Genomic DNA, 66,676 nt, shown 5'->3' with positions numbered 1-66,676 from the left:
TTATTATTTGCTCATGATGTCTGTTCATGAGTCGCTGTGGCCGTTTTTTTGTTGTTTCCCATTGGACAGTAACATGGGGTGGGTTCATGATCCCAGTTAGAGTTTCTTCTCTTCACACATTCTTCTCTCCTTTCCCTTCATGCGACGTCCTCCTCTCTCTTCCTCTCCCTTTTGGTCTCTTTATTTCAACCACTATTCTCTGCTCTGGCTGTTCATGCTCTGGTGCCTTGCATCTCCTTTCCGTACTGCTGCTGTTTCACACAGTCGCCCACGGGATTGAGTTTTGCCCGCCCCCGGAGATAAGTCTGCTGGTGCTGGTAAAGTTCTCATTTGTGAGATAGATGTGTATCGAACCAAGCTGGGGAGCATGTGGATCAGTCAGTTAATTCAAAGTCATAGTCTACAAACTTGTACTAATGTAACGTGACATTTCTGCGTAAGTAAACGTAAACCTTTTAATAACAATAATTTTTTGTCCTCAGCTCTTTTTTTTTTCCTGTTTCGTTTTGTTTCTACAAAAATATAAAAAATCTGGAGGGGGGACAATTAGTGTAGGAAGGCATGCTGGGTAATCTGCTGTATCTCCCACTGTTTCTCATTCTTTTTCTGAACAAGAAGAAATCCGGGGCCAATTGCCAATGAACGAGGGAGCAGTAATGACAGGAGGATGCGAGGATAATTCATATCCCACAATTTCCACCTGCTTAGCATGTGTCTCTGGAGAACCTGTCCTATTAACTGGGCTGTCTGCTGTAGAAATACAAGCTAGCTGATAACCAATCCATGGCAGGTTTAAAATAAGATCATTCCGATTTTTAAGGCACTCTCTTTAGTTTTTAATCTAATCTTCTCTCTTTTTATTAATGAGAGATGTCATTGAATACAATGAGGCTGAGGATTTTTTAATTAGTCATTTTCTCACTCTGACTTTCAGAAGAGTATTGTACTGTAAAACCGGATGCTTTATATTAAAATTATAATTTTGTGTTTTCTCTGTTGACAAGGTAAACATTGTGAGTGCAATGTGAGTGAGGTGTCCTTGTTCTTGAAGGGCACATGAGGCTGTTGTGTCAATTTGTAATTCTCTATGTGGCAAACAGCTTTGAACAGAATCACCATTTGTTTTTAATATAACACCTAGAGTTAGCTGTAAAGGTATCGTTGGCTTTGGCATTTCTACAGTCACTCATAGCTCACGGACCGCAGCACAATCGTGGTACAACATTTCCCTGAAAGAAGGACCAGCTTTGATCATCAGCTTTGTGCCAATTAAATAGAACTTTATTTATGGCTCTTGTTAAATACATTATTTTGTCATAGTGTGGGCAAGTAATGAAGTGTTTATATGATAGATAAGTACATGTGTAATCAGTCAAGATTAAGCTCATTGGGAGCTCTTGTTCAGTGTTGGAACTTGCACGGTTACAAAATCCACAGCCATAGCCCTAACGATTTTGAAAGACAATAGAATGTTCAATATGGAACCAAACAAATGCAATAGAACCTACATCCCTTATTCTGCAAGATTTACTACAATTTATATAAAGATTTAAATGAAGAATATGAAGTTAGGAATATAATGTATTTTTCCCAGACTAAAGCAGAGCATGTGCGTGTTCACTCCAGGAAAGTACGGAAGAGATAGAACTGAATAAAATGGGGAGCACAGAGATAACATTAGCACTAACAATGGGATTTCTGGATTGTCACATGAGCACGTATACACAAAGAAAATTCACATTGTCCCGACTCAGGTATATGTACACAACAAACATTGACTATGTATATGTTTACACAGTAAACATATTTGTGATGGCTGCAGAGTTTTGTGCGAATGAGGACATCGCACCGCTGTAGTTTCAAAACAAATACTGTCTTTATTGGACTCAATTCAAAACCATGACCCCTTTACAGCGGAGGTCTCTCCGAAAGAAAATACATGAAAATTAAACTTATCTCAAATATTCAGCTAAATGCACAGCTACGCACACTTCTAATCCATCACAGTGCCGCCACTGCATTTTTTTCCCAGTCCAGCTCCCGCAATCATTCATTCCATTGCATTTTTCTCTTCTCCAAACCTCAGACCTCTGAACCCCTCTGACGTCCTGCCCTCAGTCTTACAAACCTCGCCCCGTCCCACGCAGCCTGCCCAGCCACAGGCCACCCCTCTCCTGGTTGGGACAGCGACGGCCCGGGAAGGACACTGCTGCGATGAGAGGGGGCTTCACATGTCACATGCATGACACTAGACACATCATGCAGAATAACGTCTGGGACAACACACAATATGGACAGAGAGAACAAAACCTAATAACGGGAGTCCTTTCTCTCAGCGTTTGCCCTAGTCTCTAGTCTCTAGTCCCTAGTCCCTAGTCCCTAGTTCCTACTGTAAATAGCAATACATTGATGACATTTCACTTTGACATTTTAAGCAAGAATACACAATGCCACAATTCCACAATTCCACCTGACCATTCAATTACAATACACCATGGCATTGTCAGTTTAATTCCAACACATCAGCTCCAATAAATATATATTATATTTCCATTTCCATACTTCTGCTTTTGGCATTTCTCCGACCCAGAGTAAACACTTAAAAGAACACGGACTCTCTTCGCTCCGTTTACACGGGTAATGGCGGTTATTTTTGACACGACAAAACAAACGAATACAGAACGAACAAACAGGCCTAAGGCCAGATTTATAGACAAACAAAAGACAAATACATCGACTCTCTTCTGGATGACTGAAGAAACTACACGGGAAAGTGAGAAAGTTGTTGTTCCGCTCCCTGTCTGTACCCGACCCATGGAGAGAGATCACCCGCAGACATCACACAGCTCTGACTTTATGGGTTATTTCTTCTGGACTGATACTAGCAGGTCTAATACTACTACAAGTAAGTAATAGCACTGGTTACACTGGGGGGTGTAGTGTGTTCGGAGGTGTAGTGAAGGAGATGCGTGTGATGGAGTCTTGGCTTTTAGCGACAGCCATTTCTGTCACTTGCTGTGTTGCCAACTCCGCAAAGCAGGAAGTCACCGGTCGATCTGCGAAAAGTCGCTAAATTTCCCTATTTAGACAGTCAGATCACCACAAATGTTGCTGCTGATATATTTACGATATATTTTTCTTTTGTCTGACGTACTGAAAGTGACAAGATTACACCCTTAAGAAATGGGAGTAGAATACGGGGTCGGAAACAGTGTAATTATAAACATATTCCTACCCATATCAGGTGCAGTTGACACATCCAGGCAGTCAGATTGTGTGGTTCCGTGAATGTATTTTAGTGCTTTTGTGGCAGTGTGTGAACTTGGTTTGTTTTTGTGAACCTTATATAAGATGAGTAGACATAACATGAACTGAACTGAACATCGACCACATCAAACCAGAGGAGCTTTTCCAGATCAGCAGGGACACACGCACCCGGGGACACAAATGGAAATTGGGCTTCAAGGCATTCAAGACAGAAAACAGGAGACACTTCTTCACACAGAGAGGCGTCACAATCTGAACAAACTCTCCAGCGATGTGGTTGAAGAGACAATTTGGGAACTTTTAAAAATAGACTGGATAGGATCCTTGGATCACTTAGGTATTAATGGACACCAAACGAGCACGAAGGGGCGAATGGCCTCCTCTTTATTGACACTTTCTTATGTTATTATGTTTTTAACTACAAGAAGAGAGACTGTGTGTCCAACTGTAGGAACAATACAAACTCATCCTAGTCCCACTCCACTGCTCTGGATGGGTCTTAATGGCCGGTACCGGGATTGGTCTCCTGGTGCTGCTGGATGGCTTTGATGCTTTAAATGAAAATGCACGGGAAAAGGGGAGTTTTGTCTTGTTTAGATGGGGGTTCTGTGTTCCTGCTTCCTGAAGCTCAGTACCCAAGCAGCCTGCTGGTGTATTGATATGGGTGACACAGTTTAGCGACTCCTTGTTATGAAAATCACTGCTGTCCGCTGTGGAGATTTGTCGTTAGTCATTGTCACTTTTTGTTGTGGCTATGGAAATGTAAAAGTCTCTAGATCTCGTGACAAAATCGCTAAGTTGGCAACACTGGTCACGTGTATTTATGAGATTCCTGCTTTGCCATTTCTGTGAACCAAAGGAGACTTCATAATGATTAATGAAAGCACACAAAAAGAAAGACATTACTAACTTCTTGTTTTCTTGTATTGCCTCTGGTTTGTGTTCATCCTATTGGACTGCTGCAGGTAAGGGTTACTGCTCTGGTGTCTGTGAGCTGCAGATTTGCACATCCTGGCTAGTGTGGTTGGCAATCAATCAATCAATGAATTTCTACTCAGAATAGCACCCTTCACAACAAGTTGTCCCAGAGTGCTTTCACGGATTTAGAGCAAACAAGGACAGCTCCTACACAGTTACTGTGGCCATGAGAATCAAGGGATCGCCATGAGGGACAGAGGAAAGAAACTAAAATAAAAATACAACTAAGATTAAATACATCTCGGTGGGTCCAGGCCAGCCTGGTGGTTTGCCTTCCCTCTGGACAGCTAGTTTATGGTAAAAGCAGTCTTGAGGTGGGAGTAGGCTCTTCCTGGGATTAAATCTGTCTTGTAGGGACAACTTGGATCAGTCAGGAAGGCAGGGGTCTGTAGACTCAGTTCTCATGATTCAGCATGATCTAGCTAAGGCAGGAAACTGTCAGGTCTCAGGTCTCTTGAAGAGCTGTTGAAGTGTCTGGAGCACTAGCAATACTCTGGATGTCTGTCTGGTGTAGGATGTAGCTCAGTGCCCGCTGGCGGCGTGGGGGGAGAGAGGGCAGGTAACAGTAAGTATTTGAGGCATATAACCATATCATGTTTAATGTGTAAGATACATATCATTTAAAAATATATCAGTGTGCACTTGCTGGCTGTAGAATGAAAATTCAGAAACAATACTTCATTACTTTTTAAGTATTTTATTAATACGAGTGTAATTGTGCCGCATACTTCAAATCTCTGAAAGGTCTGTCAGTGGTGGCTGTAAGTACAAATTGACCAAGACCCTGTTGACCTGGGTCACTACTTGACCGACAGCATGCAAGGTCAAAATACAAGCTCAGTATTCATTACCTTCAAAACCGATCTCTTTTCCTGGTATTATCAGACATAAAAACCACAATAGCATCTGCAGGAAAGATATGTTACGAGTTCTGACCTTTACCACAAGAGACCTTAAGACATCTTGCTCAAACTTCAGTTGCAGGAGTATAGATGTTTGTTATCATTGTCTTTCGGTCAGAATTGGTTTGGTCAGCACAATCCATATATGGAGTTGTTTTTCACTAAACCTGCTTTCTGTATAAATGTCAGTCAAACCATGGTCCGAACTCAGAGCTAGGCTGGGGGTTGTCCTCGGTTGTCTTGGTGAAAGAAAATATGTTTTGTATACAAGCAAAAGACTTGTGCCGGGAATTCTGGGAAAAACAAAACAAGCAGACAAGAAATTAATATAAATTTGGACACGAATTAATTAATAAATAATTAAAATCAAAGTGCCACGGATTTATCGAGCACATCTTTCTGGTTTATCCGCCCTCTGAAATTTCAATATAGTCATGATGTCATGATGTCATGAGCATTTCCTGTCTTTAAGTAAGTTAATGCTTCATTACTATGCAGTTTCACACACACCTACCTTTGTTTCAGGAGCATAATGTGTCATAAATACGAGAAGGAGTTAAAAGGCAGTCATTAGTGAGCCACCGACACAAAGAAAAGCAACTCCTTAACACTAAAACAACCGCTATAGTGTGCACACTGCTTACAAACAACTCCTGAACCAATATAAGTTGTACTGCTAGAATCCATGGTCTCTGTGATGGTAACAAAGGTCAGAGAGATAACTTGAAATGGAGTTCAAAAATAGAAAGGCTCTTGCAGTATCAAAACGCACTGTGATACAGCTGTGCACATCTGGACTGTGAGCTGCCCACAGAAGTGGGAAAGAGATGCAAACATTTGAAAAACAGGCAGTAGGATAAAGGGTGTAATATTGGTCGATGTTGTATGATGCTTCTATAACTTCTCCACGAAGCTGAACAAAGCCCTTGGAGGCAGCTCTCTGAAGACCAATTTGAACTGACTTACTGTTCATCCAAATCAGAGTGTAGGTTGAATTCATTTCTCCTGCGGTCATCCACATCCACATCCACATCCACATCCACATCCACAGGTTCAGGGACCAACTGACTCTAAATACACTAAGACACAATTCTCATTCTAAGAACTGATCTTAAAACAGGATTAGCGGAGCATACATGTAAAATACAGTATTATATATGCAGGCTGCCCTTTGAATGATTAAATTAACTTGGTTTCTAGAAAGGTTGCCAGTACTCTATATATAATGATGTGTGCGCGGGTGTGTGTGTATACGTGAGCAGGCAGAGTCTTACTGTGAACAATAACTTTAGACTTTAGTCAACCATCACCTAATGCAGGCTAAATGGCAGTTTCCCCCCGGCTTAGTGTCACGGGCTCCTACACTCGCTGTGTGACACGCAACGCACTGTGCACTGAGCGGCCACCTGTTACTGCGGGGCTCTTGGTATCCAGGCATTCAAAACGCACGCCTTTCACTGAACAGCCAGCCAGCCAGTCGGAGGCAGCGGCGCACAGGGCGTCTTTAAGAGGACCGGAGCTCCCCAGCCGCCCTGCCCGAGGAGGAGGTCCCTGCAGCCGCCCCACTGCGCGCACTGTGCGCCTCTCCGCCCGCAGGATTACCGGTGTGCGCACTGAGCACTGGCACTGCCACCTGGAGCAGCCAGTCATTAGAGACAGGAAAAGAAACACATGCATTATTGCAAATTAATTGCCATGGCTTTCGTCTCACCAAATTGTTGTTTTGCCTGAAGTGGACCCCCCCCCTCCAACCCCGACACCAGAGCGCATGCAGTTGTGAGACAGAAAAGACAGAAAGGAAGAGAGCCGCATCTCTGGCGATGGGATTGACTGGCAAACGGGACTCCGTGCGCTCCGGATTGTAGATCCTGCAAACTCCCCGCCACTGGATTGAGCTGCCAGCTTTATCTGCACATTCAGCCGGTTTCATACAAGCCAGGTAAGTCACAGACAGTGTTTTATTTCTCCAACTAAAGCTTGAGCAAAGTGTCCCGAATTCAACCTCTCCACAGTGTGCGTGTATTTTGACAATTCGTTGTGCAGTGATTGAGGTGATAATGTTGTCTCTAATAGCAGGCTGATTGTATGAATGAAATCTGGTACCGGTCGGGGTTGGGGAGGCAACCCAGCAGAGAGACTGGCTAGAAGATCCAGTGGACCTTTATAGTTCATAGTGTAGATCTTGCCGGGGCTGCTGGCAGCTCTTCAGATACGGGGATGGATATGGCAATACTGGATATAGACAGCTTCAGCGCTTATACCGAAATCAGCAAAGGAAAAGCTGTGCCTGCATTATTATTATTATTATTATTATTATTATTATTATTATTATTATTATTATTGTTATTATTATCTTAACAAGGAGCTGCGGTTGAGGCGTGTTGTCTCTTTTAGGTTGGAAAATGTCATCTGCTTTGTGAAATTGCTTCAGAAGTCGCAGTTGTCAGTTTTTGCGTGAATACTGGCTGTGCATGGAGTCGCGGGTTTCCAGGAGCAGCAATAGGGCCGTTATTACAACAACAGCAACTGTATTTTCCAGTGGAAACAGCGGTGGCATCAAATTGTAGCGAATGACTGGTTTCCTTTTAAATGCGATAGCAGTAAAACAGGGTGACATGGGGAAATAAACATCTTCAAGAAAGCAAATCTTTAGCAAGCTTCAGATTCTTCCCATTTCGAAAATGTTACTTATTTATTTTGTTGATCACTAGCAATTATTGTTAAAAAAAAGTTTCCAATGCAGATATTATAATACAATGCTTTGCAAAATAATACCTATACAATATATTGCCTTTCTGAAAAATGACAATGCGGTCTCCTGCCGATGGCTCTTCTTTAAATGGCACTTGAGTGAAAGTTCGGGTTGTACTGTGTTACTGTGTTTTGCAATATATCATGCAGTGTTAGAGTGTGTCACTTAAATCACTCACAGCAGAGCCCTGTAACATGCCTCTCTTAAACCGTGGTTTACTCACACCCATTGTTATCTGTAAAGCAGGGCTGGCGGAAGAGATGTTGATCTCAGTTCTGCAAAACCGCAAATTAAAAATGGATTTACTGCCTGAATTAATAAGGAATGCATTTGTTGGTATTAGCTGCTGTGAATATAGACAATTACGATTTTAGACAATTACTGTAATTAGTTTAGGTCTTTGTTAAAGTAAATCCCCACTACATATATGTTATATTCAGAAGACTACGCCTTACAGTATCTCACTAGATACAAAATGTTGCTCTCCTCCTCAATGCTCAACACACCAGTGAAGCCTCCGAGCACAGAAGACAGATGAGAAATATGTGTGTGTTTTTTATTTGCACTTTAAATGTCGTCCAATGCCCCAGTGCTCTCCTTCCCTGGGACTGAGAATGTCTTGCATGAGAATACATCAAAAGGGCATATGGAAGACAAATACATGTTTTTTTTTGTTTGTTTGTTTTTTAATGTGCAAGAGCACTTGTTTTTAGTTCAATAACATTAATATGTTAATTTTCCTTTCTAGGATCATGCTTTAGGAATTCATTAGAATGACAAAACCTCCCACATTTCTCAAAGTCTTTGAGGTCGGTCATGTTTCCAGGAACTAATGTACCATTACAAATAATAGATTAACCACATGAATGCACAGTCTTGCTGTTTGTATATTATCCACCATGTTCACCTCTTGTATTAAAAAACACCCTGTTGTTTCTAAGAGTTGCAGGAAGCATGTATTTAGAGAACAGAGACGCAGTTAAGAATAACTAGACTCATAAGGAAGCAATTAATTGTATCTGTGTATCACCCGCACACACTAATGCACACACAGATACAATCATAGTTTTGTAAGTGGTGGATACAATGCAATCTTATGTCCAGGTTTTCTTTTTAGTAGTACAAGTAATGGGATTTAAACATGATTAAAGTGCCAGTTTGAGATAAGAGAGCATTATTGGACATCTGCAAGCTCTCCTGTTAAACAGTCGGTCACCCTGTGAGTACATTGTTGTGTACAGAAACCATCCTGCATCTCGCAAAGGATCAACTGGAAAACATGTGAAACAGTTGGGAGACAGGAGATGTTTTCATTAACAAAAGGAGAAAATAAAAGAAGCCGTATGTGTACAGATTAGTGCATGTGGGTGTTGCTGATCTTTGATTTCCTTCTCTTCCTGCACGCTCTGTATTGAGATTAACATTTCACTGTTGCAAGCGTTAGGCTACTGGAACTGCTCCGGTCTCATTTGTTTCCATTTTAATAATGCAATTAATAGTCCATATAATATTCAGCATCATGGGCACCGTTTACTTGCTTTATCAAAAGCTCGTATAATAGACCCATTAAGGATCTGTTGTTACAACATTCATGTCTGTATGTATAACTAGTAGTGATTCCTGAGGGTAACAATGAAAATGACTATGAGATGAGATGCTGTGTGTGTGAGAGTCACAGGATATTGCAGTAAATAGAAATGAATGAAAATTAAAATACACACATTATATTTTGACCCGTCTATAAGTATCTGTAAAGTGAATTCAAACTTTTCAAAAGCGGATGCATTTTGTTCTTTGTATGATTTCCTTACATCATGGGTGAGTGATTTTCACCAGCTGCCGAAACGTGTGTTACAGGATTGCGATTGTGACTACAGAGGCAATCAAACACGCAGAGAATCCAAATATCCAAAGAGTATCAACACCAACTGACACCGGTATCCAGGGGGAATGTGGTTGCAATTAAGCCTAATTTCCTTTAATAGAATTCTGCTGTAATCTTTTCTTCCTTATACAGATTCGAAGTGAAGTCCCTTCTGAATAATATGCAACGCATTAATAAACATTGACTTGTTTTCTAAATTAATGGAGTTATTTGTTTTAATGTGAATGGACTGATTAAGATGGCGAAATCAATTTGAAAACCTGCGAGCAAAGGGGATTTCTTTTAATATCATTTAAATTGCTGTTTCATTAGGCAGTTTGCAACAAACCAGTCTAGACACATTATTGGATACCTGCATAGTTTTCAAAATACTAACATCTTTAAGAGCCGAGCCTTCGTTTTTAGATTCATTCTGCATGTAATTTGATCTGGGTGAAGGCAGCAGCACATCAAGAACTTATTATTAGATACTATATGCTGTTGTATAATGTTATATTAAGCACAAATGCATTGTACAAGTGAAGTGTGAAGTGTACAATCAGTACTTAATAGGCAAGTAGGTTCTGATTCTGGAATAAAAATGAATCTGTATGTTGTATAGAAAATGATCCCTTGATCAACCTTATTAACTTTAGTATCTTGTGGTTTTGTACAACAGTCTTAAATTCAAGGAACATTTAAAGGGCAAACTGGTGGGGGGTTGGGGACTTAACCTTCTAAATTGTATGCTGCTGGCCACAGTCCACTGTGTGTAACACTAATTTACACAGTCCTTATTTAATTGGGACGGATGCTGTAATATGCATGTTTCATGTGAACATCTTGTGTTTTATGTTGGGCTGCTGCAGGAAGGGTTCCTAGTTGTTTGCAGAGTTTCATGCTTCCGTGCACAGTCACTTGTGTTTTGTGTAACTGATTTAAATGCAGACTTGTCAAGTATGATTTAAATGCAGGCTTGTCATGTATGCGTTCACCGGTACATCCTCAGAGTCAGGTATTTCATACATGACGGATCTCTGGTATATACGATCAGTAGGTGGTGCTGTTATTTAGTGTAAGACAAAATGAACCAGGTAGGTTCTTATTGGGTGATATATTGTGAATAGACTGCATCTACAACATACTTGTGTGTTTAAATCATTCAAGCTAATGGGATTCGTGATTATGGAAAATTCTCTGGATTTTGAAGTCGATGTGATTCACAACATCACACTAATGATTATGAATGCAGCCCACTTGAGATGTTTATCATACGAGACCATTTCCATCATACGAGACCATTCCCGCCATTTTCCTAATGCGGTCATGTCATCAACATAAGTCATGCAATCATTACCCCATGGTATATCAACGCAACATCTCAGTTAGCACATTGATTGTTTTTCCAGGTCTTTTTGCAGACATTAAACAGGACATTGTGTTGCATATTCTAATTTTTATTATGTCACACAACACAGACAGATGTTTTAGTTACAAAAGTTTGTTCATCTTGTTTTATACTGCAGAATAAGACAGTTTTCCTGAATGAGGTCAAATGCATAACCAACGATTCTGTGTAATAAGTCACCCCTTACTCCATCCCCTCTGTTATTTCACTCTAGTTTTCTTACTGATAGCTCATCAGATTGGGCCCAAAAATGCCATCTAAAAGATTCTACTTGACCCTTGAGCTTTCAGCATTTCTCCTGTGTTTCCAGCTCCTACAGTCCTGCAACACATTGACAGGATTCTCAACTAATGCTTCGCCTCTGGACTCGTGGTCAAACTGTTGCTTTTGAGAGCTTCCTCGTCTTCCGTGTGATCTTTCTTCTCTGCAAAACTCTCAAAACGCGCTTCCGATCAGCAGTCCATTAAATCCTGAACTCGGTGACTTGCCCCTCATTGCCTCTTTCTGAGAAAAGGGCCTGCTTGTTGCTGCGACGCTTCGATCTGTTGCTCCTAAAGAGTTTGATCGGTGATGCACACAGGTCTGGATCCATTCGGGTCTGGATTTCCTACCTTGTTGTTGAAATGAATCGCTCTAAATCAAGCGGCTCCATTTCATTTTTTTGACTGACGTAGCCATTAGATCAATTTTATCTCTGTAGTTATCTATTAGCAGATGAAGTAGGGTGACTAAGAATTGTCTCAAAATATACAGACTTCATCAAAAAGAAAAGTATAGTGTGAGCAAAAACATCAGTCCCAATAAGAGTGAGATGAGAGTGAAATACTAGCGTGACACTAAAATAAGAAAACTTGAGTTGGCTGGGTTTCAGTTTCTGCGCTTTGTGGGTTCCTTCCAGATTCAGGGATTTCTCTAGGTGGGTGGAAGAAAAGGTCCAAGCTGCTCCAAGGCTTTGATTAAAGAGGTCAGGGATCATCTCTTCAGTCTTTACAGGCATTTAAGAACTGGAGTTCGGGAGAGGAAGCAGCCCCCCGTCTCTGCCCTGACCTTAAATACGGGTGGCAAATTCACCTTCCTGGCATTTGTCATTTGTCATCCCTAAACCATCCCTCCCTCTCTTGTTTTTTCTTTCCACAATCCCTCCCATCAAATTTGATGCTTTCACGTTGTCCACCATCTCATTTATCTGAGCCTAATCACAACAATAATGGGTTACACAAATTGTTGACACCTTTAAATCTACTGTAGTGTCAATTACCAACAAAGGTCTGTTTCCCATAATATACCTATGGATTCTTACTATCATCTGTAGCCCATACGGAAATAACATAAACAACAAAACAGCAACAGCAGCAAAAACACGTATCAAATCAAATTGGTTCCAGTGGAATTCCAATGAAATAAAATCATACAAATCCCAGCCCAAAAAAGGTCAGACCGACTGAAGATAGAACTGAACATTTCCAGGGAGTTTCTGAAGTGTATCCTGGTGTCGTTTTCCCCCTCCCTGGTTATTCAGCCTTCGTTTGTGTAGCCGATGCGTGTGCAGAGATTGTCTTCACAGCATGGTGTCAATCAATTCAGTAACCTTCTTCAGCACCTTCTAAAACAGGATGGTAATTATACAATCTAAAAGGTGGCTGGCTTTGATGTAGTCAGTTTCTCCAGTTCTCACAGAATATTAAAAAGCAAAACGTTAATTGCTTTTTTTCTTTAGATAAATAACTTGTCAGGGTGTGAACAAGCACATTAAAATGTACAAGGGCATGTCTTCGAGACTCAGCCACAAGTGCTGATATATTATCCTGTATTTTCCCACACAATAATACTTGCTCTTTTGGGGATGGCATAAAGGGGTCTGTGGGAAAGCCTATGATCCTTAATATACTGTCAGACACTATCTCCGTGTGAACACAAATCTCAAGATCTCAGAAATCACTAGTCTTTGTAGATACATTCCTGAATGCGGCAAATATCGTATTATTTGTACAGTATTTACAGAGCTTTTACATTTGAGAATATCTCTAAATGGCCAAACACTGAAGTAACTACCTACAGTACTGTTTGATGTAGACCCATATCTTTCTGCGTTGGCATTGATTTTCCCTCATTTGTTTTTCACCTGACCCCTGAATTTAAGACTCGCTGTACTGGAGTGCGGAAAGGACGCTTGCGTTGATGAAGGCTGAGAAGCCAACGTCACCTGTTGGCCAAGGTTAATGATAGAAGGGCCAAAATCATTTTCACAGACTACATACAGCATGTCATTCATTCTGAATAGAAGAAGACGTCTATTGGAAGTAGACTCACACACACATCTAAATATGCATGTAAACACATAGGCTGTTTCATTCTGATATATGGGGACCAATAAAAACAAAGCAGAGAGTTTTACATCACAATCCCTTTCCTCTTAGCGTCTTAGGAACCCAGACTTCGGTGGCTGGGGTGGGTCTCGTCCTGCCTGGCTTAGGACGCCTGCGTGGGCTGTGTTGGCAGATCTCGATGCTGTCAGAGCACTTTTCATCTTTGGGATTAAGGGAATCAGTGAGATATCAGAAAAGCCGACAGCTTTCCCTTTCCTCAGCGTAGTAACAGGAAGCACACATTTCTGGACCAAAGCAGGGCGAAACTCTTAGACTGGCTGATCATCTCTGGAGAGCAATACGGGCAAGAAAGGATAAATGCTTCATAAAATGTACCGTGAAGATAAAGTATTCATTGAGTGCTTCTAACCTGGTACTGTCAGCCACTGTCGATGAATGATTTCATGACAATGGTAAGCGATTTGCTCCCCCTATATTGACACTCAATGCATTAAAGATTCTGTAGGTATATGTGTTTATTAATCATTTCCCTAAACCCCTGAACTAAAGTGTTACCCTACTCCACAAATACAACACTATGTCCAGAACATCATCCACTTTATTGGATTGATCGAACAGATAGGTGCCAGGATTCGGCATCTAATTTGATTTGGCGCGCCCCATATTAATGCTTCCTTCTGCCAACGTTTATTTGAAGGTTTGAATGAGACTGAATGCAAACAGACTTATCCTGTAGATATTAATATCAATGCTGCACTGTGGAGGGGTGTTTTCAGCCTGGATCCGAGGGGGAAACAGAGTGGACAGAAAGGTAATTTATATGTGTATTTTCATATGACTTCCCAACACAGATAATGGGTCAATAGAGTCAGATGAATTTCCAGTTATATTCACACAGTGTACTCCTCACAGTTGTGTGAACAGCACAGAGAGGGACATCTCTACTGAGGTAGAGATCCTTAAGGCATCTGCTTTATTCAGTATGAATGAAAGATGATGACAAGACATTTGTGTGTAGCTGGTGTTTGGCAAAAGAATGATAGAGTTTGTTATGCAAACTAAAGAGGTGAAAAGTGGTTCTAAACCGGGACTAAAATGTCTGTCTCTGTCCCTGGTATTATTATTGGGTTTCTCTGGGTGTACAGATAGACCTGATCTCATCTTTATATCTGTCGGTTGGGCGGTCTGTGTAAGCAATGTAAGAGTTTAAACGTACAATCAAATAAATCCTTCATTTGGCTTTTATGAGCCTTTTTGTGTGTGTTTGTTTTGCTTTTGTAGTCAGTCCATTTGTATTCAGTACAATAAATTCATAAAACGGTAGTGAAGTGTCCTGCTAACTTCCTAAGATTTCTTAATTTCCATCAAAGGATTCTTGTTGACATCCCTCTCAAGTCTTTAAAGAGTGGGAGGGAGATGAACTTAAAGAGCTATTCATAGTGATCTTCATCAGCTGTGGGGGACATTAGTGCTTTTTAATCAATACTCCTGTTAATGGAAGAACAATTCGGATTCCACAGTCCTCCCACAGTATTTCCTCCTTCTACGATGGCCCTTGCGGTATCCAAGACCAGAGGCACGTTTCCAAAAGCACATCTCAGGAACCCGGTGGAAACAGGCACGAAAAATGCAGACTTGCCCAAACAAGCTTCATTCACAGTAAATAAATAATGAGAGACCGATAAAAACAGCAGACGGTACAGCAGACCAGGATGCGTTGTCCTCCTATCTGTTTGGCAATGTTTGTGCACCTTTTGAAATCAACTTTTTTATTGAGTGACTCTGCTCAGAGGTTACAAGCTGTGAAACTTTAGGTGAAAAGATGACCGTCCAGATGGCTTTACAGCTTTCACTGCAGTGATCCATATTTAAGAATTCAATCAGGATCAGAGAACAACTTTAAAACGTACATTGAAGAGTAAAATCCCAGTGTGTCTCTTTTTTTTTATGGTGTAACACTTCAATTTTCCCAACAGAAGGCTGTTTCCTATCTATTGATCAAGAACATTTTGTCTTCTCTGATGCTAGATACAAAAATGCCATTCCCCTTTCCCAAGACAGGGCATTCAAAACATAATTCAGTGTTTTCTGTAATCTAGATTTAATTGCAAGGTAGTTGTACCATGATTATTGAGTTATTTTCCATGCACGCTATGTTTTTGCTTAAGACATTCTGCTTAAACAAAATTAGCAATCACCCTGGTCGTAATTGTGTTGCCATGGTGAGACTTTGTGTGCCACTTTCCCAAAACGTCGTCCATATTAGACAATGCTGGCATGGTGTCAGAGAGTTCTTGTTGGTTTTTTGTTTTATCTCCCTCGCAGCTTTGGCGGTTTTGGGAGATTTGTTTTCCTTTATTGTTTCCCATGTGTCATGCCATTACATCTGGGCAGCACAAAGCAGGACAAGGTCCAAAACGTACGACAATTCAGTTGGATTATCCAGACCCTTTCAGCATCCATTGTGCCTGAGAGAAGTCCAGCGTGGGAAGAGCAGCCAATCGGCATGTGCGCCGCATTCTCCAGGACACACCACGACAGCGTGCCGGTTACAGAGCATTGTTTAATGGCAGCGGACCATAATCCGGTGGAGGGGTGCCCGACATTTCCCAGAGCCATGTGATCAGAGAGTCGTACAGCAGTCGTGTCCCAAAGTGACTCCTGTTACATCCATGTCGGCGGCAAGGTGCTTTCCGTGCGATACGTCAGTGTAAGTGTGCCGTTGAGAGTGATCTCTCTCGACACACTGGCTTTCCATTAACTGACCATTCAGAAAAGGCGTTGAGCTGCAGCTGACGTGGGAACCCGGACGTGCGTCGAGTAGGTACTTGGCACATCGGGCTTCGGTCTCTCCGGTAATCAACCGTGGCATTCAAGCGCTCTTTCAAGACCATTTCTGGAGGCCCAAAGATCCCACCGGCCCGGGTGAACAGTGCAAAGATGTGCTCGGGCGGTGGGAGTAAAGTTGCTGCTGGGTTTGAAGTGAAACTGTGTCAGAGGTGTAATTGAGCTGGAGGCAGATCTTCCTTGGATACGCGGTTGATTAAAAAAACATAAAAATCAACAACGATAACAACAACCGCAAAAACAGCATGTTCTCCCTGAACAACATGACTCCCTAACCACATTCAAATACCCATCAATAGTCTATCTTTTATTTTAGTCTCTTTTAAAAAATATATTTTAAATGAAATTCATACTTCAGTTCAACGAAGTGTATTTAAACAATCAACAACTGCCACACAACAAAATCCTCGCCAGTGATAGAAACAGTAAAGGCATGATGGGAAATAAATATTCTTTGATGAAAATACTGTATTTAAGGGTTAATTTGTATTTAGCTCTTAACAAAAACAATTGACATGGTGTTTTGCTGTTTTTTTTTCTACTTTTATAATTTGATTAATTAATTTCACTTCGTTTTATCTTCAGTTGATAACTTCTGTGTCTCCCATCATCTCTTCTAAAGCAGGTGCTCCATTTTATTTTGCCCAGTAACTGCGTTCATTATTCGTTGGTGCTCATTCAGTCAGTAAAGGATGTGTTATGATTAAATGAGGTTGAATGAATTGTACCTCAGAATCATATTGATTTATCCGATACATTAATCCCTATATCTAGTGCACATGGGAGGAGAAAACTAAGCTGAAGAAAATTGAAAATCGGAAAACAATACAAATATTATGATACTAAAAATGATAATAATCAGTATATAATTCATGCAAATAGCAAAGAAGAAATAATGGTGTCTGTGGTACCTGAGTGACAATTTACTTGAGAAACATGATGATTGTGCTCAAATGCTTTTTACTTCTTATATAAATCTTTTCCCGCCGTTAGTGGTTGACTCAAAATCCCCTATTAATGATGTGAATAAAGCAGCGTATCACTGAGCACAGTCTTGAATGGTTGGCGAGCTTAACGGTGGAAATGGAAAAAGTCTGTGTTGCACGCAGAGACGCACCTCTGACAAGAATTTAAATTATATTGAATTAAACATGATACTTCTTACTGTGCAGAGAGAAACAACACACAGATGACAACCCACCTATTCTTAACAACATATATATATATATATATGAGTGATTCGGTTGATTTGATGAAACGTCCTTGTTTTTTTATAATAAACACACCAGTGAGATGTATTGTGAAAAGCTGTTGCTGTTAATTTCATCTTTTAAAATGAATGCACATAAAATGACGTCTCTCGCGGCATCATATCGATCATAAATGTGGATAAAACCCTTTAATTTCAAACACAACTATTTTGCTATGTTCACACCATTGTTTGAGTGTTTTCCTCTGTGCAGACTATCACACTGGCCTTACTTACATCTACCAATAATTCATAGCTCCAATTAAGTTTTCCTTGCACATACCAGTTTATAAATTGCAAAGTAAGTTGAAAAAATATACATCATATCTTTTTTTTACACCGCAAAAAACCCAACAGATTACTCAGCAGCTCGTTTCCCTAAAGAAGCGCACGCCTTGCTGTGTGTGGGTTTTCATCCCAGCTGCATACCGTCTGCATGGGAATTTCACCCCAGCCATCGATCAAACCCATCTCTGGCACACAGGGGAATACGGAACAATCCCGTCTCAACACCACGGGGTCTGATTTTTAAACATCTTATCAGAGAAAAGCCTGCCTTGCCGAAATCTAAAAATAAAGCTTTTTTTCCCCCCTGACAACCAAATAATTTCTCTCCTCGGCCATTTGTCTTGCAAGAAAAGAGGAGACCCTTTCCAGTATGTGATTTAAACCCAATCCTTACCTCACAGTATCGACTGAAGCTGCGCCTTTCTCACTTTGATGGACCTTTATGGTTAATTTTTGTATGGAAGCAACTTATTTATTGTAAAGGATTAATTAGGAAAATGAGAATAACAGTCCAATTCTAGCCGGTTCAACAATACAAATGTGTTCAGTGTGTTATATTTGGGCACATGTGGGCATGTGAAATTTTCACCTCCCTCTCTCTTTGCCAATACGTGTCTCGTTGCTTTCTAATTAATGTCTATTAGGGATAAGTATTAAGACATGGTATATAAGCTCAAGCCTGTATCTTCTGAGAAGCAGACGTGCTTCATCCGGCGATCAGATTGTCCACTCTGTGTAAACGCACACAAACTTGTCCTGAGAAAATAACACCTACTGCACAGTTTTTACATTGGTATAATTTCCTGTCGAAACTAAACAATTGATGTGCTGCTGACAGCGGCTCTTTTTTCTGGGAAGGGAATAACTCAATCACAAAATGTTTAGCCGGCAGAAAAGAAAATACTCTTCGGATTTTATTTCAGTCCTAAAATAAAAACAACAAAACACCAGGAACTTCAGGGAGATAAAAAACTGTGATTTGTTCAGTTCTGGTTTTAATTTCTGTCAGTCTGTAATGTTTTGAGTATAAGATCTGGAAGAGTTGTATTAAAACAGTTGATACATTAACCAAAGATAGACACAACCTCTATATATAATGCTGCAGAATTTTTTGGGATTTTCACTATATACATTCCTCTTCTATTTGTATCTTTATTGAGAAGCTGACCTTATGTTTTTATGAAAGCATGACTGTAGACACATGACCTTCGTATGAACAATTTGTGTCTATATTGGATCTTAAGCTTTCTGTCCTTAAAGCATTATGAGAGACTGACAGGATAAAGTCTGCAACTATAACTTATTAAAGTCAACACCGTTAAATCCTTGTCCTGCTAGTAACACTGCTTTTCCCCCCCGTTGTGGTTTGTTTGTTTGTGTGCTTCAGTGCAGATTGTTTAGAGGCAGTCGCTTTGACCCAGTCTCCCCTCAGATGCGATTCGCCCCAGTCGAGGAGACTGTTTACTCATGGAGTGTAATGAATTTACTCACTGGTGTATTACTCTCTGCCCTTCCCACACTACTATTTCGCCTACAACTGAGGAATGTCACCTCGGCTGCTGGCCTGTTTGTGATGCATCCTGTATCCGCAGGGCCTTGACAGCAAACCCATGAGCTCAGATGCTCCACTTTGCTGCAGGTTCTCTCTGTTTCTAAACACATGACGCTTCCAAGCAGCAGCAGCGCCAGCAACAATGTAAGGACACACTGTATGTATATATATTGTGATGGTTCAGGTTCCCTGTATGGCCAATACATCTGAAAATTCACAACCATGTATTGTTGAAAGCGCCGGGGCGTGTATTTATTTACTAAAAAACAACCTTACAGAGCCTCCGGACCCCCTCACTGTAGGGGTCCAGCAGTCAGGCCTGTCCCATTCTCTTGGTGTCGCCACACATGCACTCGCCCACTTGTCCAGAACACGAGCCAGTTGAGCGTCTGTGTGACTGAAGCTCCTGCCATTCGTGCCCCAATAATGACCCCTCTTTCAAAGTCACTTAGATCCTTACCTCTTTCCATCTTGATCCAAAATCGAGGTCAACTGGGCCTGCTCAGCATTTGTATACATACCACAGAGCATGATAGGATGTTTATTGCTTAATTGTTTCATGCAGTAGACCTGTGTGGAGGCATCTGCATTCGTTATGTTCCTCCACTCATTTATACAGGTTTTCCCTTTAATTTGTCACCGTCTGTATGTATATATGAAGTGATCTTGTGCAACTTGTGTAAAGCTGATTGCTGGTTCTCGTTGTTATGCATCATTGCTGAGCTGCTCCCAAGAGACGCGTCTCCGTTCAGATCATTATTTCCTGGCTCAAGCCTGGCAGGATGCTTCAGAGTGACAACTCGGATGGAAACGCTGGCACCCGGACTCGGTGGCAAGCTTGTTCGCAGTGCTACTGAACTAATTGATGCGGCGAGATAATTACATCCAGTTTGTCTGGACGCTCTCCAGCTCTCTGTGAATAGTGCGTCTCTGTGCTGCTCAGTCAGGTGTTCACAGGAAGCAGCTCTCACTGCATCTTGTGTTGCACGTTGGAGAACCACAGCTCCGATGGTCATAATCGAGGAGGTTGTGTTTAGGCTGTAAAATCACTACAGTATCGGTCAATTTGACGGCTAATTTCCAAACATCCAATAATGTATTACTGTAAGGACTGCTTTCTGATGTAGTTGTCCTAATGCTTCTTCAGATATTAGCAGTTTCTCAGCTTTCTATATCTATTTAATCAATTGGCAAATCCTGAACACTCTCTCCGTCTCTCCCTCTTGCTTGTCTCTCCGTTCTCCCTCTTTGTCTCTCCCTCTGTCTCTCTCTCCTCTCCATTCTCCCTCTCTCTGTCTCTCCCTCCCTCCCTCCGTCTCTCTCTCCCTCTCTATCTCTCGTCTCTTCCTCTCTCTCCCACCCTCCCTCTGTCTCTCTCTCCCTCTCTCTTGTCTCTCCCTTCTCCCTCTCTAGCTTTCTTGTCTCTCCCTCTCGTCTCTCCATTCTCTCTCTCTGTGTTCTCCCTCTCTGTCTCTCCCTTCTGTATCTATCTCCCTCACCCTCTCCCTCTCTCTCCCTCTTTTCTGCACTTGATCTCTCCTAATGGATTGCTGACAAGTATTAATTATTCAATGAGGAAGAAAGAGTCTGTACAAATTATTCTAATAAAAAATGTAGAATAGCATATTCAGTAATACCTATATTTAATGTAATTTAAAATATATTAATGTATATTATTTTACATTAAATATTCATATTTCAATTCAATAAGCATTTTATATTTTTTCAATTGAATTAATAAAAAAAGTATTGGTTTTCATTGCTGTCTTATACTATATCACTTCATCAGAGCTATAGATTCAGCGTTCTTATTAATTTCTCAGGATCAGCTTGTTAAAACACTTCTTGTGTGACGCTGTCCGACAGTCATGAAGCCAGGTGGTGACTGTAAGAGAGGCTCAGGAAATATCTTTAAACTCAACGGATGCTATATTTAAGTGAAAGCGCAGATTATCTCGCAGTGACCTTCAGAGGAACGGGATCTCTTGATGAAACTCAAGTCAGGTAATGAGTTTCCCAGTCTTCCTGGTCTGATTGTGAGAAAAAGCACTTGCAGAAAATAACCTAGAATTTGCACGTTAGCAGGGTGACATTTAAAAGCCTTTTCCTTCGCGATGTCTTTTTTTCTCTCTCATGCTTTTCATGTTGGGTCCGTCCTGCCTAATAAAAAGGACAGAAATAGAAAATGTTGTTTTAGCCCAGAGGAGGGCTTCTCGTGTCTTCGAGGGCCGCATCCACGCTGGCTTGAGCTTTTAAATTATCCTTTACCTTATAAATAGCATCTGAATGATACCTGGAAAATTACAGGGTATTTGAAAAAAAATACTTCAATTAAGTAATTAAAATGAGAGGTGGAACAAGCAAACAGAGGATAGTGCGGCCCTCATGGCCTCCAGTCACCCCCCCACAGTCTCACCAGCCGGTATATTCCTCTCAACCTTCACTGCGGCTCAAACGCAAAACTGTAATTTCCATCAATTCCTGTGAGTGACTGACCCATGTAAGTAGGTTATACAGCGCTTGTACATCAGTGTAAAAAACAACAACACACTATTTCACCGTTAGAGATGATGTACATATTTCAAAAGGCAAATTATAGTATACAATCAACACGCACAGCAGGAGCAGAAAGGTAGAGTGATGATTTAATATATAATTTATATAAATTTCATAATTGCTTTACCACAGTATTCATCCAATCAGCAATTCAGTAAATATATCACAGTGGGAAACTCCTGTTTATTGGGAATTTTAGGAATAAACCTAGCAAGTCCTGACTAGTATATTCACCTGAAAACATATTTTATGTATTACTCTTTCTGTGTGAGATTTGTCTTGATGTCTGTGGCCTGAGATGGCTCTGGTATATCCTGCACGTCTTCTCAGCTCAACCTCAGAATTGAAAATGCCACAAAGAAGTGACGGGAGACTATCAATACACATCCACTTTCCTTTGACAATTTAGATGTGTTGCAGGTTTGCATTCCTGTGCTTTGATGGAAACACACAATGCTTTCTGTTGCAGTGCTTGCGGTTCACGTTTTATGTTGCCTTTTGTATGACTGCTGGCAGGATCTCCCTGGATGGGTTTCAGAAAGTCAGGTGATCTTGGGGCGATTGGTGGCTTTGTCCTGTGTAGACCCGTGTGGCTTGGTTTGTCATGTGTAGACCCGTGTTGCTTGGTTTGTCATGTGTAGACCCGTGTTGCTTGGTTTGTCATGTGCGGCCCGTGTTGCTGGCCTGGTCATGTGAAGACCCGTGTTGCTTGGTTTGTCGTGTGCGACCCGTGTTGCTTGGTTTGTGGTGTTCTGCCCATGTTGCTTGGTTTGTCATGTGTAGACTCGTGTTGCCTCTCTCTCCTGGTGAGAAGCAGAGGCTGTACGCTCAGGTTTGGCTTGATCTTCGAGAAAGCAGAAGGATAAGTTCAGCGGTGGGTCACCAGAGGATTTGTAAAGACTTATATAACCGGATGGGTTTATTTCATTTTTCAAAGTTGCAGAGAGTGGATATGTGTGTCATATAAACCCTTTGAAAGGAGCTTGTGAAGTGGTTTTAGGTAATGATGTTCTTGAAGTTACTCTGCAAACAAATTTTGACTTCACCCCATTTTTTAATCATTCCGTGTGACCCTCCCTCAGTATTATACTTGCTGCTCCTTTCCATTGGAAATGCATGGCATCGAATACAATTTTAACATTCGCTACATCATAGACCATTTCTCCTGACGGCTATTCTTGCTTCCAAGAAGATGAATGTGTCTATTAGCTGGGAAACAGGTCCTGTAGTGAATACACAGGTTCAGTATGTTTCTGCATTTAAAATAATAAAGCAAATAAAAATACATAATCTGCAGCCGACTGAGGGCTACAATACTGGAAATCTCCCAAATGCACGTCTTTCTGGGGAGAGTTTGCCGCAATTGATTTCTGGAATGGCCTGAGAATTTGAAGAAGTGAATTCATGTCTGCCCTTTTCAGTGAATCGATCGGAAACCTCACACAGATGGGAGTATAATAGTGAACAGGTCAGACAGGCAGCTTAATGAGGAGACGCTGAGTGGCTGAGGTCTGTGTCGGATCCGACCACACGGGGAATAGCACACGCCTTGACCTTCACTCTGGCACAAGTCCCGTGTGGCTAAATTTGTCGGTTATTACGATTCAAGTCTAAGTGTGACACTCTTTCTCTTAAATAACACGTTTAAAGCTGTAATATTAAAGAACAGAGAGATGGGGAGAAGTCAATGGGTCCACTTGGTGTGTAGGACCTCAGTTTGCACATTTCATACGTGACATTTCACCGCTCGCCACTCTGCCTGCTTTGCATGTATTTATTCTCCTCAGCAGCTCTTGAATACCGATGGCGGGTCGTTGCACAGCTCTCAGCGTGGCGGCACTCATAATTTTCTGATAAAACGGCTATGTCCAGAGAGATAAGAATAACTCATAGATACATGAATATATTATAATAAATTGCATGTGGCTAGGCTTGTTTGTATTTTTATGTAATAAAGTCACAGAAAATACGCAATTAGTAGATTATTATAGTGATGGAAATATCAGTGATCATGGAAAACATGGTCTCACTGACTTAACTTGTATCTTGTAGGAATGGGATGATTCACTGACTGGTGACAATTAAGTAATGGGATAATTACTCCCTAATTACCTAGTCCTGCCTCAACTCAACAAACACACAGGCATACGGAGCAGGCTGTGTGAAAGTACAATGAAGAAGCAGCAGCTAGATGTGTGATTCGGAAGTTTTAGCACAGAAAAGTGGCCTCTTCCTACAGCTGTTTCCTTATGGCGTACATGTTAATAAAGTCATGTACATGTGAATAATTGCATGCCACTCATGTCGAATTGTATTCCACTTTGTGCATCATTCTCCTAAGGTGGTGGTGGTGTGAATACCTTCGGAGGGATGTGCGCGGCTGCACGAGGATGCAGCTCTGCAGGGTTTGATCATCTCAGAGGCCCTTTCATAAAACCCTGAACAGAAACCGAGCGAAACGTAAAGGCTGTTTGGCATGAAGAGTCGACATCGCTCTTAATAATGTCAAGTCCTGACCCAGATATAAGTCATCCATTTTTAAAGCACAAACTCTGGGTTAATAAGCAATGTTTGTGGGAATAAATGAACCACTTTGAGTCTTTCATAACAGAAATACATAGCCTGCTTTTCCTGGAAATAACAAAATACAAATAAAAGGCGAAAATGTCTCCTGAGCTTCTTCGAGGCAGTGAGGTCACAACAGTTATGTCTTTCTTGCGTTAATACTAGATATATCAAAGCTTTAAACAGTCTCCTGACTGCGTTAAGACAGAACAATGTTGAATCAAAAAATAAAACAGTGCCTTTAAAACACATACCAAGCAATTAATTTGAAATGTACAATTTCTGTGTGAAAACAGTTACTGACGACGATGAAGTGTAGTTGTACATGTCCAGTGTACAGATTTGTTATTGGTTACTTCTTTATATCATTGTTTTTTACTTGCTGTTGAACTGAATTTTTGAGACCAGATTCAGATGGGGGGATTCATTCTTCTGTTCCGAATGATAATACTGTCCTCTGTGGAAAAAAGCAATCAACCGTAATCAGATTTTGCAGCAGAATCCGTGGTTTGAAATGGTAACCGCTTCTGAGGTTCACTTACAATTTAAGGAGAATGTGATCTGAAGTTGGAATTCAAGAAAAAGAATAATGAATTCCGGGAGAGGGCAAAATCTCTCAATGCATTAGGGTTTTGGTGGATGGACATGATTTAACTGTTCTAATTGCACATAGTTCTACATTTTCAAGTTGTTTTTGTATTATTAATATTTTTTTATAGTTTATTTTACTCACTTTGTCCCTTTTTGATGCTTTTAAAAGCCTAAAGCTTCCCATCACTCTCTCAAGAGCTGAGCGGGGGGGGATGCTTTCCTGTCATATCTCCCCCTGTGGAATGAATTACTTCAATACTTCACGAGTACATTTGATGAGTCCTTTGTCATTTTTGGTTGTTGTTCTGCTGCATTGCTGAGGCATGCGCGGTACTCCATCATGATATTTTAGTTATATTCAGAAGCACCTAATTTTCAGCTTCGCCGTGTTGATCATGAGGACTGTGTTGCAAAATTAAGTTATCTTTCAGCTGCACACTGAAACAACACTTGGCAATGGCAGGTTGTTGTTTTATTTTGTTTCTTATCCGGACAACTAGTGTGTCTTTCAGCGTGGCCATTAATACAAATAAAATAAATAATAAAATAAAAACAATTAGGCTGCTTCACTTCTGAGCCCTGTCAGAAGTAGCTGAGGTCTCTGAAATGTGGGTTGAGCCGACTATCAGTCACCTGGCTGCTTCAATTTACCACCAGCACAATTAAAATACATGGATTACGTTTCCTGTCACATATCTTATGACTGCAGGACGATTTGAGGCTGCAGGGCTCCAGGTTGTCATTTCATTCTTCTTTTAATTACGCAGTCTGCGTTTCCTCCCACCGGCACACACGTTACCGTGATAACCCTGCTTTGTTTGTATTCAGCTTCAGTCTATCTGAGCTTAAGCGGCGAGCATTAATCTAGGGTCAAATTTTCAAATGCTGACTGAGTGCACACCCAACACCATAAAGAAAACCAGTGACATTTAATTACAGAAAAAAACCCACTTGTCCCTTGTTATAACTCTTTCCAGGATAACCTTTTCAACATGGGAACGTGTGTTCTGAATTACTTCATCACAAAAGTGACACACAAGAAACGCCATGAATTTCATTGCAGAGTAAACCGGCTCCAGTTGTCAGTGAAAATAAACGATGTATCCTTCCTCTGATGTGATGGTTTTAATAAGTGGAGTCTTCGGTGATTTTATCTAAAGGGTGTCTTGTACATTAAGAAAATGCAAGCTGCTGTCATGCGCTCTCAATGGCCTTGTTTTAAAATCAAAGGTGAAACACAATCAATTATTAGCCTTTTTCTCTTTCGCTGTTCAGCACATTTAACTGCTTTCCAGCCAGAACCGTGGCACTTTATTTTAGAGAGAAAATCCTGTCCTTTACTCAACCTACATCAGACTATTCTGTCACCGAGATTGGCTGGACTGGCGATGTGGATATGAAAGCTAGAGAAATTGACATTGGCATTTCATAGTTTTCTTCACTTTGGCTCACATACTCTTGCTATGCTTCAGTCAAATCACTCCCTGCTTGCTTTAAGTATTATGTTTCTCAGATTGAAGCTGGATTCTTAAGCCAAGTGAGACACTACCATCCTTTTAAGTTTTCTTAAATTATAAATGAGCGCTTCATGCACCTGGGACTGATACATCAGCATTACCTTACTGGGTTATATATCTTTATTGTGAGTTGGCACAATAAACAGATTTGGCTAGAAACAGATTTAAATAACCTTAAACACAACCACCAGAACATGGTCATGAAATACCAAAACCCAAACATTCACCCAGTGTTTCTCTTTCTCTTTCTCTATGTGTCACACAGTCCCTGTCTTCCTCCTCTTGGGAGCAGAAGTCTCTTAATAAAAGGTGTGGTGCCACCCAGGGAATAATTGACTGACTGGCCAACCATACATGAAGCAGCAATGTGCTGTGTTCTCATGGTGGCCAATCAGTCAATTAAGCCTCTCAGACCAGCACAACAAGACCATGTGGTGGAGGGGAGGTCACTCTGTCACTATATATATTTCTAAATAAATATATGTATATGTGTATGTGTGAATGTTAGAATAGGAATTAAAGTTCTACCTACTGTAACAACCTACCCAGAATGCAGAAACCAAAAGAAATCAGGAAATAGATAATGAATTTGAAATAAAAATGACAAAGTCATGACTGACTGGAGGATATCCAAAGCTACACTGGAATAAGAAAGTGGATGTCCTTGAGTGACCCAGTCAAAGTCCTGACTTGAATCCCATTAAGAATCTGAGGAAAGTATTTAATCGATGCCAGAGCAGAGACAGATATTGAGTGGAGGGTCTGATACCTATACAATCAACATGATTTTTTTTTTTCTCTTTAGTTTTTGCTGACATTTACTGTAACTTATCTTACCCTTAAAAGTCTTCAGTTTTAGCATCCAAGTTCTGAATAAATTATTAAGTTAAAAATATGTGTATGCATCATTCTGCAATTTCACAAAATGGGACACCATAGGAAGGGTCTGGAGACTTTTGCAAGGCACTGTATATGTGTATGTGTGTGTGTGTGTGTGTATATATATATATATATATATATATATATATATATATAATGTGTGTATATGTGTAAAAAATATATCTATACATATATAGATCAATCTACCTATAAAGTAGATAACTGCATAACATGTCATTGGAACAAATTTAAAATAAAAAAATATAGGTTGCATTTATGTATTCCTACATCAGGAATCAATCGATCAATCAATCAATTTTTATTTGTATAGCGCCCTTCGCAGGGTAGCCACAGAGCGCTTTATAGAGTGGTAAACATACAACAAATGTACAGCAAAATAAAGAGATACATAAATACATAGACCTGTAAACATTTTACATGATCTAAAATAAAGTAAGTGAACATTTAAGTAAATAAACCATTTAGGCACGTAGGAGAGAAAAACAAAACACTCCTATGGATGGCATGTAGGAGAAAATGAATCTCTGGGGGTCCACGGCTTAGGGCCTAGGCCTAATGGAATGCTCGATGTGTTTTGTTGTTTTGTAGAGTGGGGCCCTCTTTGTGTGTGTTGAAGGGCCCGTGTCCTCAGCTGTGATCTGAAGAACACACGTGGGACTAAACCTGGATTACTGGGCCGGGCTGGGTGGCTGTCAGAGTCAATACACAAGCCAGGGTGCCCTGAGGCCCCGCTGTGACTCTGCACACCGAGCAGCGCTGGTGAGATTCTTCCTTCTGGGATTGTGGTGGAGTTTTATCATCAATCACACGTGACTGTAATTGATTTTAATTCAGTTTTTCAGGCCATGTTTGAAGAGATTAAGGACAGCAGAAAATTGGATGGTGACTCGTCTTCACTGGGGAGTTGAGCCACTGTGAGGCTGAGACACAGACTGAATGTTAAGCACTCTTGAGCCAAGCAGTTCTCAGACCTGGGCCTGAAGAGCCACCGTCCAACAAGCTTTGTGGTCAAAACTCGGCAAGGGCTCAGAGTGGTCAGTTATTCCAGACACTTTAAAGATCTTTTATATGAAGAGATTAATGGATTGAGAACCTGAGTCTCTGTATTATAGCTTTTGTCCACAGCAGAATGTCTCAGCACTGTCCCACTCTCATCACGTGAGTCCTAGTCAGAGTGAAGAAGGCCTGGCATATTCATACGTCTTCAGAAGCCCAGTGGTCCAGGGTTTAGATCGCACCGTCCCCTGAATAGATCGCATGACCAAAGCTTTGCGTCGTCTCCACATCACTCGCCAAGAGCTGAGCGTGGGCATCGTCCAGTTTGTTGTGCAATCAAACTGTCTGTACCTCATTAGGGAAACTCTCCTCACAAGAGACAGTGATGTAACGTTAAGGTAAATAGACACGGCACAATCAGAATTGCACGTGTGATTCAATGGTATCCAAAAATTGGATTTACACAGTGAGGGTAAGGTGGCGTAGCAGTTCTGTCTCACCTATCTGCTGATTCTAGAATGTGCCACAGAATTCAGTGCCAGGTGTATCAGTAATAGATGATATATATCTTTGGTTTTAGTTTCCTTTTTTATTTGCAGTTGTAGATCTTTACAAAAACATAGCTTTTAATACATATATTAGTGTATAATGATTGCTAAATCGGTTTGCATTTAGCAGCAATTTATTTATTTTTAAATTGATGCTTAATTTAACCACAGACCAATTTCTGTCCGTGTGTAACAGCAGATCCCTGATAACAGTCACTTAAGGCCTCGTGGCAACAAACACAGTGCACTATTCCTCTGTTTTATTAGAGAGCGTGTGTGCACTCTGGGGCTAATGGCCACGAGTAGAAAACAACCACCCCGGGTTTTGCTATTTCAGTGCTTTCTGAGTGCAGGAAATTCAGTTTGTTTTACCAACAAATGAGTGCAGAGGCTCTGAAGGTCCCGTAATGAGCAATGGAAAAAAAAGGATTGTAAATGAAAACACAGCAGCCAGTTTATAAGGTGTGAGGATTGTTAATATATTTACGATTCCCTGCATCTACTAAGTGTGCAACTAATGCTATCATTAAAAGTAATACTACACTATCTACATCTATTGTGGTTTGCAAATCTGCAGGAAACATCAAGTTTTGTCAAAGCACAATTGATATATGCAAGAGAAAGGTTGCTATACAGACAAAATAATATGTAAAACAATATAAAACAAAATGCCTGAAGCTGATGTTTTTTGACCAGCTGTTCATTTCAGGTAGAGCTCGGGAAAATGGCCTCACATCAAAACATCAAAGTATGCTGTGGAGCTCATGAGATGGATGCAATTGTAGTTGGGCTTTATAGTTAGTTTTGTGCTACATGCCAAAGGCTTCAGGCTTCTTGTTGATGAAATGCACTATATAAAGTATCGTTATTATTATGCGATGACAGTTGTGTTTTGTGTTCAGCTTGTTGGTCAATGTTTATGCATTCTGGTCCTTCCTTCCTTGTTTGTATATTAGTGGGAATCCAGGCAGCTTCACTGAATGTATGTATTTGTATAAATGGATAAATGTCAGTTCGATTTAAGTTGCTAATCTGCAGCCACAGCGGACACTGGATGATGCTCTCATGGCTTTGATGTTGATGTGAAATGGTGAGATTAGGCAGCATCAACAGTTTGAAATTGATTCCCTCTGAGATCTGAAATTGAAATATCTCTGTTTATTACAGTGGGGGGAATGGATTAAATACAAAATAAAGATCTTGATCTGGTCGTAAAATTGAAATCCTTGTTTTCGATGGCAAATCTCCAATACGAGGCGGGAAAACAAACGCAGTCGTCGTGTCACCACCTAATATAATAGATAGCATCACTAAAATTACATTTTTTTAGGCAAATAACATTTTATCAGTTTTATTACAAAGAAAATAACATTTTACAGATTTATTGGCACTTTTACACTGCCTTGCTTTTGGTTAATTTCAACATGGCTAAAACACTCGCTGTACGTTTATACCATGTGGTTTGTCTGATGTAGCAGATTTCAAAGACGGACAATCCTAATCTAATCTATAATGTGATTTTTGTGTTTTTGTTTTCCAGGTCAGTCTAAGGCCAGGCAGTGATGGAATTGCCTAGTACATACTGGCTCATGATATCGGTTCTGCTAAATTTGGTAAGTAACGTCTGAAACTAATTTTTAAAGATGCTTAGCTGGTAACATATTTTACAACATCTGCCCCCTTCAGCACATTCTGGGGAAGGTAAGATGCTGAACATGCTTTCTTTGATTCTCCCTCAAGATTGTTATTTTTATTTCTATGCCTCAGCATCAGTTCCTGCGAGCTTGGAAATGCTTTTGAAAAAATACCTCTCTTCTCTCAATTTTTGGTTATTTTTATTCTTTGTGGAAAGTCAATGCTGCTTTATGGTGTTTATAACGATGAAGCAACTGAAGTCTCCAGATTGACAGTCTTGACCCGTTCTTGTTGTGGACAGTTTACAGTGTCTGAAATTAAATTGACATTAGACAGTCAATTTATTCATAGCGCATGGATGGGGCATTAATGACTGTATAGCTATACAAGGTGGGGGGGGATTCTGTATAGGAAACATATATCATCATTTTCATATTTCAATCCCAGAGAGACTTACGTAGATAGAGGCATCATGAGACGTATAATGGATCGAATGAAAACCTGTGATGCCTCGTCTTAAGAAATTTGAATATTGTGTAACAAACAGGGACAACAACAACAAAGGACAGTTATTAAGCTGGAGAGTGTTGGTGATGTAAAAGGTGTATCGATGACGTGAATAAACTACCGGGGTCTGATCTCCTGCACCCTGGGGACACTTGATGTTCAGTGGTGGCAAATCATGTGTTTCTGTGTATGTGTGTCTGTATGTTTATCGAGCTGGATTACACAAGCTTATATGCTGCCGATACAGATCAGTTGCTTTTGAGATAAGCACTGGGACATTTAAAGCGGGTTCTGCCATTGGTTCTTCCTCTCTCTCCCTCCGGCCCTTGTGTGAGGTGAAATGCGTGGTGGCTTGATGGTCGTATGTATGACGTCATTTACTTCAATGTTTGGAGTGACATCATATGTACGGCTGCTAAACTGCTGCACGGGACATCTGTATTCTTTAGAGGCGAAAACCCCCCACAAATGGTCACGTTCTGCTCGAGATCAGAGCTCAAACTCTCCCACGTCTCTACGACCCTCTGTGTTTTAGATCAGAGCTCTCTGTGTTGTGATGGGGACACTGGGCAGGCAGGGCCACCTTGCGGCACCAGAAGACCAAAGTGTACTTTTTATTTTGTAACAGAACTGCTCTGCTCTTTGAAAAACAGGACAACAAGAAATGATGACAAATACCACACACACAATGACCCTCCAGATTTCTAGAAACATTAATCTTTTCTCAGAATTATTATTCTGATTATTATTAGTAGTAGTAGTATTGTGTAATCAAGGTACTATGACATATTTGTTGCCCTGATGGTTTATTTTCCTCAATCATGACTAACCAGGGAGCAGTGAAAATTATGACACACAATTTGAACCTTAATTTTCTGTCATCCACTGTGAAATGATCGGGGTATTATGAATACAAAATACTGCAGCTTGATTGATTGAGTCATTTTAGAGTCTCATACGTCTTACAATAGTTGAGATTAGAATATCAGAGTAAGCATCTCAGGTGGACCAACATGTGGGTCTCTCACAGATTTTTAAAATGGTGGATGACGTTAATAACAACTACATTTCCCAAGATGCATTAGACACTAGGCAGGTGTTACTGATGAAGAAGGAGTAAGGAATGAGAGGCTTTGCACCTGTAGCTTATTGGTGTGGCTGAAGGATATAAACTCACCTAAAGGATTATTAGGAACACCTGTTCAATTTCTCATTAATGCAATTATCTAACCAACCAATCACATGGCAGTTGCTTCAGTGCATTTAGGGGTGTGGTCCTGGTCAAGACAATCTCCTGAACTCCAAACTGAATGTCTGAATGGGAAAGAAAGGTGATTTAAGCAATTTTGAGCGTGGCATGGTTGTTGGTGCCAGACGGGCCAGTCTGAGTATTTCACAATCTGCTCAGATACTGGGATTTTCACGCACAACCATTTCTAGGGTTTACAAAGAATGGTGTGACAAGGGAAAAACATCCAGTATGCGGCAGTCCTGTGGGCGAAAATGCCTTGTTGATGCTAGAGGTCAGAGGAGAATGGGCCGACTGATTCAAGCTGATAGAAGAGCAACTTTGACTGAAATAACCACTCGTTACAACCGAGGTATGCAGCAAAGCATTTGTGAAGCCACAACACGTACAACCTTGAGGCGGATGGGCTACAACAGCAGAAGACTCCACCGGGTACCACTCATCTCCACTACAAATAGGAAAAAGAGGCTACAATTTGCACAAGCTCACCAAAATTGGACAGTTGAAGACTGGAAAAATGTTGCCTGGTCTGATGAGTCTCGATCTGTTGAGACATTCAGATGGTAGAGTCAGAATTTGGCGTAAACAGAATGAGAACATGGATCCATCATGCCTTGTTACCACTGTGCAGGCTGGTGGTGGTGGTGTAATGGTGTGGGGGATGTTTTCTTGGCACACTTTAGGCCCCTTAGTGCCAATTGGGCATCGTTTAAATGCCACGGCCTACCTGAGCTTTGTTTCTGACCATGTCCATCCCTTTATGACCACCATGTACCCATCCTCTGATGGCTACTTCCAGCAGGATAATGCACCATGTCACAAAGGTCGAATCATTTCAAATTGGTTTCTTGAACATGAAAATGAGTTCACTGTACTAAACTGGCCCCCACAGTCACCAGATCTCAACCCAATAGAGCATCTTTGGGATGTGGTGGAACGGGAGCTTCGTGCCCTGGATGTGCATCCCAAAAATCTCCATCAACTGCAAGATGCTATCCTATCAATATGGGCCAACATTTCTAAAGAATGCTTTCAGCACCTTGTTGAATCAATGCCACGTAGAATTAAGGCAGTTCTGAAGGCGAAAGGGGGTCAAACACAGTATTAGTATGGTGTTCCTAATAATCCTTTAGGTGAGTGTATAGCCCCTGTCCCTTAACCTAGGAGGGTAACTGAGAGTAGTGTGGCCATGTCAAACCCGGGCCCAGTAGAGATGCCACCCAGACGGGTTTGCAGAACAGCTTGGAATCGTCACGTTTGAAAGACTTTGAAACCACTTAGTCCAGATCAGCGAAGGTGGTTATTTATCGACAATGTGGAGCCAAAGCCTGTGCATCCTTCAGCTCCACTGGGACCAGAACTGCATTCAGTGAACAAGTGACTTCACTCAACTGACTGATATCTAACATGTCAATACACACGTTCAAGGGAAATACTGCTATTTTTAATACTGGCGTCATTCAATACTGAAGCGTTTGTGTTGTTGTTGTTGTTATTTTTGATGCACCCGGGCACCCTCCCTAGACTGTGGACTCCTGGCTCCTCACGATGATTGGGAAGAACGAGCATTGCGGATGGATGGTTGCATTTTGTATATTTTTAAATGTGTTTAATGCAAGATGTGTTTGTACTGATACAAAGTCCCTGCCTGGTTAATTTTCACTTTCTGTTTGGGTAGTTGTTGTGTGTTTTTATTTTTATTATTGGTATTGTAGGACGTGGGATCTGGTTTATCAGTGTAAGATGGTGTCTCTGGTGGTTTCAGGAGGATGATTGTGAAAACATTGGCGGCGATTTTGGAAGTTCACATTCACAGTTTTTATGTTGCCATGATACAAAAGAGGGTTTAGATATATATGAATAGTTGTTTTGTTTTCTTTCTTGCTGATAAGGGTTTTTTCTGTGTCCACTTCAGCAGGGGATCATCCACACAACTGCCCAGAGCCGGGAAATGGGAAAACAAACACAAATTGATATAATTCAACTAGCCTTAGAGCCAAGTCCATTCCAGTTATATGTTCTCTGCATTATGATCCATAGGCCTTCGCTTCCCTTATTAAAACCTGGCAATCATTTTCCAATTAGTCTCTTTGTCAATGAATGCATTGTGTTCAAAAGAAGAAACGCATTTACAATAAATAAATAGGTATTGCTTTATTTTACATTGCCTAAGAGAAATTCACCGATGACACGTGTGTTCCTGTCACTTTTCTTTTACTTTGTTTCTTGGTCTGTTTGTTCCTTTGTGAGTATGAGGGCCGTCAAGCACATCGTGCTCTCGGGGCGGGAGATTTAATCATGCTCTCTTCACAGAGGACGACCCCCGGCCGTGCCGCAGGGACGCACACCGAGCCCACGCTAGAAGTGGTTGTCTCGCCTGTAGTGATGCAGAAAGCCAATGTAAGGCAAAAAATTATCGAGGCTCAAATCAAATGCCTTGAAAAAGGAGATCAACAGAACAAAATAACAGGTAACAAAATCATAATTTATGCTCAATGGTTTTGTGTGCAAGAATGTGAGAGCGTGTGAGAGCGTGTGCGAGCATGTGGGAGTGTGTAAGAGCATGTAGGAGCATGTGAGAGAGCTTGTGAGCATGTGAGAGTGTGTGGGAGCCTGTGGGAGTGTGTAAGAGCATGTGGGAGCGTGTGAGAGCGAGTGTGAGCATGTGAGAGTGTGTGAGCCTATGGGAGTGCATGGGAGCATGTGCGAGCATGTTAAACAATGTGAGAACATGTGGGTGCATGTAAGAGCATGTGTGAGTGTGTGTAGGAGTGTGTGCGAGCGTGTGTGAGCGTGTGGAAACGTGTGGGAGCGTGTGAGCATGTGTGGGAGAGCGCGTGAGTTGATGGAAGGTAAATCTTATGTTTACTTGTCATCCTTTATTTTCAGAACAACCTGAAGTGTAAGGAACCCTTTAAAAATGTGTGAAACTTTTTCAATGAGCATAAAGTCTTTAAGGCTGGTTTCAGTTGTGTTCCCATTCATTAGCCAATGGTATCAAATGCAAATTACACTGTATACCATTATAGCTCATCTCTGCGGGAATATGAAGCACTCAACTGGAGTGGTGGGAATGGTGGAGAAAAGCGGTTAAAAGCCCTCGCTCTCGAGTTAGTCAAGAGCTTTACAGCTCCATTGATAAATACATACTGAGCCACAGCCTCACACTTCAGAAGAGATGCTGAATAAACCAACACTATGTCAAGGTTTCCGAAGACTCAAGCAGTGTCTACAGTTCTCATCGATGCTGACATGGAACCAGGCATGAGTTCACGCCTCTGTAGCAGAGCTCACTCTTGTCTAGTCAACCAAAAGGCACCTCATTTTCAGGGACAAGAGTTTCTAATGACACTGACAGTGTCTTTGTGATCTGATCTTGAGTGAGAGCTGCTTCTGCGAACTGCCAGGATCACACATGTATTTTACTTCTTCTCCTGAAGGGCCCTACTGCAATCAGACCTGGGACGGGTGGCTGTGCTGGGGTGACACCCCCGCAGGGACGTACGCCTCCCAGAGCTGCCCTGACTACGTCCCAGGCTTTGACCCCATGGGTAAGACCTCTCTTTTGCCCCACTGTGCGAATGCTAGTGCAGTACAGCACTTTCACCACTGCACTTTATTCTGTACCTCCTGGAAGCAAAGAGAACAAGCCGGAGAGCAGTTGGCCCCACAGGTCTCGTGTTATACGGTAAAGCAGGACCCTGGAACTATACCGAAGTGCCGATGCTTCTTTGGACATTTTACTTGTCACAGTATCAGAAAAGACGTGTGGCACCGCCCAGATGGCCCCTCTCCACTTGTTGTCCTCACAGTGCATGCACAGTTGGCAGTATAAGTCAAGATCTTTGAGATACCTTGCATGAATGGAGCTGTGCAAGATAAAATGTTGATGAAGGCCAGTATATCAGGATCATTTGTCCCCAGTGCAGCGGCCCTCAGCCCAGGTCCTGGGCCCCACTGTCCTGTTGATTTCTGTTCACACTGAGCTCCAACTTACTCGATTTGAACCGGTAATTGAATTCCTAATTTGCCTAATTAGAGCTATTTAACTATTTTGAAATGTAATATTTAAAATCCTATTGGCACTTGAATGACCTCATGTTTTGTAAGCTAAGCTAATTTACAAAAGTAAATTATTAGTTCAGCTAAATATTTCCATTAATTAATTGAAGGATCAGTTGAAACACAAACCAGAATAATGCGAGTTATAATAAATAATAAATAATGTAATAATTCAGTAACAACATGTAAGAATGTCTCCTTGTTACTATTGTTTCTATTTACCTTTTGAATGTGATTTCAGTAATAATTGTTTGTTTTTTATTTCAGGAAAAGCAACAAAATATTGCGATGAATCTGGAAACTGGCTCCGAATATCTGAGCTCAATAGCACACTGTCTAACTATACATTGTGTGTCACATATAGAGATGTACTTACCTCAGAGCCTGTCAATGTAAGTACTAATACTTTACTCTGGAGAGATATTTCATGCTTATAGATTGAATATAAAAATAAATACAAGGCAGTGGTGCGCTACACACTTTCCTTACAATTCTTTCAAAAATATGAATTTCCTTTTGTCTTTCTTTATATTTGTACTGTAAATGCGTACTGCTCATCTCTCTGTGATTCAAAGCTTATCACAGCAATTTGGGAGGCGGCTGTCCCATTAAAATCCACTTTTCTTTTAAAACAAAATGGATCTGCGCTTTAAAATACACTACACTTCTCCACATTGATGCCGACACCTTCGCTGTCTCTTCCCTACCAGTTCCCGTATTCCTGATCTTATCCTTCCTGCAGTACTTTATAATATGTAGTCCAATAATATCCGCCAGTGGGTATCATTTATTGACACATCAAGTGAATATCAAATATGGCAGAAGAGCATTGTCCTTATGCGGTTTGTTTTAAGGAGCATAGCTTTCACACACTGATAATGGGGGTGACTTTCACTGCCCTCTTTCTAGGACACCAATGTAGGTAGTAATTACTGTAATAACTTCATGCTCTCCATGGTAAAGCTGCCCAGTAACCTTGCACTATTACAGTACTTACCTTTGAAATATAAACTCTGGACGGTCTTGATTTGCAAATGGGGAAACGACTCCAAAAATAATAATAATTTAAATACTAATAAACATGATGTTTATCAGCAGAGGAGGGCAATAGGGCTGATCATTTCCCATTTGATTATAAGCTGGAGCCGGAGAAAGCTGTGCTATTTTTAGCTGCAGATTCAAAACCACAGAGAAAAGGAAACATGTTTCTTCCTCCACCACTGCCATCACTCTCGAGATGTCAGTTTGTGTTTGGGTGATCTTTTGGGCTGTTTGTGTGATACCGCTTACAGCCACTACAGAAATGTTTCTTGACGAGCCGCGCTGCGATGGGAGTTGTTGTAGTGCGCGTTATGGGTCGGGCAGCAGTCTCCGGGATACACTTTAAACCAGTACTGCCTCTGCTCTGTCTCTGGGGCTGGTCTCAGTTTTGTTGGGCGTTAAAAAAAAATATTTGTACCAGTTTGACAAACCATTTCAGAACATCACAGGCATATATAATGGCATTTAATATGCCACCGCTCAACCGAGGTGGAGTTGAGAAGGCTGCAGTTGAAAGCTGGTGGAGATAAATGACTGCAACACAGACAGAAACGCGGTCGTAGATAAGGCTACCTCTCAGAGCCGAAACTTCACAGGTTTATTATTTGAATCTCAACGCTGTTAGCAAAGAACAGTGTTTAGGGTCGTCTTTATGGTATTTAAATTTGCCACTCTGGTTGTACAGAGTTGTATAGGTCTTGTATAACAAGGGTTTCCAGGAGGCCAACGTTTGTCGGAGGTCTTGATTTGGGGTGAGGTGGGGAAGGCTGATCGTGGCCTACGTGAAACCCCCCACCTCCCATGCCACGCCAGCCAAACAATCTTACACAAGCTTACATGAAAATGATTGTATCTGACTCCTAAGATTAAGAGATCCTCAGGAGGTGAACAATGCCCCCCACTCCTGCACCACTGTTTTGAAACAGCTGAAGCAACACGTGTCGATATGTGATGCTATCGTTTCAGTGAATTCACTTATTTTGCTCTTCAAGGGCAGAAGGTGCAGCCGCTGGATTCGTCTCCCTGTCTGAGCGTGGATGTGTGTCTCGGGTCCTCCTCGTGGGAGACTGACTACTTCTCTCATTGCAGAGGACAACGCCAAGCTGTACCACAGAGACGTACACAGAACCTATGATAGAGATGGTTGTCACTCCGGTAGTCAACCAAAAAGATGAAGAAAGGCAGAAAATCATTGACGCTCAGTACAAATGCTTCGAGAAAATGTATCGAGATCCGCCCTACAACAAAACAGGTAACGACTATTGTTGTAACGTGAGGTTTTTGTGTAGACTGACTTTGTGTGATGTTGCTTTAGAGGAGAGACTGGTTTGCAAGCTGCGTGCGGTGTGAGCAGTTAATGAAAAATTATGCAGCTGTTGAAATCATAAGGGCAAGACATAATGCTCACACATCAGATGTGCTGAATAAACAAAATCTGTGTTCCTGCGCCTGTGAAAAATTGACAACTGGGCACAATTTGACATGGACCTTTATCACCGTGACTTTGACTCAATCATCCTGAGAACTAGAAAACAATGTGGACTTTTCTCAATTCCCCTCCAGGACCATACTGCAATCGCACCTGGGACGGGTGGCTGTGTTGGGGCGACACCCCCGCGGGGACCTACACCTCCCAGAACTGCCCGCCATATTTTATAGACTTTGACTCCACTGGTGAGACTACTTTTTTACTAGTCTTTTCATGTTTAATGCATGTTGAAAGACAAGGTTTCCACACCCTCACACAATTCGTAAGTCACCTCTTAAGTCACTATGATCTTCATTTACTTTAATAAGACGAGACAGGAAGATGTTTGTATGTCTGTGTTGTTCTCTGTCAATTCTGGATAACCTAAGTTTCCTGGCTTCATTAAAAAGATTAAACAATTGAATTAACACTGAAACTGATATCACACAGGTAATTAAACAGTATATCTCTATGATCATTTAGATAGTTTCAATATTTGACATCTCGGGCTGATTAAACGCCAAATGTACATTCTTTTGTGTAACTGAAATACAAATAAATGGAACAGAAGAGACACATTCTCACCTCCCACTGGTTATGCTGGGAATTTCCGAAAGAAATGTAGGGAATCGTATGAACTTGGACATTGTGTTCATATTTCCAGAAAAGGCCACGAAATACTGCGATGAAGCCGGGCACTGGTTCCGACACCCCGATAACAACAGGACCTGGTCTAACTACACGTTGTGTATAGCGCACACAGAGGGCAAAGCAAAGGTAGGAGTTTCTGTGCAATTGTATCGAGCGGCAATTGCCATGGGGTTCAGCGTCTGGTCTGTCAAGCGCAGCTTTAACTCCAGCGACACAAAGCCAGAGTGCGTCGATGCGATCCCCTGCACCTTGGGAGTGTACCAATCTTATAGTGCGCTGTAGTGTGAGGGAGGTCCGGAACAAACACATTTGGAAGTTACTGGGCGTTTTCTGACTGAGAGGACCCGTCTACTCTTTGACAGAACTTCTAAGGAGATTTAATTTGTTTGTGCGTAGGAACGGACCATGAGGTGGGCAATCTCATGAATCTGAGAGCCTCACTGTCGCGATTTAAGAACCAACCCAATACTACACAGGAGGGAGGTGGTGGTGGTGGTGGTTGGGGGATCATTGTGAAGGTGTGAATTGCCAGTAGTTTAGGAAGATATGAATGGGTGTACTGTTCACCATATTGATCTCATGAAGCTGTACTGGGGAGTGGTCCATCCCATCTTGCTCTGTCAAACTGTGACAGATTGACCGTGATGTCATGACTGGGGGCAGCGGTGATTCAGCAGCACAACAACATGGGCAGAAAGGGAACCGCTTGTTTGGTGACTGCATGATGGGAATGAATTTTCCCGGAGAAAAGTATGCGTGAGGATCAGGGGAAGAGACTAGACCTGAAGTAAGACCGCGAATGCTGTTTCTTACTCCTCAATTTCTGCATTTCTGAGTTCGAGGTTAATCCAGCCTTACTGAAGCACTTCCTGCGTCACACGCTGTGGCCAAAGTAATCAAGAAGCCCACACTTGTAAAATAGACTAGCTGGCATTAATCTGCCGGAGAGTCAGGGTCAAGACTGCGAATTAAAAACATCCACAGTGTGAGAGAGCAGATTCCTCATCAGCCGCCCCTGCCAGCGTTCTCAGCAGAAAGGTCAAAAGCAATTTGACTTGTGCTTAAGACTGCAGAGCATCTTGTACTTTATATTGTGTAGCAAATTGCCTGTGTTTATTTAGAAGCTGGGTTTTATCTGGCAACAGTTGGCCAAGTGCATGGGCTCAGTACCGTGTCTCAGTCTTAATGTCATTGCGTTCCCTCTTCGCTGACGAGGCTCTGCATGGAGGTAGATTAATTGGCTTGTCTGCGCATGTGGCAGAATGTGGAAAGAGATGGAGATTCCTCACTGTTACATTTTAAGAGCAAATCTAGGGTAAAACAACAACACAACTCACAGAAACAAATCCTGTTGACATTGCCCCCAAGAGTGACCTCCGTCCAGCACGTGGGTTCAGCCCTATAGCCCCCGCAGCGCTGTTTTGAATAAATACATGATTGCAATTTCAGAGAAGAATTGAATGTAACATTTCCCTGTTTGTTTCCACAGATGGCACAAATCCTGTACTACATGGCGATTGTGGGTCATACTTTGTCAATAGTGTCACTGTTGATCTCCCTGGTGATATTCTTTTATTTCAAGTAAGTGTGTGTTATTCTATAGCATGTTTGAAATGGCAAATGTCACAGGGAACGCGATTATGCATAAAATGGCATGGCAGCCGTCGACTCCTTTGGAATCTAGAAAAATAAAATAAGACGATTGATTTAATAAAGGTTGATTGTATAATTTGTTATTTGCATTTGAGGACATGGCTCATTATTTAAATCCTAGTTATTTAAGCCTCAGCGCATCAGAAGAGTAAATACTCTCGCTCTGTATGGATTCAATTTCTGCAGTAATGGATGATAAATAACAAAGATGGGAAGTTAACCGTTGTGGTGAATAAGTTGTGACATCAGTACCAAGATGATTTGCATATATTCGGGTGACAAATGTTAATCTGTAGGGACATGGAATAATGATAGTCTTATGGACACATTTGCATGGCTATAGGATACACATGATATCAGGAACAGGAGACACTTCTCCACACAGAGAGGCGTCACAATCTGAACAAACTCCCCAGTGATGTGGTTGAAGAGACAATTTGGGAAAATTCAAAAATAGACTGGACACCCAACGACCACTATGGGGCGAATGGCCTCTCGATTGACACTTTCTTATGTTTTTATATATAGTGGATGTGTGTGTGTATTCCCTGTTTGGACACAGGACTGGTGATGTTGCGTCCCAAACATCCTGAAAGGTTAATTTACCATGTAAAGGGTTTAGTAAAGACCACATCATGTATAAAACACATAAATAATTATCCTTCTGGTGAGAAAGCCCTCCAGATGGCAAGGGTTTGGATCCTCACCAATAGCTGCACCTTTGGGATCGACACCGTGTAAAACAATCCACAGCATGTCTGTGTTCCACCATGATTCTGATTTCTTTTACATTTATCTGACACATAAGGTCAGTGTATTTTACTGCATCAACAACTCTGTCCCCAATTAATTATAATGGGAGACCTGTCATTATATTTGTACCGTATTTGTTGGAATTCAAAATGTTAATCTGTTCAATAAAACAAACAGACTAATACAGCTTCCTCTGGCTCTTCCTCCTCTCAGTATGTCAGAGTCACGTTCGCAGTTTATAGCAGAAATAGATGCTTAATGAGTCAGGCTCTGCCACGTCACATGGGCCTATAGTGGGCGAACAGGTCAGAGATACAGCGCGCACAATGACAGCGTTTATGGGTGCGCAGTGCATGCCAAATCAGTCCCCCTGGCACTTGGCGATAATTGGAAGAGAAATGTGGAAAAACTGGAAAGACTTGCATAAAGGATGTGTGTAGGGCCTGGATTAAGGAGTCGAAGCAAGGGAACGTGTTTTAATAAGCCGTGCTGCTACAATCCCTTGTGTTCCCGTAGGACACTGGCCTGGCTTATCCAACCTTTTTACTTTTGAGGATTTAAATGGAAAATTTCTTCGCTTCTGTCCTGTACACCCAAACGCAAGTCCAAATCCTGCCCCAATGCACACGGCAGCTCAGATGTTAATTATCCTATTTTGTCTCAGGGTTTGTCTTTTGTTGTTTGAACCACACACTGTTTTTTGCTTCTTTCATCTCAGCTTTGTATTTCTCGACGCACGACACCGTTAGGAAGTCCTTTTAAACCACAGCAGAGGTTATGCGTCGGTCTTCTTGCTTTTCATCTGATAAACAAACGACAAGGTGCACTTCAAAGCTAATTGGTTGCGATTTCATCTGAGGGGATTGGTTTTTAAATCTTATTTTCTAAAATCATAAAGCTAATGAAAATAATGCCATGTGAAGCATAATGTTCTGTTCTCTGAAAGCATTTGCAGGTATTTATTTATTAAAAGAAAATCAAAAAACCTTTTAAACAAGATAAACATGTAGCCTACAACTAATATATCTATTTATATTGTTATTTCCCGGTGAGACCTTGTACGTTTTTGTTCTGTTGAAAAGAAAGAAAGAAAATAATTAATCATTATTGTTTTGGAAAATAAATAGGCTTTGTAGGTATATATAGGATTTTCAGAAGCATAAACTGGTATGTTTGTACTGCTCAGAATTTCCTGCCAATTCAGCACCATTATAATGTATAACAAAGCCACAATACAGCTTGTTTTAGTAGCAAGGAAGAAATGTTTACAGATCACACATAATTTCCTGATAAGAGAAGCTGCCCCAGGTGACCCGGTCTAAATGATCTGATCTAAAGTGATAACATTGTCTTTCTTGGATGTTAAACACTTAGAGGACAATTTGACAGAGAAATGCAGTCGCCAGATGTTGATGCTTTAGTAGTTAGAGTAGTGGTTTTAGCCCACTTTAATCAGCCACATATTTTTATATTTATCTGCTCGTTATCCAGGTCTTTGTGTGCAGGTACAGTTATCTTGCCTTTCAGCACACAAACCCAAATGATAAAGTGTAGTTTTTGTATATTATTTCTCTATGGAAAGGATTATGGAATTACAGTCTGCTTCATACATGATATGTTATATCCCCATAACATCGGGGGAGCCTGTGAAAAAGCACCAAGCTGACTTATAAAAACATTCAGGTCAAAAACTGAAAGAGCCGAATGTCAAGCGGACCGTGTTTCATGAGTAGCTGGGTGGTATTTATGGTCTGATCTCTTTTAAACATCAAAGTCTCAATGTTATCGGCTATTCCTTCCAGATGTTGGGTTTGACTGTGAATGGCTGTCGTTTCCCTGTCTTTATGACTGTTACACTGAGCCACGGACGTCAGAGAGGAATGTCCCGATTCTCTGAGTGCGTTGAGGACAGAGGACGTGATCGAGACACGTTACCTGCACAGGTGTTTGAGAAATGGAGCTGAGATGAGGTTCTTTGTAACAGCCTTCGTGAATAAGAGTTCAGCTCTCTCCCAGCAATCAAAACCTTGTCTCTCACGGGCTGATTGGCTCTCCAGGTCATGTGATGCTGGCAGGGACGTCCAGATATTTTCATTTTGTTTGATACTCTTTTTTTCCTTCCTAGTTTTTAGTTCTGTCCATTTAATGTTAGTTTTTAAGTTTTGAATTTGTCTCCAATAAGTAACCCCTTTTCTTGTGTCTATGGGTCTGTCAATCAGGAGTTCAGAGCTGGCAGTGAATGTAATGCTCTTAATTTTGGTAGGTCTTCAAGATTGCACGTATTGTATGAGAATCAAATTAAGTTGATAAAAGCCAGACAATTATGATATTTGGTTTAGGCATCACAGACATGATTGTTTTTATATAGAATGACGCGGTTCTTTAGGGTTTCATTTGTTTGTTTAATTATGTTCTAAACTAGTTTATTAATGCAGCACAAACACTTTATTTTAAAACTCGTAAAGTTGACAAGCATCCCAACTCATTCTGCCAGCAATCAAATTAAGTACAGGAATTGGGACAAATGGAATAAAACATTTACTTTTCATTGAAACATTTACACCCTGTAATGTATATAACTGGGTTGTTGGTTTTTCTTCGTTTTGAAAATGTAGTGATCATCAGACTCGGATATTTAATTGTTATTAAGTAATTATCCGTTTGCCAATGACAATAGAAAGCTGTGTTATCATGTCATCTATGTATATTAAGGTGCCAGCAAGATCAAATAATGATTAACATTGAGCATATCTGAGGCATATGTACATGTTTTTGTCTGTACTGCCAAGTGCATAATGTCAGTGTAAAAACAACTGTGTTATTTTGTTCCAGGAGCCTCAGCTGCCAAAGGATAACCCTCCACAAGAACCTGTTCTGCTCATACTTGTTTAACTCCGTGTTTACGATTGTAAACCTCATCAGCGTCACCAGCAAACCCTCACTCCTGCAGTCCATTCCTGTGAGTACGTTGGAAACCGTCTGCTCCATTGGCCGCCCATTAAAAGCCACTGCCTTCCTTTATAGATGTTAGTAGCAAAAGAGCATTTATAAAAAGTGTGACTTAAACACTATTGCTATGTACAAATACAAAATATTCACCTTCTCCCTCGGCCTCCCGGGAGCAGGCTTGTGCTGATGACATGAAATAGAGAATGTTTCATATTTTGCCCCCGGTCCATGTATTTTCTTTTTCTTTCATTATTCACATCTTCCCCCCCAGCAATGTTTATTACCAAGTACAAGCGCACACCATTTCTATTTGTGTACAATCTTGTGTCTGAGTGACTAGGAGGTCCAGTCAATGTGTTTGGGAGTCTAGGATTTGTTATTGGGATTCAAGGGAATGCACAATATTTACCGTCTCATTTACCGTCTCCACTAGCACACTGTTTTAGTTCTCAGTTGTAGTTGTGTTACCTGAGATACTTGCTGACGTTCCACATAAACTTCAACCTGTTTTATCAAAAATATAAAGATGACACACTGGGCTTCTGACCAGGAACTACGGAGTTGTTTGTCCCAAGCAGAACATCAGATTCGCTGGCCTGCATATCCTCCGCAGACACCAAGAGCTGTCTGTTGATGGTTACATTATTTTTTTTACTGATCTTGGCAGACGCCCTCATCCAGGGTTATTTACAGTTCAGGGCAGTGTTTCACATCATCACCCCCCGCACAACCGTCTTGCCCATCTGTCGGTGGTGACTGAAGCCCTGGCAGGTGTTGTGCGCCTGTTCTTACAGCTCTTGAACGCAGTGCTTGGTGGCGTGGTCGTGATTCAGCCGTTCTGTACACGTGGAAAGCTTTCCTGCTTATTCCCCGTGCCCTTTAACCCTCCAGCTTAATCTCCGTCCGGTCTGGAACTGAACTAGGAAAATGCCTTCTGTATTGTAACCCACCCTGGGATGTATAAAAATCTGTACGAGGGAAGATCCGTAGATTTTATCTGGTGAATACATGTATTATTTCCTTCGTTTTCACATTTTAGTTTAAATCCATTATAGGTAAAGAGATTGAGATTTAATTGGGTGTTCGGTTTGTTTTGTATTGTCTATGTTTTCAACAGTTTATCTCACACAGGCTTATAATCATTTAATGTGGAACATAGTATCTGTTAATATAATATACACACTCTTCGCCTTCAGTTTCTCAAAAAACAGTATTCATTACAGTATTTGCATTTTTCCTCTCATTTATTTTACATTTTTAAACCCATTCTGGAAACCCATTTTCCTTGGCAGACATGACAGACAGCCCTGAGTTGGGTTCACCGACTGCAGATCTGGGTTCCTTTGAATCGAGTCAAAGGCTTAAATACCGAGGCATAAATCTGTCTGCCATGTTACTGTGTCTCAATGTTTTCTTTGGAGTTATTCTCATTCGACACACTTTCCCTTGGGCTGGTTGACTTGACAGTTTTAGTACTTATTTAAATAAGATAACTCCAGGACATTTTTCAAAGTAAGATAGAGATACAGATATAGATTAAGGTACTATAGTTAGAATTTAAAAAAATATATTGTTTAAAGAAGAGGTTTAAAAAAGGAAGGTGAATGTGTGTGGGATGTGGAGTTCAGAGAGATATGAGAGTCCCAGAGAAATGTCACAATTTCCCAAAGGTGACTATATATATATTTAAGTTATATACACAAATAGAAAGTCTAAATCCTCCCCAGCTCCCCCACCATGATCCCCAGTTTTAGGATTCAAACTCCAGAAAGAGTCTTCACTTCTCCTTTATCAGGAACATCCATCAAAGCATATTTAACTCTCGCCAAATGGGAGAGGGAATTGGTGTGTTTAACGTACCGAAGAGAATGAGAATGAAGAGACATTTGCTGGGCAGAGTTATGCTTTAATCTGGGAAGTGGATTAAGATAGGAAAGACAAACGTCGCACTTTTTTGTATATTACATGACTTAACAATTTGAAAGTGAAATGCAAAATGAATCGTATCGCTTCACAAATCTGTGATAGTTCAAACAAACAAACAAACAACCTACGCCGTGTCGTGTTATGGATCTTCTGAGATGCGTAACCTAATCCACGATGAGAATTTTGACGAGAATTTTGTTGACCTCCAGAACTGATCGGTCAATAACTTGCAGAACAGACCAGATTATAGATTGATCCTCAAAATGGTGGTACATCGTCGGTGTTCCCAGTAACCGAGCTCCGTCCCTGTGGATTTGTGCGAAGTGTAGCACAGGCACTGCAGTAAAACCCTGCTGTGGGTCCTGGACAGGGGAGGGAAATGACCCATGAACAGTGGAGCTGCAGATTGGTGTGATATGAAATTAGCCGTGTATGTCATCTCAATTTGTAATGCTAGTTAATATCTCTGTATTTAAGCATCCCTTGAAGGCTCACAGTGATCTGCTTTTTCCTTATACTGCTGAAGTCATCTTTATCTCTGTAATATTCTAATTTCTCCCCTGCTATTATAAAATAGGCAATTTTAGATAAATTAGATTTGGAAATAGTAATATATTATTCCTTAGGACAAAAGGACTCTGGGAATATATAGCCTTATAGCCCAGAACTAAAATGCATAAAGACATTTTTTACCTTCTCCACAACTTCCAAGTGAAAAAGTTATTCTAGACATTTGTAGAAAATGTGTTCAAAATAAAACTGAAATAGCTTGGCTGGATAAGTGTCCATCCCCCTTGTAATACCAATCCTAAATTAGCTCAGGTGTGAGCAGTAGCCTTCAAAATCACAAAATATTGATATAGATATAGATATAGATATATATATATATAAGATATTCCACTTGTTTCGATGCACATCATCTATTTTCCGGGCCACACCAGCAAAGCTTCTGATTTTATCATATAGATGTATCTTTACATAAAGATGATGTGGTTTTATATATATATATATATATATATATATATATATATATATATATATATATATATGCATTTCAGAAGCTTCTGTATTTTTATGTACTGTAATGTGTTCTGCTTTTTCCAAGACAGATACATTAGCTCTTCAAACAATCATCCTCCTGCTCATGCCAGTTTGTCTTTGGCAATGTACGCGCCGTGGCCCCACTCCCGGTATTGTCTGCCAAACCAGGAACAAAAAATTACAAACCAAACTATAATGCTACAAACTACACTGAGGAAAGCGGGGATGCTTTCATTAATGCGGACCGTTGCCTTAGTAATTTAGCGTGGCTGTGCATGGTGAGCAAATCCGCTTTTAGGGCACAGCATTCGGAATTTATATCAGGTCACTTGGCCTTTTTTAAATAGGATTATTACATGATAAAGTGTTTACCCCGACGCTGAAACATGCTTTTTTCCACCTGCCATTTCCTCTGTATAACCACAGGGAGCAACACAAGCCTATCGAAAGCCAGCATGTGGTCGTACTCCTCCTTTGTATCTGAAACTCAGCGCAGCTTTTGTCATCCATAGTTATTAATTATTATTATTATTATTATTATTATTATTATTATTATTATTATTATTATTATTATTATTATTATTATTATTAGTTATTAATCACAGAGTAACTGATGGATTGAAACAGTCCCTAACTTTTAGAAAAGGAAGGTGATCTTTGTCTCTCTGTCTCTCTCTCTCTCTCTCTCTCTCTCTCTCTTTAGAACTAAGGTGTAATATTTGGGACTCCAAGGTATTACAGCTGAACAGCTTAATGTGTCACAGTTGGCACTTAAGAGTCCCAATTCCAAGCTAACCAGAAGTGTCACTGATTTGATGCGCAGTGGACGTCTGAGATGCTCAGGGTCTGTCAGTCAGGACTCTGGGGTCAGCACTAGGGTGCTGGGGTCGGTGTGGGAGGACATTATCAGCCGCCTGCAGGGGTGTCTTACAATACATACTTGGCGGCTTCAACTGGAGCTGGCAGAATTGATTTTAGCAGTTTGTCACGGATCGAGTCAGGGATGTCTGGTACTATGAGTAGAGTTGAATCCAGAAGCACCTAATTTTTGGCGCACATGCGGTGTCATTTCCTGCCCCTTATGATGAATCGGTTTTCACTTTTGACGTGGTTTTATTGCGGATTTATCATATTATTATGAACATAAGAAAGTGTATAAATGATAGGAGGCCATTCGCCCCATCTTGCTCGTTTGGTGTCCATTAATAACTAAGTGATTCAAGGATCCTATCCAGTCTATTTTTGAATTTTCCCAAATTGTTTCTTCAACCACATCGCTGGGGAGTTTGTTCAGATTGTGACGCCTCTCTGTGTGAAGAAGTGTCTCCTGTTTTCTGTCTTGAATGTCTTGAAGCCCAATTTCCATTTTTGTCTCCGGGTGTGTGTGTCCCTGCTGATCTGGAAAAGCTCCTCTGGTTTGATGTGGTTGATGCCCTTCATGATTTTGAAGACTTGGATCAAGTCCCCACGTAGTCTCCTCTGTTCCAGGGTGAAAAGGTTCAGTTCCTCAGTCTCTCAGTAGGACATTCCCTTCAGACCTGGAATAAGTCTGGTTGCTCTCCTCTGAACTGCCTCTAGAGCAGCGATATCTTTCTTGAAGTGTGGAGCCCAGAACTGCACACAGTATCCAGATGAGCTCTAACTAGTGCATTGTACAGTCTGAACATCACTGCCCTTGTTCTCAATTCTACACTTTTGACAATGTACCCTAACATCCTGTTTGCCTTTTTTATTGCTTCCCCACATTGTTTGGATGGAGAAAGTGAGGAGTCAACATGGACTCCTGAGTCTTTCTCATGCTTTACTTGATCCAGTTCTATTCCTCCCATAGTGTAATTATAGAGGACATTTTTATTACCTGCATGTAATACCTTGAACTTGTCCACATTGAATTTCATCTGCCAGACCACAACCAAATATTATCCAAGTTTCTTTGAAAAACCTGTGCTGCCAAGATTGTATCTGCTGAGCCAAATTTGACAAGTTTCGGATCATTAATATAGATCAGAAAAAGCAAAGGCCCTAGTACTGATCCCTGTGGAACTCCACTAACAACCTCACTCCAGTTAGAAGCAACTCCTCTAATCGACACCCTCTGCTTCCTATACATCAACCTGTTCATAATCCACCTACTTACATTACCCTGAATACATACAGCTTCCAATTTTAAGATCAGTCTTTGGTATTGTGTTGCTTTCCAATGGACTTGTACCAAGGTAATCCACCAAGGTAATCTTGCATAAAGTGTTCCTTCAAGTCCTGTAAACATTCATGGATTCTTCAGTTTTGTAGTATTAGTGTAATTCTCCACACTTTTTATGGGCAGATCTTCATTGCACACAAGCAGAAACATATCTTCCTATCCAGCTGTTGTTCACCAACTGAAAGACATTGGCTCATCCTAATGCTGAACAGTTGGTTACTATAATTAAACAGCTTTACTGCTGTTGTTTGTTTTGCTAAGACTTTTCTTCCCCTGTGCTCTTGATGGCACTGCTGTTCCCAAGCGGTGGCTGTCGGTGTAATTAAAAGACTATTTACTTGACCGTGTGTCCAGAGTGCAGCACAGAACTAACGTTACAACCAATGGCGAGTTTAACGACATGTGGCATTGACTCCAGGGGGTTGTTTTATCTTCATGGTGTGTTTGGCCGAGAGAGGTTCAGATATATGGGTGTCGTATTGGCGTATAAGAGTATTAAACACCCTTGGTGATACTGGAAAGGGGAAACAACAGGAAAAGCAGCGTACGTGCTTCACAGTGTCCATTCTCGGCATCAGATGCTATTGTGGATTAATTGAGATTAATTGTTTGATATCATCCAAATAGACAGAACAGAACGTTCCCCCATACAATAAACAAACAAACACACTTGTACAAAGACCAGATGCATGCCCACTGGTGCACAGTGTACGGGACTAGTTTCCTCAGAAAGCATTCGCTGGGTTCGTTTCCCACACTCAACCCTCTCATGGGGGCTTCACTTTTGGCAGCCGAGGTGAACAAACAGAACCGATCAAACCGAGGCCAGTCATCCATCGCTCATTTGTCCCCTTCCACACACCACAAACCTCCACCGGGCTTTGAAAAATGCATCTTGTTTATGGCCGTGTCATTTCATTAATGACCTTGCGTTTAAACAAGGCTCAAATATCTTGTGCGCAGGGAGACCGGCTCTATCGTGGTCTTTACGGTGTCGACCCGGAGAGGCTTTTGAAATTATTTTGCAGACCACACACTTGTCAGGGTTCATCTCTTACAACTGGGTCTGCAGAAATGGGAGGAGGAGCGCAAGAGGGAGTGCAGGACTGTTGACATTTTAACTGCCATTTCAGAAAATGTATAGATATCATATTTTTTCTTGGGAACTGCTGTACTTTATTGATATTTTTAATATTGGCCCAAAAACATCCCAGTCTGTAAAATTGACTCTATGTGCCATAACTGCCTTCATTGACAAAAGCGAAAAAGAAAAAGAAAACCATGATGTATCGCCCATCTTTATTAAAGTGTATTTCCTAGTAAGAAGCAGAAGGACAGCGTGATCTTAGCGTTGTAGCGTTGCCACAATACAAGCTCCAACACAGTGGAACACACAGAAGGCATTTTTACCGCAGTCTGCTCAGTTGCCCTGCGTTGTCTTTTCCAGGTGGGCTGCAAGGTTCTGCACTTTTTCCAGCAGTACATGATGGGCTGTAACTATTTCTGGATGCTGTGCGAAGGGATTTACCTGCACACCCTGATTGTGGTGGCGGTGTTTGCAGAGGAGCAGCATCTGCACTGGTACTATCTCCTAGGGTGGGGTAAGTTACCTGCAAGGCATTCAAAATGGCTCATATCTCCCTAGCTGTTATTGTCCGTAGTAAATATGAGTTGTGTCATCAACACCAAGACACAACAGTAGTCGAGGTCATTGTCTGGTCCTCCGTCAACGTCAACTAAGCTGGCATTCGTTCTACTGTTTAGGAGAAGAGACTCCCTCAATCTTTAGTGCGAAATGTGCTTTTTCACAAGAACAAAATGGAGAGTTAAGTAGATGGGGCCACAACATCACAAAGTGTAGTAAAACCCTCACTCACCTGAATGAGCGACTTATTAAAAGCTCAACACACTCCATATTTCCTGCAGGGACAGAGTCAACGTGTGAAGTGAGGTGGGTCTTATAATTCCTCTCCAGGATAAGATTGATGATCAGATCATGTAAGAAAGACAGGCGCAGTTCAATTCCTTATATTTGTAACACTTCAGTCCAAAAGCTTAGAGCTGGACAGACAGTGGGTAATTAGTAATAGGATGAGACAAATATGAATGTTAATGCACTGTGTTTCCCAACCTGGATGTCAAGCAGTACCAGTTCCCATCCCTCCTGGCAAAAATAATGGCCTCCTATGATGTTGTGTAGATGTACCGCTGTATGCCTGTGTACTCGTAGAGAGCGATGCATGAAGGGCAATGGAGCTTTTCTGCTTTTAATCCTGACGGATACATTTGAAAGTGAATTATGTATTTAAGTTATTTAAATCCATCTCAAGAAAGTATTTGCTGCACGCATGTGAAAGTCTATTTTAGGTTAAGTTAGGGCATCTAATTCTCATCCTAAATTGTCTCGCCAGTCGATCAGACTGGATGTTGTTTGTGTCGAACCTGAACACTTTATAGAGATTTGTGTTTCTTCTCTTGAAACTAAACCCTGCTGTTAACATTCACAGGATTCCCTCTGGTGCCGGCGTCCATCTACGCTGTGGCGAGAACAAAATACTTTGATGACAAGTGAGTACGGACAAGTTGCATTTACATTTCGAATGCGATTCCTTTTTCAAAGTCCAATTATTGATTGATTTGTTGGTTTTGGCAGCTGCTGGATGAGCGTGGAAACACAACTGCTCTACATTGTTCACGGACCCATCATGGCAGCGTTAATAGTAAGTTTTTTTCAATCTTCCAGAAGAAAATTCTTTATAATCACACTTGCTTGAAAAAGTTGAACCTTCTCTCTCATCGCGGCTTCACGTCTTTTCTTGGGTGATATTCCTATTCCTATTTATATTCTGATCCCATTTATGTTTTTCAGGTAAACTTGTTCTTCCTGCTCAACATTGTCCGGGTGTTGGTCACGAAGCTGAGGGACACCCATCGAGCCGAGTCCAACATGTACATGAAGGCTGTGCGAGCCACGCTGATCCTCGTCCCTTTGCTGGGAATTCAATTTGTGGTCGTTCCCTGGAGACCTGAAAACAGACTGGCTGGAGAAATATACGATTACGTTATGAACGTATTAATGCATTATCTGGTAAGGATCTAACCCCCCCCCCAAAAAAAACTTGTTAAAGCTGAGCCTGACAAGCCTGGTGTTTAATACTGAAGCCACGCGTTTCGTTTTTCATTCTCCAGGGATTGTTGGTGTCGACGATATTTTGCTTTTTCAACGGGGAGGTAAGACTTCTGAATTTCCCTTTTTCTCATTCCAGTTTTTGTGTCCTGTGATTTGCAACAGTACATGGGCCCAGCTTAGAGGCAAAATAGGAATAGTTTCGGCCATCGCGATTAGCCAAGAATGATGAACGTTTTAAAATGGTAATGAAATCTAGAAAAACACTAGATAAACACTTCCGGGGCAAGTCCAGGTCTCATGACACTTGAGCTCAGCTGGGGACCGATTGGCCTGCTCAAGCCATGGAGATCCTCGGTGAGAAAAGCCTGCTGAGATGAGCCACGAGTTAGCTCCTCCCACCAGGGCTCAGGAACGCACCACAGTCCGTTTATTTAATTTAAATCTAATATGGTGAATCGTTTTCCTCCATACAACAGTCTAGCCACATTGTGAGGTATAGACAGATGGTTCTGGTCGTTCATGCCTTCCATCAGTGACAGTGCTTATTTGCACACCATTGACAACTGTTAAGATTGAATCTCAAGGTAACAATCGAGGAGAGAAAATCACATCTGCATGGATGAATGTTTGGTGACACTATCAGCCAGTAGAGCATGTCACAAACAAGCTCATTATTGTTGTGATTGTTTTCTGGTCTAAACCAGCTCATCCCAGTTGTCCTTGGGTCAATTTTAAAGAGCTGAAATACTATTTGGTTTATAGTCTTGCTTTTATTAATAGAAGGAAGATTTTATTAAGGTTGAATTAGCCGAGAGTTTAAATGAATGATGATTAAAGCCCCACATTTGAACTCTCGTGTGAATTATTGTGTTGTAATTTTTAGTCTAATAGTTTAAAGAAGCTGTTGAAGTGTTAGTCATTAATGCTATTGTGAGTTATACAAGTAGAAATAGAAAGATAACATGAACTGACAATGGAAAAGCTCACAGTCTTTAGTGCTTTCTTTTAGCTACACTGAGCATTTTATCCAGACGGGGTGGGGGCGGGGGGGATACAGACACAATGATGGTTTCAAAGAACTGAACTGATGTATCCACCTGCCTCAATTATACTGTCTCTGATCAGAGATTGTTTTTCAAGGGATGCACAAACTAAACGTTTGAAAAACACATTTTATGACCAACACACTCATTCCAACACACAGCAATTCTAGGCCATTGTTGTTTTTTATGTGTGTGTGTGTGTGTGTGAGAGAGAGAGAGAGAGAGAGAGAGAGGGAGGGACAGAGTTTCGGGACTGGAGGCTGAATATAAGTATAGTAACAATGCTTAAATTAATTATATTTAGAAAAAAAGTACATCAGCTATGCATGAAAAATTTAGTACAATGCAGCGACTAAAAATAGCATCTGTGGAAGAGGCAGCAAGCGGTTCCAGGACTTAGGAATGAAACCAGTGAATGAGGAGCTTTAAAGGGTCTTTGATATGTATGTTTAATAGATAGGAAATTACTCAGTGCAGAAGAAATAGGTCAATTATTAGCTCATGCATGAGCAGTCGCTTCCAATCAGTACTGAGGCATGCTGTAAACAAGCTGGATGTGTCTGCGGGACAGATTAAGTATCTGTGGGATAAAAGGTGCATTGACAGAAGTAATCAGTTTTGTGAGAATATGTTTGTTCTGCTTAATTGTTTGTTCGGCACAACATGAAAAAAATGTTCTCCGTTTTTGTACCCCATTGTCAATGGCGTGCCAGTAAAGCGCTGACACAGAGCGCAGCCATGCTGGGCTAATTGATCCCTTCTTCAGCGATCGGCTGGTTCCTCCAAAAGTCGCATACGTGAACACAATCATTCCCCACTAAGCATGTCAAGTAATTTAAATGCATTACAATGGAGTGTGTGTAGGCTTTTTCAGAGAGGACAAGGACACAGTAAGAGCCGCTGAGCACTGGCCGGCGTAGCTTCAGTGCTTTTCCTAAGGGCACCTTCGTTTAAAACATGCACAGCCCTCCCAGATACTTTACATGTCCTGCTGCCACCGGACCGACCTGTTCAACCGATCCCTCAGACACCGAGCCCGAGTCTTGCAGTACATCTGATATTCACAGGCCAGAGTAAAGAGTAAAACGCACAGCCTTGTTCTGTGTGTAAGTAATGAGCTCTGTTTGGTGCTTTAGGTGCAGGCGGCGCTCAAGAGGCAGTGGATGCAGTACAAGGCCCAGTGGGGCCAGCGGCGGCGGGAGCACTGCTCCATGCGCTCCACCTCGTACACAGCCACGTCCATCACCGAGGTGCCCGTCTACCTGTACCACCATGACTGCAACAGCGAGCAGCTCAACGGCCGGCAGACGGAGGACAAGGAGCTGGAGGCGCTGAAGTCCAGAGAGACGTACGCCTGAGCGACGGACACCAGCGCGATACGAGAAGACGCCAGCGTCGGACAGAAGAGCAAAAACGCACTTGCGCACTTCTCTCTCCGTGGAAAACACAAAACACTCCAATGCCTCGCGTCAGACACTGAACCAGCTGACTGGACACCACCGTTTCGTGTACAGTCTTTCTTAGCCGTGACAATCCCACTGAGAGAGAGAGAGAGAGAGTGCTCATGGAGATGCCGTTTGAAGTGGAGTGTTTTAGAGAAAGAGCTCCGTGTTGAAAGGTGGCGTTTCTGAAGCGGCTGGTCCCCGGCTGCCAAGGGCTGAGCGTTGTCCTCCACCAGGACGGCTGCTCTTCAAATACCAAAGGGTGTGTCGGCCTGCGGACTGCTGCGCTCTTCATCGAAACTGAGCCAAAAGCGTCAAACAAAAATCCTAAGGTGACAAACGATACTGTGTGTTTCTAAGATGAGACGGTAATGTTCCTCGGTGCCTAACTTAAGCCTGTGGGTCTTGTGCATTTTTCACTTGTTTCAGCTTCAACGTCGCTATCTGTTTATTAATTTCCCCCTTCTTTTGTTTTGTTTGAGTTCTGTCTTTCTTTTCCTCCACTCGTTGCGGTCTATTAATCTCCTCATGGCTTGTGCTGTAAGCGCAGTAGTGCATGTAGTGTCTGTGTCACCAGCGGACAGGGCAAAGCAAACGGCACAGTAGACAAACCGAAGGCAACTCTGTGAGACTTGTTACAGATGGTGACTGTGGTGTCACACAGTCAAACACTGTGTTTTCCTCTGCAAATCGTGTTGTTTTGCTGTGTTCATATCAAGATCCCATTCTTCTGCCACTTAGATTTGATTCATGCAGAATACAAAAAGAAGAAGAAAAGAAATAGCTATCTACCACACCAGAATATATACAACAGTAGCTTGACTTTCTTATTTTTTTATTTATGGATATTTATGATTCTCATAAATTTTGCACTTCAGAGAAATAGTATTGTATTTTTTAAAAATAAAATGATGACGATTCTGAAAAGTACATCAGACTTATAGGATATGTCTTTGATTTTGATTTCACTGTTTGTCAAGTTTGCCACAGAAACATAAAAGGTGAGCACAAGCAATAATTATGGCGGTCAATTAGAAACTAAATTGGACAAAAACAGCTCAATGTTGCGAATATCCCTTCCGTGTTTACTGACAAACCTGCAAAGGTCTCCAGTTATATTCTGCACAATGATCTGATTGAATGGATGTTATTCTGGTACTGGTTGCATTAGTGGACTCGACTTTTAGCACACCCATGATTTTCACTTTTCCAATTTATAGTTTAGAAACACTTGATTTGAAAAAAGTAAATTGCATTTTAAGTAGCTTTCATTTTTTTTAGGAAAAAGTTTATTCATTCCAACCATCAATAATAAACTGTTCAATATCACTAAAAGAGACTTCGGTTGGGATTGTGATCATATACTGTATTTCCCAAGAACACAAACATTTTGCTGGATTCAAATAGCGACCGCTAACCGAAGAGGGAAATATAATCCCTCCCATCTCTCCGTTTCAACGTTTGCTTTCAAACCCTTTTATTTTGTGGCTCTTGTTTTGTTTCCTTACACCGTGGAGCACAATTTGTCGAGGTGTAGAAGCATGGGGCAGTATCGGTCCATGGCGCTGTCTTCGCACGCTGTCTTTTCCATCCTTAAGCTACGCTGCCCCCCCCCACCCTCACTGCGCTGCCCTTGTCACCCGCCAGACCGAAGGGCATCCCCACAGACACAGGAGGGAGCCGACACCGACTTGCAGACTCGCAACACTTTTCCATTCCCTAATCTTCACTCTGAGGTATTCGTATTGATTAATTGTCCTCCTATATGGTAGTTAATTAATAACAGGTCCTGTGTTGGTTTGATATATTGTTTTTCCTCCGGCTCAAGACAGCTCCTCGCAGTTTCTCCTCTCCCGTGCCAGGAGCTGTGCCCTCGCCCTGTTTCCAGAAGACCGCTGGCTGCCTGTTGCTGTTTTTTTTTCTTTTCTTTTTTCCCCTTGGCTGTGCAGTCTTACAGATTCTCATTACTGGCTGAGCTCATGTTTTCCTGCTGTCCTGGGGCTCAATAATCACTCTTCTCCACAGAAAAGCTCCCAGGGCGAGCTGCACAAAACACCTTGAGTATCCATGAGTTATATATATTAAATATAGCCATATATTCGGCTATGGGTAAAGTGATCTTAAGTTGTTTTAATGCAACTGGCATCTGGTGTGGACTTTCTTGTGTCTATCTGACAAAGTGAATAGACGACAAAGGATCTGAACCCAAAGAGGTGATGCTAATTGGTTAATTAGGCGCAGCACTGGGACCAAGGTGTTGTTCTCAGAGAGGTTTTTGGAGAGTCACATGTTCGTCCCCACTCTCCTCAAACCTGCGTACTTTCTTTGCACATGAATCGATATATATAAAATATATCCTAGTTGAAGACAATAAATAGAGAATGAATATTTTTGTACTTTATACATATATGATGTGATTAGCGCTGTAGTTCATATGATGTTAAATGTTCACAGATCTGACTTTATTTGGAAAACAAGGCCTTTTTATCACGTCAATAATCAGGCAAAATGATTGAAGGTTTCCATTACTTTGTTTCATTGTTGTTGTTGTTTTGTTTTAAGTTTTTGCCGCAGCCACCTTGGCCCGACACTGATGGACTAGATAGTTTACCAGATAAACATCTCAGTGTATAAAATCACACGCAGCTCTTTTGTAATCTCTGCTGTAATAGAGCAGTCTGAGTTACTGCAGAAAGGATGCACTGAAATGAAAGTCATTATATACAGCGCACAATCTGTGAGATTTGGTTTCTGTTAACGTTTTATTGAATCTGTATAAAACAAAGCCTTTATTTTATTGGAAACGTTAGATAACATATGTATATACTCCTTTTCCCCGTCATGTTCATGTAAGTAATTTCATAAAATTTATTTAAATATACTGATCTGTCTAAATGTCCACTTTCTGTAGCTTTGAGGCGAGGCAGTGAGTTCCCTGGCACAATAAAGGACATACATTTTATTCTAATTAATCAAATTCTGACTATTAAACTTGTGCATTCTAGCTTGTTATGAAGATGAAATTAATCACAATATCCTGGAATCAATTAATCATAAGATCTAAACAACTCTCAGGCCATTGAAGAGTGTCATGAATTTGTATAAAAATAATGTCAATCGCAAGGACACAAACAGAATCTTTTAGCCCCGCTGTCCAAAATATTGTCTCGCACTTTATAGAGGAAGTACAAATGAATAAATGACATGTTTATACCATCAATTGTCAAGTGTGTTACATGGTTAAGCTGATATGTGTTGATTCCTTTACCACGTGCGTCACATTTCCAGAGCACGTCTGCCATAGACAGTCTGCAGTTGCTGTCAAATGATGATGTTATTGTGCAGAGTTCCCCCCAAATCTCATTATTATTATAATAATACATATATGTAAGTCTATACCGCTGTGAGTAGCAGATACAGCCATGTAAAGCACAGCCGCAGCTCTCTGACTGCCTGGGCTGTGTTGAGATCATTGATAACCCGGAGTGTTGATTGCAGTGTGTATCTCCGCCCCGGACTCGTTTATCACCCGTGTGGGTCCCCCCCGCTGCCACCACACTGACTGCACAATTCAGGTGTCCCCCCCCCCCGCCCAGGCAGAGTAAAGCCGGCCCTGGCAAAGGCACCAGCACCTATGAGTGACAGAACCCTTATTACTCAAGTGATCTTCCCACCGGAAAACTAACAAACACACAAGCACAAGAGACAACAGAGATAATAACTGTACAGGAATTCAATTAAGTGGCTGCATGTGTGCAAATCCTCAGTGTGCTTTTCTCAGACACTTCTGCACTCCTCCTGCCTGCCGGTGGACATCTGTAAGCTGCTGCCTTTGCACAATTACACACTGTACTGTACACGGTGAGCTGTGACTCTTGCATTCAGCAAGTTTATCATCTCTCCTTGTGTAGCTAACACCTACAATATTCACAACATCAGGGGATATTTGTGGGAAACCTAAATGTCTTCATTTTATTGTATTTTTGATTTACTTGTCTGTTTTTTGTTTTGTGTGTGTGTTTTTTTTTTATCAAGCATCATTTGGCAACACTCTGTTACACAATTTCTTTATCTTTATCAACTCCACATTATCAATCATAGGTGGCAGACATCATTGCTGATGCAGATGGGGATTGCAAATTAAATACTGTGTATTTGACTTTGACTCACCGGTGGATGCTTTCTTAAGATAATATTTCGTACAATAAGATTGCCACAGCTGGTTCTCCCAATTTTCCACAGAAGAGATCCATACAGATGTTTAGAAATGAGCATCTTACTCTTAGATTAATTTCACATTCATTCCCATGCATCAGTTCCTAATGTTGTGTGCTGGATGAAGAACTATTACTGATATCTCTCTATCTTGATTGATAGATAAGGCACTCACTTCATGTTTGAATGGATTAAGAGATTAACCAATTATAAATCCATTATTAAAAGTATTAGGATCATTGTTATTGAAATATTGACCAGAACGCTTCTGATTGGCTGGATTACATGAACATGCAGCAAAACAATCATACATTTTAATTCAGTGTACCATTATTACTTACTATTACATAAGTATATAATATGGGTCCCTTATCCTATAATGTGACATTTGTCTGTTTATTTTTGTTTAATCGTTCACACTGTTGTATTTGAATGTATTATTTTGTGGGAGATTATAATTCTCTGTATCAGCCCGGGCTCGCTTGCTAATGACACATTCAAGTCTCGGTTCAGTGAATACAATAACACTGCGACAAAAATAAAACACAATACATGCACTAAAGAAAAATATCATTGTAACAATAGGCGCTACAATTATCCCTCATGGAACTCGTGTCACGAAAGCCCTCGACATGAAAACACCGGTGGGTGCGGATCACATCTCGGCACTCATTCAACACAATCTGTTTTGTGTGTTCATTCAATACATTAAACATCGCTCTGTTATCCTTTATTTGAGGGCTGTGCCGAATTATGATTTTGAAAAGATGAAACCTATCTTGTACACATGCATTGATTACCTGTGTTGCCCATTGTATTCTAAAAGCGATTCTATATTCTGACCGATCATTTACTGTATATTCTGGATATGATGTATGTTGTTAAGTTGTACTGTACACTGTATATAGAATGTACTAGAAACCCTGGTGGGAATACTCTGCCAGTATACACCCTGTGGAAGCTACCATTTCTTATTCCGTATATATATTATTATTTTTTCATATTTGCTGCCTGTGTCTGTTTCTCTTTTATGTTGACTGACATGATTGTTGATGTCTAAAAAAAAAAGAAATCCCTGTTTTATAAATGCACCATTGACCAGCTTTTGTGAAAAGCTTTTTCAATAGAAAATATATTTCTAAATGATGTAGCAGTCGTGTTTCTTGACACAAGTGGTTCTTCTGCATTCAAGGAGAGAGGAAAGGAAACGTATTATTATTAATTTATTTTGTTGTTCATTAGAAGACTTACAGCTGTCAAAATATACACATTTCAAGAAACAAAACAGCAGGAATTTTATTCGTTTTGATATGTCACCATGCTGTCACAGCAGCACTAGTGCGATTGAAGAGGGGCTTTAATCTCATGGTGGGAGAGGAGTTTGGGGTCCCGGCCCAGTTTTCCTGTGGTGTCTGAACTGAGAGGCTCATGGAAAGCCCCCTCCTTCCCCACACACCACCAACTAGAGACCCCAAGCTGCTCATTTTGTTTAGTGTTGCAGAAAAAGACTCTTCAAAACCCGTGTCTCTGCAGTGAAGACTGGAGGTAAGTGAAAATCTGCAGCAGCCGTTAGGCACCTGCTGTGCAAATACAGAGAAGAAAGGACTGAGGTTTGGATAATTCCTGCCCACTTTCTTGCCATCAGAGAGACTGAACTCCTGCTGTGGTGGTGGGGGGGGTGGGAGACTCATTTTACCAGGATAGTGTTAGCACCTTTGATTCCCAATTATCTGCCAATTATTTTCCACTCAGTCATTAGCGATATAATCCTTGCTTTTCACCTTTCCATGCCGCTTCTCCGTCCGTTAATGAGCTCGTGGCTCCTGTGCTGTCGTTAACAGAGTCCCGTACGGCAGCTTCAACTCCACGCCTTTTCTGCTTTCATCAACCGCCAGAGCATCGGAAGATGAATTGATAACTCCGCACACGGGGATTGTGTCTCTAATGTTCAAGCCCTGCGCCCACGTAATTCATGCTAATGAGAAGTCGGATTGGGTTGAGAAGAGAATTAGCCGACCTGTTTAATATTCTTTTGTTTTTCTGCGGCCCAGTTGTCACTCAATCACCGCACATGCAGCCGCAGTGACAGTGCTTCAGATTTCCCTCCAGAGTCACCAGCGATGCAGCTGCCGTGTCTGGGAAAGTTTCCAAGATGCTGTTCAGGTGTGTCTTTCTTTTCTTGGACTACGTCAGGTATCAATCACAATGATTGATCACTGTACAAGAACCTCTTCATGGTTAGTTATATTCCCATCTGGACTTGTTTCTTGTTCCCCTGGTTGTCCAGGCCTGTTCCCAGACTGGCAATCACTCAGTACCGTGTACTGATGTCAAAGTCCTGAACATCGAATATATGTGTTACCCCAGTGGAATCTCAGATAAATTATTTAAAACTCCCTTTAATTTTACTACAAGGAGTGGCATCAGTCTGCAGTCATTCAGAGTCACGATTTCATCAGAAAAAACGTTATACGTGTTTTTGCTTTCCATTTTGTTTCGTGTCGAAGTGTTTGTCTTTAAAGCCCGGTCATGTCAGGGTTTGACTTTACAAGGTATGAAGTGAATTCTCCCTGGGATTCAAAGTGCATTTCAGCCCCTGCTCGTTTGTAAAGATGTAGCTGAACAAGTGAGGCTTTTGTACGCATTGCCAGCCACAGTAACGCCAAAATCATGATGGAGTAAACAGGACAGACATGAAGAGACAGCTTGCTTGTATTCATTTACTCTGTTGATGGAGGTATTCATCCACGCGAGCTGTCGTTATATTATAGCTGAGCTCAAGGTTAAGGTGGGAAAAGGGTTTAACCGCACTTATTACCTGTGTTGTTCTGGGCTCCATGCACATTGTAATGACGTAAGACTCGGCCACGTTGTTCATCAAAAACAGTGAAGATGTGTATCATGCTGTGAGGTGAAGTTTCATTTCCACGTGTCTTGTTTTTGGACAATTAAACGCTTTTCAAGCTCTGCTGATTGCAAAAACAAGACGCCACAGCAAAAGCAAATTCAGGCACTGCATCTACTTCATCTCCATCAAGTAAAAGGTCATTACTGGAAATACTGCAATCCTGTGTAAAAATCGTGAGCTGGGATCTCACCTGGGGCTCTGCGAATCTGATATTCCTTTATTGCTCCATGATGTGATTTAAGAAATGCAATGTAAGGATTTCTTCTTTACAACACGATTTTGAATTGAATTGAAGTCTGAACCAACAAAAGTCATAATGAATCTGAGAGGTTTTTGTTTTTAATACGCTGTTTAGTTCTCCAATTAGATCTTCCAGCTTCCAGCTGCAGATATTCATCATCATCAATCATATAGTCTCAAATCTAATTTGGGGAATCACTATTTTGATCATATTTGGGAGATGATGGCTTCAGATTTCAGGGACAACACAGCTCTCCATTTGTCATGTAAAAGATGAGAGTCTCGGTTACTAAAAGCATCAGGGGATGTCCACTAATCCCCTATTCTCACCTCCCTGACAATATGAAACCATGGACTCGTTGTGGTGGTTCGTGGATACAAGTCCCATCAGGGAGCATGAAACATCTCAGATCCTGTTATTTTACAGGAACTGAATACGTGTCAGTGAGCTCCACTTACAGGCTGGGAGAAAATATGGTTAATGGATGAAATCCCCTCTTTTCCTGACAAGTTTGTTACTGATTTAATTGAGAAGCCGGAGGTGTTGACAGATGGGCCGCATTGTGCACTTCACTTCAACACTGTAAATAAAGAACAGTTCCTCGCAAAGTGCCAAGGGAACGGCTGCGGTTCCAGAGAAAAGTCAACGCACACTTCTGTAATTTAGTTGGAAAGTAGGAGTAGTAACAACCCGAATGAGTGTAGTCTTCTGTCAGGGCTTCAGAGGGCTGTCAGAGTGATTCTGTCAGGGAAGCTGAAGTGTGCTCGCTCATTAGATGCCTCTTGAGTGGTTTGTGTCTTTCTCTCCCCCCCCCCCGAGGCACAGGACTGTGTTCTCCCTCCCACACGAGGATCACAGTACGGACCCTAAACTTCCTCTGCACAGAGATAATTCGCCACCAGTATGAAAATTGCAACTTTTAAATCATTATCGCTAAACTGGCAATATGAGCACAGAAGATACGTACAGTCAAGAAACAGAAATATGAATGCATGGCTGAAGTGTATGTATATAAATTACATACATGCATACACAGTATTGTATTTATGTGGTTAGTTTGGGTGTAGTAATGCACCTGTTTAGGTCTAGTTTTGGACTGTTGTGTTTAATAGTTTAGAAGGTATTAATCTGGGACTGACAGCTAGCGGTCTGTGACTTCATTCTTGAAAATTCTTGTAAAAAAATACCGCAGTGTAATTTTACTGATTATCCTACTAAATCAACACTGGCCAAGGAATAGCACTTTCATTGTTCTTGCATTATGGTATTTAGAGGCACAATCACCGACCTCCACATACTAAATCTCCAGTGAATCGCTTGGAAAGTAATGTGGAAACAAACACACATCCCCACAATGGTTAAATATCTGCAATTTGCCTGACAATAGATTGAAGATTAAAGGATGGCTGATATAATCCATTTTTGATCTAAGTATTACATTTAATGACAGATTGTTTTGCTCAATTCTGAATAGTTTTTTTTAATCAATGTGTTATCAGCTGAGATGCTTTGATCATCAAATGTTCTAAATTAGTATTTCACAGTTTATTACAAAAGAAAAAACTGATAACATGCCACAGGTTAACAATCAGTGCAGGCAAATCCTAAGAGAGATCAGGATAAATGAAGAGGAGGTACTAGCAGAATTAAAACAAACAAATCACCTGGGCCAGATGGTATATTTCCAACAGTACTTAAAGAAATGAGGGAGATTATTTATAGGCCGCTAACTCAAATATTGCAAATGACACTTAGAACAGGGGATGTGTCAACTGACTGCAAGACAGCAAATGTCATACCAATCCACAATAAAGGGGACAAAACTGAGCCAGGAAATTACAGACCAATCAGTCTCACCAACATCACCTGTAAAATGTTGGAAAAAATGATTAGACAGAAAATAGAGGAGCATCTTAATGAAAACCATATTCTTGGAGATAGTCAACATGGGTTTAGACGAGGCAGATCATGTCTTACTAATTTTTAAGATTTTTTTTTTTTAACATGCAACTGCAGCTGTAAATCATGTGAAAGCATATGATATGATATACTTAGATTTTCAAAGAGTTTTACAGGCCTGATCCTCAAATTGGAAGCTGTAGGCAGTCAGGGTAATGTAAGTAGATGGATTATGAACTGGTTGATGTATAGGAAACAGAGGGTGTCGATTAGAGGAGTCACTTCTAACTGGAGTGAGGTTGTTAGTGGAGTTCCACAGGGATCAGTACTAGGGCCTTTGCTTTTTCTAATCTATATTAATGATCTGGACTCTGGGATAGTTTGCAAACTTGTCAAATTTGCAGATGATACTAAAATAGGTGGCTCAGCAGATACAATCTCGGCAGCACAGGCTATTCAGAGGGACTTAGATAATATTCAGTTGTGGGCCGACACCTGGCAGATGAAATTCAGTGTGGACAAGTGCAAGGTATTACATGCAGGTAACTATATGTCCACTATAATTACACTATGGGAGGAACAGAACTAGATGAAGTAACGCATGAGAAAGACCTAGGAGTCTATGTGGACTCCTCACTTTCTCCATCCAAACAATGTGAGGAAGCAATAAAAAGTCTTCAAAATCATGAAAAGCATCGACCACATCAAACCAGAGGAGCTTTTCCAGATCAGCAGGGACACACAGACCCGGGGACACAAATGGAAATTGGGCTTCAAGGCATTCAAGACAGAAAACAGGAGACACTTCTTCACACAGAGAGTCGTTTGATACATGTGTTCTTATGTTCTTATGTGTACAACAATGAAAGCTTAAATGTATGATCAATCTTTCTTTTTTTGGAGCACGCTACGTTTTGCATATCAATGGTTCACTGCAGGAGATTAATGGACACTTTTATAAGTGCAGGGGAAAAAACGTCATTTCGATCCACAAATAAATGAAACCCTCTTTCATCAAAGGCATTATATCTATGTATAAGACTAAGTGCTGTATTTGTGAGGAAGGCCAATGATAATAGCTCTTTAATAATTAACAATATTATTTTATTTAATTGCAATAAAATTACATGAACCCAATAGGCAAAATATATATATATATATATATATATAATACAAAATCCAAAAAATTTAACTATTATATTTTTCATCTGGATCTGGTTTGTGAAACTATACATTATCAGGACTACCAGTTATGATTTTAAATTTAATTGAGTGATATGCATTACAAGTGTTTAAACTTTGTCTTGAACTGTAACTGTAAAGTTTCAACTGTAACTGTAAATAAACTGCATTTATATCACTGGGTTGTAGCGTCAGCTCTCTGAGTGCTGCTTTATTTATCCAAGAGAAAGATGGCATCAAATATTGGGCTCAGAATTGGCCAATGGCAGGTGCCTGAGAGTTTTAGTTTAACCCAAGTCTTTGTGTTGAGTGTTTGGTCAAGGATTCTTCTTTTTTACCCAGCATGCATCCACCAAAAATTAGTAAACAGA

The 66,676-nt window shown here is 41.1% G+C and overlaps 1 protein-coding gene across 1 annotated transcript; it reads left to right on the top strand.

Moving 5' to 3' along the window:
- Nucleotides 1-6,535: 6,535 nt before the first annotated feature.
- calcr (calcitonin receptor) lies at nt 6,536-61,360 on the top strand. Its single transcript, XM_066715478.1, has 16 exons — nt 6,536-7,086; nt 30,648-30,720; nt 34,812-34,968; nt 35,939-36,049; nt 36,828-36,952; nt 38,691-38,853; nt 39,165-39,275; nt 39,734-39,846; nt 41,210-41,301; nt 44,959-45,085; nt 51,693-51,846; nt 52,753-52,813; nt 52,899-52,965; nt 53,115-53,333; nt 53,435-53,476; nt 55,555-61,360. The coding sequence occupies exons 2-16, from the start codon at nt 30,670-30,672 to the stop codon at nt 55,774-55,776; spliced, it is 1,815 nt and encodes a 604-aa protein (XP_066571575.1). The 5' UTR covers nt 6,536-7,086; nt 30,648-30,669; the 3' UTR covers nt 55,777-61,360.
- Nucleotides 61,361-66,676: the final 5,316 nt, after the last annotated feature.

The sequence above is a fragment of the Amia ocellicauda genome, chromosome 10, assembly GCF_036373705.1.
Source record: "Amia ocellicauda isolate fAmiCal2 chromosome 10, fAmiCal2.hap1, whole genome shotgun sequence".
NCBI lineage: Eukaryota > Metazoa > Chordata > Actinopteri > Amiiformes > Amiidae > Amia > Amia ocellicauda.
This window is presented reverse-complemented; position numbering and strand designations above follow the sequence as displayed.

What these genes read in the sequence shown, in the direction of transcription:
- calcr (XM_066715478.1), top strand. Translation starts at nt 30,670, where the DNA reads ATGGAATTGCCTAGTACATACTGGCTCATGATATCGGTTCTGCTAAAT. An exon ending in CACTCCTGCAGTCCATTCCT is followed by an intron (nt 45,086 to 51,692) that starts GTGAGTACGTTG and finishes TGTCTTTTCCAG; the next exon opens with GTGGGCTGCAAGGTTCTGCA. An exon ending in CCATCATGGCAGCGTTAATA is followed by an intron (nt 52,966 to 53,114) that starts GTAAGTTTTTTT and finishes TATGTTTTTCAG; the next exon opens with GTAAACTTGTTCTTCCTGCT.